The sequence below is a fragment of the Haliotis asinina genome, chromosome 4 (genome assembly GCF_037392515.1).
Source record: "Haliotis asinina isolate JCU_RB_2024 chromosome 4, JCU_Hal_asi_v2, whole genome shotgun sequence".
NCBI lineage: Eukaryota > Metazoa > Mollusca > Gastropoda > Lepetellida > Haliotidae > Haliotis > Haliotis asinina.
In genome coordinates, this window is record NC_090283.1 from 81728419 (window position 1) to 81792271 (window position 63853).

The 63853-nt window shown below is 42.1% G+C and overlaps 2 protein-coding genes and 1 pseudogene across 3 annotated transcripts; all 3 read left to right on the forward strand.

Annotated features, from left to right (window-relative positions):
• Positions 1 to 223, forward strand: part of LOC137281989 (uncharacterized) — a 12873-nt pseudogene extending 12650 nt beyond the window's left edge.
• A 4149-nt stretch (positions 224 to 4372) lies between these two features.
• LOC137282773 (monocarboxylate transporter 12-like) lies at positions 4373 to 53360 on the forward strand. Of its 2 annotated transcripts, XM_067814562.1 has the most exons (7): positions 4373 to 4531; positions 23308 to 23532; positions 32411 to 32554; positions 47731 to 47795; positions 48745 to 49465; positions 49907 to 49957; positions 52631 to 53360. In XM_067814562.1, exons 2-7 carry the CDS (start codon positions 23337 to 23339, stop codon positions 52855 to 52857), a joined length of 1404 nt encoding a protein of 467 aa, XP_067670663.1. In that variant the 5' UTR covers positions 4373 to 4531; positions 23308 to 23336; the 3' UTR covers positions 52858 to 53360. The 2 variants fall into 2 exon arrangements, with proteins under 2 accessions (XP_067670663.1, XP_067670664.1); XM_067814563.1 differs by lacking the exon at positions 49907 to 49957.
• LOC137281194 (coiled-coil domain-containing protein 1-like) lies at positions 21576 to 22454 on the forward strand. The gene has a single exon (XM_067812315.1). The coding sequence runs from the start codon at positions 21576 to 21578 to the stop codon at positions 22452 to 22454; it is 879 nt and encodes a 292-aa protein (XP_067668416.1).
• Positions 53361 to 63853: the final 10493 nt, after the last annotated feature.

Sequence of the window (63853 nt, forward strand, 5' to 3'; positions counted from 1 at the left end):
TTGACGCCGCGTTAAACAATATTCCAGCAATATCACGTAAAGGGACACCGGGGATGGGTTTCACACATTGTCCCGAGGGGAACTACTGAGGTGGAAACAATCATTGTCTGTTGCGACCAACTATTGAAGCATTATTGCAATATTTTTTCCCTAGAATTGTTTCATTTGAAGTCATTTTCCAAATAAATGTATAGTCTGTTTGAAATAAACTAATGCTTCATTAGATTTAGTCTCTTAATAGCTGTTGAGAAACTTGAAACCCAGATAAAGTTTGTTCAAAGTGAACCATCTGGTACGTTCTGTCTTGCGCTGCGGAAGTAGGTTACTACAATTATCGACAGTCACGCATAACACAGATGCATAGATAGTTTCGGAGACTCGACAATTGCAACCCATCGATAGCTCAATGCATCGATACAGCTCTTGTGGCTTGTCGAACCTGGGTCATCGGCGTGACGAGCGAACGCTTTAACCAACATTATAAACCTCTCGAGATGATTTCTAACTTGTAGGTTCCTTCAAACATGATGAAAACCTCGAATGTATCTTAGTTGGAGGAAGTCCCAGGGACTTCTACATGAAAACCTGGGTACTTGGTGAAAAAATGATAAAGTAATAGAGGTAATTACCAAGTACCTGGGTCTTCATGTGGAAGTACCGGGGTCTTCATGTGGAAGTCCCTGGGTCTACAGATACTACAGGTATACACTCTTAACGAATGCAATCAAAAACAAAACCAACAGTATTTCTTTCATTTCTCGTTGACCGTGTACAATCAGAAATTTAAATTGGAAGTAATGTTTCGTCTGGTCAGTTTTCCTTCCTCCTGTGGAGAGTGTCCGGTGTCTCCTTCTGTGCAGCTCGCTGTGTCTTCTCCGGCCTTTTCAGTTATCAGGATAGAGACCGTACTCCTGTTCATCAGAAGAACGCTTGTACGTACGGACAGCGGCACTTCTGTGTGGTGAAAGAAAAACTTAACTGTTAAGTATTTTGAAAATGTTCTTACTACTTGAATTATGTAAACCTAGTGATAACAGTTTTGAGTGAGTGAAGTATTGTTTAACGCCACTTGGGCAATATTTCAGCCATGAGCGTCGATGAGACAATTGAAATGAAACATTAGATGATCTCTAAATATAATACTGTAATATGTACTAAATTTGCACTAAACTTATCCTTCCAATTATCATAGTTAAAGAGAGCTTGCCTGTAATTTCGCAGACCTGCTGTTCTTCAAAGTTTGCTTGGTAGAGCTTCGTCTCCCTCCTCTCTCAGTGACATCTTCCCATTGAATGATAGCTGAGCATTCGACTAGGCCACGTGGTTGACGACTCCTCCACGTGCACTCCGTGACTGCACGACCCTGTTTACCTCGAATCGATTCTCTATAACGCGCCAATACGGAATCGATTCGCTATAACGCTGACTTTCCCGAGTTGTGTTATTTTGCTTATTCACCTATTCATTTTTCACCAGATCGGTTTATAAAACGGATCAAACCCTTCTCTTCGGTTTGGTAGCGCATGTAAACCCTTGGAGTCGGGGCCTCCTGCCCTCGCTCTCTCGCGAGACATGTTTGATCCTACACAGCTACCCTACCGCCTTGAAACAGCGTGTGCCGGCAAACCCGAACTGACACTCACTCACTCACCTACTCACCCACTCACTCACTTGTCACACAGTATTGCATTGCCATTTGGGTCTCTGTAGAGAAAATGTCTACAATTTATTGTACAGTGTGATAATACTCAGTCTTTACGATGAACAAAGGCTACGTGCCACAATTTTCCGTTCCCTTTGTAGTTTTCAAACAATAAAGTATCTTTAAATCCAACAGGATATGTTTACACTCTGTGTAGTACATGATGTGTTTCAGTGATAAGATACCACACACCGTATGCTTGACACAGCGCAAAATTAAAGCAGCCGCGGTTCTTGACGACACCGTAAAACCATTAAAACAATGGTCCCCGGTCAGATTGCCCTGAAGTAAGACAGTTTTCAGTCAGTTCGCCATGTAGTAGGATCATGTCACCACTGAGATTGCCCTGTTGTATGACCATGTCACATGCAGATTGCCCAGCTGTATGACCATGTCACAGTCAGATTGCCCTGTAGTATAACCATGTCATCACTCAGATTGCTCTGTAGTATGACCATGTCACCAGTATTATCATGTCGCTGGGCAGTTTGCCCCTTTCTGTGACAGTGTCATTAGTAACATTGCCCTAGCTTTAGTATGACAATGTCAGATTGCCCTGTTGTATGACAATGTCAGAAGTCAGATTGCCCTGTTGTATGACAATGTCAGAAGTCAGATTGCCCTGTTGTATGATCATGTCTGCAGTCTGATTGCTGATTGCCCGGAAGTATGCCCATGTCACCAGTCAAACTTCTATGTAATATATCATGTCTCTAGTCAGACTGCCCTGCAATATGCCCATGTCATCAGTCAAACTTCTATGTAATATATCATGTCTCTAGTCAGACTGCCCTGCAATATGACCATGTCACCAGTCAAACTTCTATGTAATATATCATGTCTCTAGTCAGACTGCCCTGCAATATGACCATGTCACCAGTCAAACTTCTATGTAATATATCATGTCTCTAGTCAGACTGCCCTGCAATATGACTATGTCACCAGTCAAACTTCTATGTAATATACGATTTCTCTAGTCAGACTGCCCTGCAATATGACCATGTCATTAGTCAGGCATGGTCTGTTGTATGACTAGTGAGATTGCATGTTGGCTGTTCCCCTGTTTACAGAACCCGCTGTAAGTATGTACGTCACCGGTGTCCTTGGTAATGTAGGCCTGGCATATGTATGTACAATGTCACCGGTGTCCTTGGTGATGTAGGCCTGGCATATGAATGTACAGTATCACGGGTGATCTTGGTAATGTAGGCCTGGCATATGTATGTACAGTGTCACCAGTGTCCGTGGTAATGTAGGCCTGGCATATGTATGTACAGTGTCACCGGCGTCCGTGGTAGTGTAGGCCTGGCATATGTATGTACAGTGTCACCGGTGTCCTTGGTGATGTAGGCCTGGCATATGTATGTACAGTGTCACCGGTGTCCGTGGTAGTGTAGGCCTGGCATACGTATGTACAGTGTCACCGGTGTCCTTGGTGATGTAGGCCTGGCATATGTATGTACAGTGTCACCGGTGTCCTTGGTGATGTAGGCCTGGCATATGTATGTACAGTGTCACCGGTGTCCTTGGTAATGTAGGCCTGGCATATGTATGTACAGTGTCACCGGTGTCCTTGGTGATGTAGGCCTGGCATATGTATGTACAGTGTCACCGGTGTCCGTGGTAGTGTAGGCCTGGCATACGTATGTACAGTGTCACCGGTGTCCTTGGTGATGTAGGCCTGGCATATGTATGTACAGTGTCACCGGTGTCCTTGGTGATGTAGGCCTGGCATATGTATGTACAGTGTCACCGGTGTCCTTGGTAGTGTAGGCCTGGCATATGTATGTACAGTGTCACCGGTGTCCTTGGTGATGTAGGCCTGGCATATGTATGTACAGTGTCACCGGTGTCCTTGGTGATGCAGGCCTGGCATATGTATGTACAGTGTCACCGGTGTCCTTGGTGATGTAGGCCTGGCATATGTATGTACAGTGTCACCGGCGTCCGTGGTAGTGTAGGCCTGGCATATGTATGTACAGTGTCACCGGTGTCCTTGGTAATGTAGGCCTGGCATATGTATGTACAGTGTCACCGGTGTCCTTGGTGATGCAGGCCTGGCATATGTATGTACAGTGTCACCGGTGTCCTTGGTGATGTAGGCCTGGCATATGTATGCATAATATCATATGGTCGTCAACAGACTCACTCAAAACCTTGGCTGTTTACTGGTCTAGAGAGTATGCACATACATAACCAGATGTTATACAACTCGCATGGAAATTAATGGAAATAATTATGCAACTGTTTACGTGAAGCTTATCTAAATAGAAATTGTTATCAACTGGGTTTTTACGTAATTTGTTGGTCGACTGCATACGCAGCCATGTGAAGCACCTGTCTGCAAGCATGGTGTTTCTCGCGTGAACATGGTATCGTAACGAGAATGAACTAACGCGTTTTGCCCACCTTTGCAGTGTGAACGCACCATATCAGTGACGGCATGTACGCATTGCTGCCCTCTTCGTACACTTTAACACAAGGCCTTGCCAGACAGGACGACCTACATTTGGCCACTCTTGTTTACGCATGAATGAAATCCGGACTGAAGATAGCTGTGTTTTGCCGTTAGAAGTATATATATGTGTTAACATCACACGTGTTCAGTGTTGCTGTTCCGGAGTGTACAACAGAGGAGACGACTACTAGATCAAGGTAGGAATCCAAGACACCCCCACAGAGTAGGTACTGACGAGCGAGCTGGGCGGCTTCGATCGGACTGAAGATAGCTGTGTTTTGCCGTTAGAAGTATATATATGTGTTAACATCACACGTGTTCAGTGTTGCTGTTCCGGAGTGTACAACAGAGGAGACGACTACTAGATCAAGGTAGGAATCCAAGACACCCCCACAGAGTAGATACTGACGAGCGAGCTGGGCGGCTTCGATCAGTTGCAGACAAACACTCATAGATGTAGGGTTGAGTGTGCCACAGACTCTGGATAATGAAACGGGGAGGGAGGGGACGGGTAGGGGCAGCACACGTACTGTTTTCTTACAAACCTCATCAATCCTAGCCCAATCCCCAAGCAACGTGTCTCCAATTCATGCATGTTTATCTGCCTACTAACATCAACTAGGAGAAAATGTAACAGCGTTAACCGTGCATAAAAAACATAGAGAGCAGGTTTTCTGTGATGTGCGCTGCAAGAGAGAGTTCGTTAACCTAGCTGTACATCTGTTACCGCCGTTAACTCTTCCACCTCGGCTCACACAGATAAACGTCTCAATAAGCTGAGGACACCATAGGAATGTAGTTGACGCTCCATGCAGGGATATATTCATTACCGTAGTGGACACCATTGGAATGTAGTTGACGCTCCATGCAGGGATATATTCATTACCGTAGTGGACACCATAGGAATGTAGTTGTCGCTCCATGCAGGGATATATTCATTACCGTAGTGGACACCATAGGAATGTAGTTGACGCTCCATGCAGGGATATATTCATTACCGTAGTGGACACCATAGGAATGTAGTTGACGCTCCATGCAGGGATATATTCATTACCGTAGTGGACACCATAGGAATGTAGTTGTCGCTCCATGCAGGGATATATTCATTACCGTAGTGGACACCATAGGAATGTAGTTGACGCTCCATGCAGGGATATATTCATTACCGTAGTGGACACCATTGGAATGTAGTTGTCGCTCCATGCAGGGATATATTCATTACCGTAGTGGACACCATAGGAATGTAGTTGACGCTCCATGCAGGGATATATTCATTACCGTAGTGGACACCATAGGAATGTAGTTGTCGCTCCATGCAGGGATATATTCATTACCGTAGTGGACACCATAGGAATGTAGTTGACGCTCCATGCAGGGATATATTCATTACCGTAGTGGACACCATAGGAATGTAGTTGTCGCTCCATGCAGGGATATATTCATTACCGTAGTGGACACCATAGGAATGTAGTTGACGCTCCATGCAGGGATATATTCATTACCGTAGTGGACACCATTGGAATGTAGTTGTCGCTCCATGCAGGGATATATTCATTACCGTAGTGGACACCATAGGAATGTAGTTGACGCTCCATGCAGGGATATATTCATTACCGTAGTGGACACCATTGGAATGTAGTTGACGCTCCATGCAGGGATATATTCATTACCGTAGTGGACACCATAGGAATGTAGTTGACGCTCCATGCAGGGATATATTCATTACCGTAGTGGACACCATAGGAATGTAGTTGTCGCTCCATGCAGGGATATATTCATTACCGTAGTGGACACCATAGGAATGTAGTTGACGCTCCATGCAGGGATATATTCATTACCGTAGTGGACACCATAGGAATGTAGTTGTCGCTCCATGCAGGGATATATTCATTACCGTAGTGGACACCATAGGAATGTAGTTGACGCTCCATGCAGGGATATATTCATTACCGTAGTGGACACCATAGGAATGTAGTTGACGCTCCATGCAGGGGTATATTCATTACCGTAGTGGACACCATTGGAATGTAGTTGACGCTCCATGCAGGGATATATTCATTACCGTAGTGGACACCATAGGAATGTAGTTGACGCTCCATGCAGGGATATATTCATTACCGTAGTGGACACCATAGGAATGTAGTTGTCGCTCCATGCAGGGATATATTCATTACCGTAGTAGGCACCATAGGAATGTAGTTGACGCTCCATGCAGGGATATATTCATTACCGTTAATAGGAGGTAGAACGTTCTGCTACTACTGCAACCCCCTTTCTTGGGGGATCTGTTAGTGACACCAGTGTGCCAACTTTCAGTTTCGTGTACAATACAAGACACAGGGGTTCTGTTTTACACTTATGAAATAATCTATGTTTGACGGGTACGGGTTGGGGAACGGGTACACAGCGAGAAAACATAGACCCTGAGGCGATGTATCACATCTAGGGCAGATACAAGCTCACCAGTGAGACAATGTATCGCCTCAGGTCAGATTACAACACACTAGTGACACAATGTATCACCTCTAGGTCAGACACAAACAAACCAGTGAAACAATTTTCAGGGTGGATGCCTTGTCCAGCATACTGTACCACAAGGGTAGGTTAGTGAGAGTCATCAGTCCGCCTCATCTCATCCACCTGGCACTAACACATTGAAACATGATCTGCTGAGGAATATTGAATCGGACTTAATGGGATGTAGCGGTTGGTGTGTGGTAACTAGCAATACAGAAACGTTTCTGTGACATCTGTGTCGCACTTCAATCCCTTCATTAGTCGGAGTCATGCTACAAGTCGATCAATGACATCTTCTCACTCACGCACTCACTTACTCAAATACCTTAGTACTTACTGGTTGATTGACCTTGTTAACGTAGACCATGTTTCAAGAGTATGGATTGGCGAGTACCGAGTACCGACTGTGGTATACATGTACACAAAAGAACTAGACCACGATTCAGCAGAGATACCCATAGTTCTGTTTATAGCCTTGGTAACACGCCAATTGTCAGCAGTGTCCTGAGAGCGACACCATTTCGAGCTGCAGAGTCCCACTGAACGTAACACAACTTGCCTCGAGACAATCCATACCTGCACCTTCAATACAGGACCTGGGCTGCCTGTAATATGAATCCACGAGTAACTGGAGCATGTCTCTTGTACGCTTACAAGTGTTATTATACTTGCTGTATTGTCTTGCTTGCCTCTCGCTGCATGTTTAAAGACTAGTTATACGTCACCATTAGCAGTCTCACTGATGACGTGTGTGATAACGGGAATGGTGTTATGAACGTTATATGCAATGTGAATCACGTAACATTGCAGACAACGGACGCTGTCAGGCATTCACTGCGGATCGGCATCATGACGGGTGTGCAACAAATCACACGTGAAGTCGTCAAGAAATACACTGAGAGAGAAACTGTCTATTACAGTGCGGTTAGTGTGTGTCAGGTATATAAATACTAAATAAACGTCTCAAAACCAACGAGGACATCAGTCAGATGGTGAGACAGTCTGCTTTAAAACGTCAATATTTGCCGCTGGAAGCCACGAGGGAGTTCTGTAAATATACCGGGCAATCAAGATGTGAAGTTTGAATTACGGCTGCTGAGTACAAGTGTGGGGATCCACTGCTTGCTTGAGAAGAAAAAATACATCTGGGAAATGTGTACATGTTCTACAACACGGTAATGTCTCCGACCAAACATCTCTTTGTAGCTGAATCAGTAGAGATAAATGACTGGTGTAACCCAGAGTCAGCTTCCAAGCCACATGAAACACTATCAGTGTATAAACCTACATACATATATTTAATTGCGAGTTCGGGGAATTGGCTCGCTTGGCAAGAGACATGACTAAATCAACCCACACACAAGAACTGAGTAAAACAAACAAGGAGTTTTTTACACAGGTTTTTACACCACCCCCTGATTTGTGACTGTCACCCGTATTAGACACCTATTCCAGCTATCGCAAACAATCGCGTTTACAGATAAAACTTACGATATCGTTGTTATTGTGAACTTGAGATTATGTCATTTAGATGGACCAAGGCATCGATGGCCAATCGTGAGTATGTCCCGAAGGTACGTGATTTGACCAGTGATTTGACCAGCGTGAACTACAAACAGCCGTATAGACAGATACATGCACTGCGCCTTGGTTCTGTTAGCTTTAGAGATACTGGACACGATAAAGTTATCACTGTGACCCTTGACAGGTTTAACGGGACGTGGTCAGTTGGTCTGAAAATTTCCAGTTTTCAATAACACATACCGTCATACAATATTGGTAATTCGTCCCTTTCATGTAAACGATACTTATAGTTTTACCCCGTACTGCGTACGTTAAACTCTAATGCATCGCGTGTGACAGAAGATAACATTGTGTCCTTCTGATATTGAAAACATGGGCGTACAAAGAGGTATTTTCCAGATGTGGTCTGCAGACAAAAGAGTTGGAACATATCGCGTAAACGCACCATACTTCGCAGAAAACCGAGGAGCATGGGTTTTCACGTGCGGTGAGATAACGTGCTCTTGACCACGTGGGAAATGATCGAATCGGTCAGTTTTGTTTAGGCTCTGCTTGGGTTTAGGTCTGACTTGAGTTTGGACTTAAACTGAGTTTAGGTATTGCTAGAGTTTGGGCGTGTCACGACTTACGTGACAGCTCTCAAAACAGGAGGTAGATAGAGTGATAAAATACTTCAAAAGTTCAAATCTAGACAGTTAAAATAGACCATAAGCTGCAGTAGAGCTAGACAGTGAAAATAGATTATAAATTGCACTAGATCTGGACCGTGAAAATAGACTATAGACTATAAACTGAAATAGAGCTGGATAGATTAGAGTGAATAATATAATTTAAGGCTTCACATTCAGTAACCCCATCCGTCGTTTCGGTCCCCATGTTTGTTGTTTGAATTAAACTGACGATGAAAAGAAAGTTGTCACCTTGAAATTGCGAATAGTCCTGAAACGGTTGGGAACACATGTTAGTGACTTGTGAACACACTGCATGCGAACACAATCAACCCATTTTCAAAGAACCCAGCTCATGCACCCGTCAAAGCACGTGATGCGATCCTAACAGCAAACATACGTTTTTCGTTTTTCCATGGAATCTCCATGCAGATACCGCTATATATTTCAATCCAAATGGCCACACACTGTCACAGCAACACGTATTGCAGGAACCTTTGGATGCTCACGTCAGACCATCACTGGTTGTTGTTCCAGCGGTACAACCAGACTGGCAGAACCTGTGCCAAACCTCAGAGTGGCAGACCACGCGCCACAACACCCGGAGAAGATAGATATCTACGCACATTACATCTACGCAATCGGTTCCTGACAGTGACGGAATCTGCAGCAACGACATTGGGTCACGGGTTAAGTCGACACACAGTGAGGAGACAACTTCGTCATGTGGGTAGCAGGGCCTAACGACCCTTCCGCGGGATGGCACTGACCGCCCAACATCGCCTCGCCAGACTACAGTGGGTCCGACGTGTACGACGTTGGCAGTAGCGAGATTGGCAACGTGTTCTGTTTACTGATCAGAGCAGATTTAATATTTTCCATGTAGACGGGAGAGTCCGGGTGTAGAAATGAAAGACTGACTCCATATTGTGTGCAAAGCGTCCATCCACAAAGAGACGGTGGTCTCATGGTGTGGGGTGGGATTTGTGATGACCAGAAGACGCAATTGGTTGTTATCCATGGCAGCTTGAATGCATAGCGGTATATTGACGAAGTCGTGAGACCGGTGGCAGTGCCATTCCTGCAGCAACAACCAAGGGAGACACTTCTGCAATAAGAGAATGTACCACCCCACACAGCACGGATCACTCAAAACTTTCTCAACAACGTCATTAATGTAGCCGCCTTGCCATGGTCGTCACGTTCCCCCGACATGTCTCCCATAGAACACCTATGAGATAATCTTGGTAGAGAGTTGAGGTCTGGTCCCAACCAGACAACTAATCTTCAGGACTTGGAGAATGCCTTAAACGATACATGGCAACGCATACCGGCTTACGTCATCCGACGGTTGACGCCATCCACGAGAAGGCGTTGTGAAGCGTGCATTCTTGCCAGAGGAGGTCACACGTAGTATTGATGCCGTCTCTCAAGCCCCCCAGTCACAAGGTTCACCGTTATTGGCCACAGTTGGCCATATTTGTTTACATCAACATTACTTGGTGTTCGTTTTTATTTTATAAAACACGAAAGCATGTGACAACTTTCTTTTGATCGTCAGTTTTTGCATCAGTCTAACCAAAGAGAGTCGAGTTCCCGAAATACTTTTCAATGCTTTAAATTTTAGTTAGTTTAGATTTCAATTCCACGGCGCAACAGACTGTGTTGAGAGAACCTGGCTTTCGTGGAGTTCCCCGCGGTGGCAGATCCACAACATTCTGATAGTTGTGCATGTTATTTTTCCTATATTGCATGTTCAGCATATTTCGTTTAATGTTATTCCTAATCAGCAATAACACTTAGTTCTGGTGTGTGCATTATCATCGAGAACATGGACTGAGATCTACATGTATTTTATACACGCGAACTTAGACAGGCTCACTTAAATAGAGGATAGTAGTAGAAACAGTAAAGTAAATGCCATTGTGTTCTAATCTGCTTTAAGGGGACTAAATGTCAGTGTTGTTTAATGTGTTTTATTGTAAACAGAATGTCACTGTGTTTTGATGTGCTCTATTGTAAACTGAATGTCACTGTGTTTTAATCTGTTCTTGGTAACTAAATGCCACTGTGATCTGTAGTATGATTGGTTGAATAACATGATCGCATGATGTTCTATTCCCTGAAATCACTTGACTATAAATAGTCTCCCGGAAGTAAACAATTAATCAATGGAGATAACTCTAGAGCACTTCCTTAGAGGCCTTCAGCCAAAATACGAAAAGTAGCGAACATTTACGTTACGAAATGTGATCCACTACTCAAAACACCAAACGCTGTGACCCAGTAATAACTATTACCTAATTTATAATACACCCCACAAAAAACAGACTCTCGTAACATTAACTTGGAATAACGTTTGAATATGAGCAGTCAAGATGTTACCATGGGAACCATCTGACACCGTCAGCTGATGACACTTCATTGCTGTACCCTACCTGTATATCAAACAGTGCGGACAGTAAAACCCATGTGGGCCTTTTGGTTTTACTTTTGTATTTACGATGGCGATAACATCATATGTTGACCCATTTATGGGGTATTAATGAGTATTTGGAGCATGGAAATATTTAATTTGAAATCCTCTGAAATGGACCAACACAAGCTTCTACAGTTGGCCAACACGTGATGTTTATTACCTAACTAAACGACAATGTCTAGTTGAAACCTGAAATTAACCAACAGGTGATGTTTATCACCTACCTAAACGACAATGTCTGTTTGAAACCTCCTGAAATGGGCCAACACGTGATGTTTGTCGCCTAACTAAACGACAATGTCCCACTATTTGAAACCTGCTATAGGTACAATTGATGATGACAATAATCAGCATCTTCAAAGACGTAGTTTGTGTTGTTCAGGTGAATTACCAGATTTGAGGTGTAAAACGTGTATCTGAATCTATGTGTACCACCTACTCTTACCAAACCACACCTTTCACTACAAAAGGTGGCAGATTGACACTGTCGTCATCAACAACTTAATCCAAATATATTACGGAACACTAAAGTTTTTAAAAAGCATTTTACTTTGTGAGGTTGTTCCCGGTAATTGGACAGCATCGCCGAAACGCAACAATGATCAACAGTAGCGTGCGCCTGCACGTGGACTCATAAACTGTGATGCGAGATCGTTTTCGATTGTAGTCAGTCTTGTCTTTGTCTTCGTCCAGTAAACGTCTTGTGTTATATATCTGTGTTGTGTTATGTGGTCCTGAAGACCTTACAATGGTGGCAGCGGTGGCCGAGAAGAACAAGAAATTGCAACTTTATAGAGAATTACAAGGAATGTGCTCTTCATCGAACTGTAACTTGAGTTTGTTCCATTTTGCCATTTTGACCTTGTGATTGAACTGTTTCTTCTGTGTGATTGACATTCAACATTTAAGCAAGAATACCCTTCTTTTCATCATGGCTGAAGGTGGTACAAGTCAAGAACATTCTGGCGATATCAGCATTTCAAAATACCTATGTTTGACCCCAAACGGTCAACTTTTGCTAACTTTATTGAAAATGTGCATGAAGTGAAAGCGTAGGGCCTAAACTGGAACTATGATAAGAAGTTACGTGGTTTAGCTTTAGTACTTCCTGCAGGGTTTTGCTCACGAGTATTCAACGATATTTCTGATGACAACAAAGCTGACTATGCAACTCTGAAAGCCGCTTTGATTAAAGAACTGGATAGACCCCAAGAGCGTACCCAAATTGCTGTTAGGGAGTTCAGAGACATGTGTCAAAAACCCTATGAATCGATCGATGATTTCGCACACCGTCCTCAGGTCAAGGCTGATGAAGCCTACCCCTCATTCGCAAAAGCTAACAAAAATGAACTTTGTGCTAAAATTTTTTTTGATGGCTTGTCAAGTAAGAAATTAAGAGAACAACTGAACATTGCCATTTGTCAACAATCTAAATCTCCAAAATTTGATGCTCTTGTAGACATGGCTAGACGTCTTGTGTGTTCTCTGTGTGAGGACTGTGATAAGTATGTGTTTCTTATCAAGTGTAATTATAGCAAGAAGCCAGGTCATAGAGAAAGACAGTGCTACAAGAAGAAACGAGATTTAAGTTCATCAAATATTCGTGGCAAGTTTTGTTCTTCAAAGCCAGCTGCTGATGGTCGTGATGCAGAGTCAAGTGATATGTCAAAGTTCAGGAACATTCGGTGTTATAACTGTCGGAAATATGGGCATATTGCGTCCAAATGTCCAAATAAATCCCATGTGCATTGTGTTTCGTCAGACACTGACAGTAACTTTCCTCCAATTTCTCAAAATTCACCAACCACACAAATCCGTCTGTCACTGCAGTCATAGATAGTGGAGCTAGCGTCTCGTGCATAAGTGTGTCTTTGCTTAAGAGAGCTTTTCCAAATGGTGTTTGTCTAGAAGAGACAAAATCTAAATTAACTGATCTGTCGGGTTCTTTGTGTGTTGTCGGTGTGTTCGAAACAACTATACAGATCAGTGGTGAAGTCCATGATTGTAGATTCCATGTGTTGGATGTTCGTGATGACCATTTCTTGCTAGGATGGGACTTTATGTGTAGGTTTGAGGAAGTAGTCATAAATCCAAAGGAAAAGTCGGCGGAATTTAGAAATTTAGTTACTGATGGCAGTGTACACACAGTTCATATTGCTGAAAGTACTACTATTCCACCAAGAAGTCAAATAATCTTGAGAGTAGCTATTGGTCAGTCTCATAGTGTGGCCGAACATGTGATGATAGAAAAACATTCTGAGTTTGAATCTAGGACTGGGTTCATAGTTGGTAGATCTGTTTCGGAAACTAATGATGCTTATGTTGCTGTCATGAATCCCGATGTTGTCAGCAAACGGGTTTACAGGTGTCAGACAGTAGGCCAGGCGTCTAACATTGTCGGAAGTCCGTCTGTGAATGAATCGGTGTCTTTGGAATCTAGTTCCACAAATTGAAATATAGGCCCCATTGGCAGTGAACACAAGTCACAATTATGCAGTTTGTTGAAGCAATATGAGAAAAGCATCTTTCGTGGATTAGGTTTCGTGAAAGACTTTACCAATGAACTGAATCTTAAGGACGATGCTGATCTCAGTCAAGTGCGACATGGTCGACGTCATTTCGGTCCTCATATCGATGACATTGTAGACAAACAGACACAGTCTATTATTGAACAGGACATAGTTGAACCAAGTACCTCTACTGTGTTATCACCAATAGTTCTGGTACGCAAATCTGATTCATCACTGAGATTTTGTCTTGATCTACGTGCTATAAACAAGCAGATAAAAGATGAAATTTTTAGATTAATGTCTCCAAATGAAGCCCTTATGAGACTTAAGAATTCCAAATACTTTAGCACACTTGACATGAATGCTGCTTACAATCAGATAAATCTTGCTGAGCAATCTCGTCCCTTCACTGCTTTTCAGACAAGCTCGGGTGTTTACCAGTTCAAACGAATGTGTTTCGGGTTAAAGACTGCGCCATTAGCCTTACAACGTATGATGCATGTAGTACTAGGTAGCTTAAGTCGTGATCACGTTTTGGTGTATTTGGATGATGTGTTAGTTCATTCCTGTACAGCTGATGAACATTTGAACAATTTGAGAAAGGTATTTGAAACATTTGCGTCCAGTGGTGTTACTTTGAGACCAGACAAATGTTTTGTCTTCATGGAGAGTGTCCAATATCTAGGTTATGAGATTTCTACTTCAGGTGTTAGTCCAGGAAAGAAAGGTTTGGAAGGAATCATACAGTTTCCGGTTCCGACTTCGTGGGAAGAAGTTCGTTCATTTGTAGCCCTTGCAACGTACTTTCAGAGGTTCATGCAAAATTTTCAGATGTTAATTTGCCTCTTAGTAGTATTGTTGAAAAGCGTGTCCACTGTTGGCAGTCGCCACATCAGGAATCTTTTGATAGGCTCAAGTTGATCTAGACGTCTTACCCTGTTTTGAAACATCCTGATTTTAGTGCAGAAGCGTCGCAATTCATAATACAAACAGATGCTAGTAAGACAGGTTTAGCGGGAGTGCTTTTGCAAGATGACCATCCTATTAGTTATGCTTCGAAGAAATTGTCCAAATCTGAACGAAATTATTCCACTATTCAGCGAGAAGCACTGGCAATAATTTGGGCTGTTAGAAAATTTCGACCCTGTGTATTTGGGAAGACTTTCTGTTTGAGAACAGATCACAAACCTCTGACATACATTTTGACATCAAAATCAGGAAAAATTGCCAGATGGAGTTTAGCACCTTCTGAGTACTCATTTGACATTGATCACATTCCAGGGAATGAAAACATTCCAAGTGATGTTTTGAGTCGTATGTCTGTTGAAGACATCAATCAATTGTCAGTATTAGCTGTGACTAGAGGTCAGGGAAGACGACGGGATATTATTTTGAAGGCTCATAAACTGGGTCACTTTGGTGTAAAAAGAACATGGCAATTAGCACAAAAAGTTGATTCTTCAATTACACAACGTGAGGTAGCTGACATTGTGGAGAAATGCACTGTGTGTATAGAGGGTCCACATGATATACCAAGGTTAGGTGTTCACATGATATACTTAGGTTAGGTGTTACTGTTACTGCTTTGCGTCCTTGGGAGGTTCTTCATTGTGATTTTGTTGGTCCACTTCCACGTTCGTCATGTGGTTATTTGTATGTGTTTACATGTTTAGATGATTTGAGTAGGATGTTTGTCGCCTTTCCGGTTCGTACAGCGACGACATCTAGTGCAACAACAGTGCTTGAACGTCTGTTTTCCATATTTGGTCCACTCAGTGTTTTACATATGGATAATGGTTCTGTTTTTACATCAGATGAGTTTTCTGTATTTACTTACAAGTGGGGGATCAGGTGCAGTTACACTCCAGTTGCTAGACCACAAGCTAATCCAGTTGAAAAAGCTCACAGAACATTAAAAACGTCTTTAGTAAAAACAGCAGAGTGTGACAAAACGTGGGACAGAGTTTTACCTGAAATTGTATTAGCACATAATTCGTTGTTAAATCGCACAACGGGTTTTGCTCCCTATTTTGTTATGTTTGGTCGTAATAGTTTGATTCATCAGTTGGTGTCAGACGATGTGCCCTGTGTGGGGGAGGAGATGGACAGCTGTGTAGATGTGTGGAATATGTGTGTCGAATCCCATACGTCAGCTAAATTACATCGTCGAGAGCAGACATCGCAGCAGTGATCGTGTTGCAGTCAAACTATTAGGAGGACACAAGGTCAAGAAACAGCATTTCAAGTTAGGATTTGTTATATCCAAGTGTTATGGTTAATTCCTACAAGTCAAGTCATCTGATCGTTAATCGAGAAAAACAGTCGTCGTAAGTGTTGATCAGGTTGTGCCAGACCTTTCTTGAAAGGGGAGGGATGTGAGGTTGTTCCCGGTAATTGGACAGCATCGCCGAAACGCAACAATGATCAACAGTAGCGTGCGCCTGCACGTGGACTCATAAACTGTGATGCGAGATCGTTTTCGATTGTAGTCAGTCTTGTCTTTGTCTTCGTCCAGTAAACGTCTTGTGTGATATATCTGTGTTGTGTTATGTGGTCCTGAAGACCTTACACCTTATTGTAACCAAATTGTCTTTTGTAACCGGGTGTGACTGGGTGCACTGCCCTGCTTGAGTGCCGTATTATCGTACTCTGTCGATACACTTGGACCTTCACATGGTGAAACGCGCATGTTATTGATTGCGAACGTCACATAAAGGGCCATTAAGCAATCAGTAAGTGAATCGTTGTATTAGGCAGCTCATCTGCCTCGTAATCTCATTTGCAAATTGATCGAATCGTGATTCCAGGCATATCTGATGTTTTGTGTTACGTCATCGTTGTTGTACATGCCATGTGATAATTACTGCCTGGGTTGAAATTTCCTCTAATGTGGAAGTTCAGGTAAGTGCAGAATACTGTATTTCGTAATTCAGTGGAATGAAGTAACCAGGACGATATAATATGCGTGGAGCAGGACCCTGGATGGATCCACTGCAGGTGTGCAGGTCACCCTTTACCTCCTGAAACACGTGCCACCTTCAAACGTCCTTATATGCCTGTTTCCGAAGGTATGTTCACCTTGCATTCCGCTAAAGAAAATGGTGCTAACTGTATCACACTAATGTTTAAACATATTTTGCACCTTATATTATTATTACCTTATTACCTTATTTTATATTCCCGTTACAAGGCTAATTTACCACACAAATTAATTCAAAACAAGTAGATAATGTAGAATTATTTGAGAATAAAAAGCCACATTTATCCTACAGAATATATACATAATATTAGCATAATTTTTCAATAACCATCCCGCGGTGATCTGATGAGTATCACGCTAAAATAACCATAAAAACACCATGATAGATCACATGATACGGAATACTGTAATCTTATCATACAAGGTACAGACTAGGGAGTGACAGTGATACATAGGTGAACAGGGAGTGACACCAATACCCTACATTTCAGTTTTTGACTTGAAAAGCCAGAAACCATCGTCAAACTGGAAAAAAATCAACATGAAACTATTAGAACATTAAACCCAAATGTCAACACGTCAAAGATAAACAGCAAATTGTACATGTGTGAATTTTAGATGATGAGTATAAAATAGCATTAATGTAAGATACTATTATCCGTGGATGGAGCATGTCTGTTAGGATTGCCTGTACTAAACACATTGTGAGCGTACAATGAATATAAAATAGCATTAATGTAAGATACTATTATCCGTGGATGGAGCATGTCTGTTAGGATTGCCTGTACTAAACACATTGTGAGCGTACAATGAATATAAAATAGCATTAATGTAAGATACTATTATCCGTGGATGGAGCATGTCTGTTAGGATTGCCTGTACTAAACACATTGTGAGCGTACAATGAATATAAAATAGCATTAATGTAAGATACTATTATCCGTGGATGGAGCATGTCTGTTAGGATTGCCTGTACTAAACACATTGTGAGCGTACAATGAATATAAAATAGCATTAATGTAAGATACTATTATCCGTGGATGGAGCATGTCTGTTAGGATTGCCTGTACTAAACACATTGTGAGCGTACAATGAATATAAAATAGCATTAATGTAAGATACTATTATCCGTGGATGGAGCATGTCTGTTAGGATTGCCTGTACTAAACACATTGTGAGCGTACAATGAATATAAAATAGCATTAATGTAAGATACTATTATCCGTGGATGGAGCATGTCTGTTAGGATTGCCTGTACTAAACACATTGTGAGCGTACAATGAATATAAAATAGCATTAATGTAAGATACTATTATCCGTGGATGGAGCATGTCTGTTAGGATTGCCTGTACTAAACACATTGTGAGCGTACAATGAATATAAAATAGCATTAATGTAAGATACTATTATCCGTGGATGGAGCATGTCTGTTAGGATTGCCTGTACTAAACACATTGTGAGCGTACAATGAATATAAAATAGCATTAATGTAAGATACTATTATCCGTGGATGGAGCATGTCTGTTAGGATTGCCTGTACTAAACACATTGTGAGCGTACAATGAATATAAAATAGCATTAATGTAAGATACTATTATCCGTGGATGGAGCATGTCTGTTAGGATTGCCTGTACTAAACACATTGTGAGCGTACAATGAATATAAAATAGCGTTAATGTAAGATACTATTATCCGTGGATGGAGCATGTCTGTTAGGATTGCCTGTACTAAACACATTGTGAGCGTACAATGAATATAAAATAGCATTAATGTAAGATACTATTATCCGTGGATGGAGCATGTCTGTTAGGATTGCCTGTACTAAACACATTGTGAGCGTACAATGAATATAAAATAGCATTAATGTAAGATACTATTATCCGTGGATGGAGCATGTCTGTTAGGATTGCCTGTACTAAACACATTGTGAGCGTACAATGAATATAAAATAGCATTAATGTAAGATACTATTATCCGTGGATGGAGCATGTCTGTTAGGATTGCCTGTACTAAACACATTGTGAGCGTACAATGAATATAAAATAGCATTAATGTAAGATACTATTATCCGTGGATGGAGCATGTCTGTTAGGATTGCCTGTACTAAACACATTGTGAGCGTACAATGAATATAAAATAGCATTAATGTAAGATACTATTATCCGTGGATGGAGCATGTCTGTTAGGATTGCCTGTACTAAACACATTGTGAGCGTACAATGAATATAAAATAGCATTAATGTAAGATACTATTATCCGTGGATGGAGCATGTCTGTTAGGATTGCCTGTACTAAACACATTGTGAGCGTACAATGAATATAAAATAGCATTAATGTAAGATACTATTATCCGTGGATGGAGCATGTCTGTTAGGATTGCCTGTACTAAACACATTGTGAGCGTACAATGAATATAAAATAGCATTAATGTAAGATACTATTATCCGTGGATGGAGCATGTCTGTTAGGATTGCCTGTACTAAACACATTGTGAGCGTACAATGAATATAAAATAGCATTAATGTAAGATACTATTATCCGTGGATGGAGCATGTCTGTTAGGATTGCCTGTACTAAACACATTGTGAGCGTACAATGAATATAAAATAGCATTAATGTAAGATACTATTATCCGTGGATGGAGCATGTCTGTTAGGATTGCCTGTACTAAACACATTGTGAGCGTACAATGAATATAAAATAGCATTAATGTAAGATACTATTATCCGTGGATGGAGCATGTCTGTTAGGATTGCCTGTACTAAACACATTGTGAGCGTACAATGAATATAAAATAGCATTAATGTAAGATACTATTATCCGTGGATGGAGCATGTCTGTTAGGATTGCCTGTACTAAACACATTGTGAGCGTACAATGAATATAAAATAGCATTAATGTAAGATACTATTATCCGTGGATGGAGCATGTCTGTTAGGATTGCCTGTACTAAACACATTGTGAGCGTACAATGAATATAAAATAGCATTAATGTAAGATACTATTATCCGTGGATGGAGCATGTCTGTTAGGATTGCCTGTACTAAACACATTGTGAGCGTACAATGAATATAAAATAGCATTAATGTAAGATACTATTATCCGTGGATGGAGCATGTCTGTTAGGATTGCCTGTACTAAACACATTGTGAGCGTACAATGAATATAAAATAGCATTAATGTAAGATACTATTATCCGTGGATGGAGCATGTCTGTTAGGATTGCCTGTACTAAACACATTGTGAGCGTACAATGAATATAAAATAGCATTAATGTAAGATACTATTATCCGTGGATGGAGCATGTCTGTTAGGATTGCCTGTACTAAACACATTGTGAGCGTACAATGAATATAAAATAGCATTAATGTAAGATACTATTATCCGTGGATGGAGCATGTCTGTTAGGATTGCCTGTACTAAACACATTGTGAGCGTACAATGAATATAAAATAGCATTAATGTAAGATACTATTATCCGTGGATGGAGCATGTCTGTTAGGATTGCCTGTACTAAACACATTGTGAGCGTACAATGTGTATGAAACCATATCCAATCTAGTTATTGTTTCTATGTAGATAAAAAAAACTTGGAAAATCTTTTACATTCCAAATATACGTTATTTAAATCACTTCAAGTGAAACTGCTTAACCTCTTACTGGTAAGCAAAATACCAAAGCCGTGCAATCTGAATATGTATATACAGCCTTAGGCGTTTATTATCCATATGTATCAATAGGTTTTTAACTTAACAGAGGCACCACTGAACCATTTCATCGTTTCCACATGCTTCCAAAGCAACATGTAACCCTTTGCTTATAGATAGTGAAAAGTTCAATATTGAAAGATAAAGTCTGTTAACTTGTATTCTACATGGATGCAGAATAACGTATAGTGTACAGACACAATAGAAATTCGACATAAAAGATATGTACAATATATAGCAATGTACTATACATTACGCATGTACCTGTTGTCACTACTGTAGCATGAATTATGGCAATATAGTATTATGATGTTTACATAATGAAAACCAAAAGAAACTCAACCCTGGCTTTTTGGTCTGTTTTTAATGGAACATATAAACATGAACGCTTAGTTTTCTGACGTTTCATATTTTTCGAAAATTGCGTTTCTTTAGCTGTTCAGTATAGTAATGGTTGGTACGAAATGAACATCATTTCAAGAACAATGTATACCTCTGTAACAAACAATCAGTTCATTTCAAACATATAAGTGAGAAATGCACCTATTCAACTCATTCCATACATGGTGAGTTTAGTTCCTACGTCGCACTCAGCAATATTTCTGGGCCAAACAATCCAGTGATCAACAGCATGAGCATCGATCTGCGCAGCTGGGAACTGATGACATGTGTCAACTATGTCAGCGAGTTTGAAGCCTAGATCCCGTTAGTCGACTCTTACGACAAGCATGCATTAGGTTACTAAAGGCCATTATCTAACAAGGATCTTCACGAGTAAAACAAAAAAGAAAACTGTTAGTGTGTCTCCTATTGCATACAGTACTAATTAGTGTTTCAGGTGACTAACGTGATTGGAGGTTATAGCTCGCTGATATGGATGATGCGTAGTTGAGAATCCCTACGTGGATGATGCGTATCCCAACGTGGACGATACGTATCCCGGCGCGGATGATGCGTATCGACGTGGTTCATGCGTATACAGAAGTGGTTGATGCGTATTCCGACGTAGCTGAGGATCAGGACGTGGATGATGCGTATCCCGACGTGGAAGATGCGTATCCCAACGTGGACGATACGTATCCCGGCGCGGATGATGCGTATCGACGTGGTTCATGCGTATACAGAAGTGGTTGATGCGTATCCCGACGTAGCTGAGGATCAGGACGTGGATGATGCGTATCCCGACGTGCATGACGTGTATCCCGACGTGCATGATGCGTATCCCGACGTGCATGATGCGTATCCCGACGTGCATGATGCGTATCCCGACGTGCATGACGTGTATCCCGACGTGCACGATGCGTATCCCGACGTGGATGATGCGTATCCCGACGTGGATGATGCGTATCCCGACGTGCATGATGCGTATCCCGACGTGGAAGATGCGTATCCCGACGTGGAAGATGCGTATCCCGACGTTGAAGATGCGTATCCCGACGTGGAAGATGCGTATCCCGACGTGCATGATGTGTATCCCGACGTGCATGATGTGTATCCCGACGTGCACGATGTGTATCCCGACGTGGATGATACGTATCCCGACGTGCATGATGCGTATCCCGACGTGCATGATGTGTATCCCGACGTGCACGATGCGTATCCCGACGTGCACGATGCGTATCCCGACGTGCATGATGTGTATCCCGACGTGGATGATGCGTATCCCGACGTGCATGATGCGTATCCCGACGTGCATGATGTGTATCCCGACGTGCACGATGCGTATCCCGACGTGCACGATGCGTATCCCGACGTGCATGATGTGTATCCCGACGTGGATGATGCGTATCCCGACGTGCATGATGCGTATCCCGGCGTGGATGATGCGTATCCCGACATGGATGATGCGTATCCCGGCGTGGATGAACTAAACTCAGTCTCTCACTCTTCTGTGTCTGGTCTTCTATAGAAGAAGCATTGTTCTTATTCTTGAACACACCACCGAAACGTTCATAGAGAATAAGATCTGACAAAACCAACTCATCCATAAGATATAGATTTGAATATCTAGGTATTTAATGATTTGGTAAACACACAGCAACCCCTCTACATCCCTCGACACCGCACCACCACAATAAGGACAACAGCTTATTATCAGACATACCCTGACTTTCAGTAGATCGGTTCAGGTATGTTGTTAATCACATAAATAGTGTGTATCACATTGCAAGAAAGTATACACTTTTACAACAATGTGTTTCCCAACAGATGTGAAGCACCAGTTCTAGGTCAGAATTACACGACAGCCAAATATGACATTACTAGACCGGACCAAGTGTAAAAACATGCTTGGCTGTCACAGCTTTTGGCAGTCGCAATAGGTGGTGAAATTGGAGATTTCTTAGATCGGAAATTTTGTTTATTCTGGTAAGGATTATCGGTTCTTACGCAACACTGAGACCATTCGAAAATGGATGAAATATGGTTTGTCTCCTGATGATACAAGGTGCAGAGACCTACTTTCATGCCTTGCCTTTCCGTGTTTTTGTCTGGGGCCATCGATAACGCAGGATACGTTAAACTGTCTATAGAAGTCGACATAATCTGATGGTAGTTCTCGGGAACGTGCTCTTGGTATATTATCAAACTGACGCAGCTTCTAGCTGATGTAGTTTTTTATGATTATGAAAATTATCTTCTGAGGTTATTTATTGTTACTCCTTTAAGTGGAACCCCCTTTGTCAGGTCACCAGGACTATCTAACAAGACATTACAGAAGTCCTGTTTATCGTATATTGACTTTTTTATTTTCATCATTTCAGCTTATTGACGAGGTAATTATTGGGTTGTCATGGTAACCATTGCACACAGCCCGCCATGGTGGAAGTGGGTGGTGATGATGGCGTCGTTCTTCGCCCTGCTTGTGGGGGGCACAGTGTCCTACTGTGCGGGTGTCGTCCACGTGGCGCTGCTGGACTACTACCAGGAAGACAGGACGGTCACGGCGTGGCTGGGGTCGCTCTTTGCTAGTATGTTTGCTCTGACAGGTGAGATATTCAACACCCTTGCTTAGGAAAACTTTAGAAAACGGCTGACCAGGCACTTAAGGTCGATGTTCGGCATAATCCATTCAGTCGACTAAACAGTTATATACATGAGTAGGAAGTTGGTTCGTTAACCAGTGGAAGTGGCGCATTAATGAGAACCCGAATAGACTTGGCCTAGATTTTGATCCCTTGGAGTAAAGATAGTTGCAAGTGCCATACATTAACATTAACGTACGCCTGTCTTAGTGCTAAGAGAATATTGACAATCTAGGCCATGGTACGTCTCGTCCCTCTTCAGTCTAATTCTACATAAAATGGACTCTTCCGGTGCATGCAGAAAGCCCAGTTAACCATTACAGTCGCTTTCCAATCGATGATGTCTGTTGGCCAATGGCACTGCAAAGGTCCCATCATCTCAGCTGCTTGACGAAAGGCAGTCAGAATGAGATCCGTGAGCGTAAAGGTGTATGGCTTTGACTGTAAGGCGACATGCTCGTGTAATAAGGCACAGACTCGCTACCCTGGTTACTGAGGTGATACGGAAGTGTGAAACATTTCAACCTGCGGTACATCCGGGACACCCCACACTGTGGTCATTGGGATATTACAGGGACACATCATTATGACTAACAATCGAATGAACGATGTATGAGAGCGACGTCATATCTTTATTCTTTGGGGTGACTTGCAGTGTGTGTGAATGCAATAATAAATATAACTTAGATTCACAAATAACAATAACCTTAACTGTTTACGATAGTACTTAACCCAATTCATAACGTGTTACGGACTGCATAGTTTTCATAATTACATTTTCATTCTTACAATAACTTATGTAATTGGCTTATCGTTACAAACATATCAGTCCACTATGTAATCTTACGCTCTCCTAGAAACGAACAACTGGCTTATCTGCTGATCATCTCGCCAAGACATCTTCGAAAAACATGCGACGAGGCACCTGAATTATCTGCCCTTTTATCACGTATGTGATTACCTGCCCTTTCATCACTTAAATAATCACCTTATCCTTACAGTCATTACTGATTGTTTGAACATTGTGAAGGATTGCTTCTTTGTCGTGGCATTGATTTGATGTTTAACCTTTAACGTCTCATTAACCTCTCATTTTTGTCGTACCTCTGAGATCGGTATGTGAAACCATGCCTGCTGTGTGTCTTTTCGGCTACTTTTCATTAAGTGCGTTACGCACTACCAAATGCATCGTTATGATGTATTACGTAATTCTGCTGGCGACACAAAATGTTTGGAAACGCATCTTTGTTATATGTGAATTAGTGTTTGTTGTCCTGGAGTGTCCAAACCTCTACTGAAGAAGTTTGCTGCGATACAAATGATGTATGGATAAAAAGTTGATATTCTTGCCCATTTCGAGTTTGAGTCCCAGAGCATTCCTCTTTTATGAACTTCTATGCTTAAATCTGAACCTTTGACATTTCTCGTAAACAAAACCACATTTATGAAACATGTTGCGCACTTGCACCCAGGCCCCATTAAAGCACAAGGAATTTTGTGAAACTGAATGACGTGGAGAAAATGTCACGCTTGACACAAGACGAAATGTATCAGGTTCTCGCTATTGTTAGCGGCGTTTCTTCAGATATGATGATTGGCAGGCACTGTAATGTGCTTCCATCCGCCGTTGGACAACTCAGACAACGTTTTCGGGCCACCGAAAGTGATGCATTTGTCCGTAAATTGGTGCACCACCTTCGACGACAGCTCGAAAGGACCGCAATATCCGAGCCTCACACTTCCGTTCAAAACAGCTGCTGATACTATATAGAGGACAAGACCGCCGTTTCTGCGCCCAACCGGTGCCAAGATGTCATAACGCAGGTTTAACGTACCCTTTGTAGATGGACGTCTACGGATTTATCTACGTCGAGCAGAAAGACTTGCGCCAAACTGTGTTTTAGAACATGATCGTTTTGGACGGGGCTGTGCCATGACAAGTGCTGAATTGACACCGATCCTTCAACATCACTGGCAGATCATTCCACAGCCGTTTCTGAGAAATCTGTGTCTTCCAATGCCCCCGGAGGCTGTCTTGCAGTGCACGGTGGACACACATCGTATTGACTGCAAGTGACCCCTCCTTTGTTTGATGTCGTTGTAACGTCACTAACGTTGTATTTTATTGGACATTTTCTGATAATTCTGATTGAGTTATGCACGGATATCTATTTAAACATATCTGCCAGTTACATCTATATATATTGGCATTTATGTGAGTAGTGAGTGAGTTTAGTTTTACGCCGCACTCAGCAATATTCCAGCTATATGGCGGCGGTCTGTAAATAATCGAGCCTGGACCAGACAAGCCAGTGATCAACAACATGAGCATCGATATGCGTCAACCAAGTCAGCGAGCCTGACCACCCGATCCCGTTAGTCGCCTCTTACGACAAGCATAGTCGCCTTTTATGGCAAGTATGGGTTGCTGAAGGTCTATTGTACCCCGGGACCTTCACGGGTCATTTGTGTGAGTAAAGATAGACTGAATGTTAAATGGCACCCGTGGCGAGCCACCTCCTCGTGGTGGGTGCTGGGTAATGCTAAGAGCTCGCCGACACCCCCGTAGTGGACCCGGGGGGATATTTGGTCCACCAACCCGTTTGCCGTGGGTTGCGTCCCTGTGTCGGCGGAGGAGGGGATCCTGGTGGTTGAGGGCAATAGGGACCTGTAACCGTGTTCCTGTTGCTCAATACACCACTTTGGCCCTGACTTCGCCTAGACGGGCGGTCGAATGGGCCCGGTTCGATCAATCGGCTGGTCATGCCAAGCCCTGTGCATGGAGTATTTTTTATATTAATCAATGCACACGTGTCATTTGGAATTTTTGAAAATTTGGACTTGGTTTTATTATCTAAAACATTTTTGATTTTGAAATATGTTGTTCTGTAATTTGCCTAGAGTCCTATGCCAGAAGGCGATGGCTCATGGGCCAATCTGGTGGAATTATTAATCTTTTAATTCTTCTGCTGGAGTATATCATCCGGGTATCCTTGGTGCTGCAAGCTGGAGGCCCGCTTGTTTTTAGCATTGTCCTTGTGATACTCCGTGGTGGGTGGGGAGCTCGGATAATGAACCATTTACACTAACCATGGCTTATGAAAATCCAACCAAAAAGCAAAACGTCCACTTGATATTGACCCTGTTGAAAGTGACCACAGACCGTCTGCATCGATTGAGTATTGGCCGCGTTTCATCGTGATTGAGACTCCTGACAAGACACCGTTGAAGTTGAACCCCTTTGCTGTATCCAAGGGTATTCAGGGTATTGCAGGGGACGTGAAGAACTTTAGACGCTTACGTTCAGGTGGCCTACTAGTAGAGTGCGGGAAAAAGCAACAATCAACTAATTTGCTGAACATCAAATCTTTCGTGGGCATTCCGGTCACGGTCTCTGCACACAAAACCTTGAACTCCAGCAAAGGTATCGTTAGAGATCGCGACCGATTGTTTGATGATATGTCGGAACTTGATATAGGTTCTGAAATGAAGGATCAAGGTGTACTCTACGTCAAGCGCTTTTCAACTCGCAGAAACAACGAAACCATCAAAACGAACACGTATCTGTTTACTTTTTCATGTCCTAATGCTCCCAAATCAGTGAAGGCAGGCTATTGTAATATTCCAGTTGATACCTACATCCCAAACCCGCTAAGATGTTTTAAATGTCAGAAATATGGACACGGTGTGAATACTTGCACATTGTCTGTTGTGTGTGCTCACTGTGGTGAGAAGACACACACAACAGAAGATTGTGACAGTGATTATAAAAAATGCATCAATTGCTCAGGCGATCATTCTTCATTTTCTAAGCAGTGTCCAATTTGGAAAGAACAAATGGAGATCAATAAAATAAAATTCACACACAATATCTCTTTTTCTGAGGCCAAAAAAACTGGTAAAGAGATCTGATCTTCCAGAAAGTTATGCTACAATAGCAAAAACATCATTGGGTTCTAGCTCTAAAACAACATCAACCACAGGCTGCCAAACTACCTTGACTTGGGTAAATTGTGATTCTCCACAGCCTTTGTACCCTGCTATATCATCACAGACTGAGGACTCACTTCCTGGTACTTCAAAGTCGCCTTCTGATCACAAATCATCATCATCTCAGTCACATTCAAAGTCTCAATCAACAGCTGATAATCAACAAACGGTGAAAAGTAAACCGAAGCCAAAGCCTGATGCTTCAAAACACCAAAGTGGCAGACCTCCTAAAGGGTCACAAAATAAAGTTCAATTGTTTAATAAATATGGGTCTCTTGAAGACATGGACGTTTCTGAAAACGTCCATTCTAGGGCACATAGCTTGTCGCCCTCCAAAAGAGTGCGGGGTAGATCCCCAATAAATCCCCCCAAAAGATAGTTTATTCCAATAATATTGTACAGTGGAACTGCAGAGGATTGAGGACTAATTTACATGAATTACAGCTATTAGTCCAAGATTTCACACCTTCAGCGTTATGTCTCCAAGAGACATATTTAAAACAAACAGATACATTTGACCTTCGTCTTTTTAATGCATTTCACTGCTTTTCACCTCCAGGTGATAGGGCCACTGGAGGATCATCCATTCTAGTCAGACAAAACGTTATTCAAAGCCCTGTTCCACTTAATACTAATATGCAGGCTGTTGCTGTGAGAATTACCTTACATGTAGCGTTTACACTATGCTCTCTATATATTTCACCGTCTTCAGTGTTTGCCAAAAACGATCTTCAAGCTCTATATGACCAACTCCCGAAGCCCTGTATTATAATGGGAGATTTAAATGGCCACAACCCACTTTGGGGAAGTGTAACTACAAACACTAAAGGTAGATTGTTGGAGGACTTTTGTTCTGACAATGATTTATGTATTTATAATGATGGTTCCAACACATATTTACACCCAGGGACAGGGACCTATTCTGCTCTTGACTTGTCATTGACAAATTCAGAACTACTAAATGAATTCGAATGGTCAGTCCATGATGACCTCTGTGGAAGTGACCATTTTCCTACTGTATTAAAAGCTGTAACTCCATCCGATGTTCCTCCATCATCAAGAGGAAATTTTAAAAGGGCTAACTGGGCTTTATATGAAACACTGTGTGCTGAAAAACTTAAACCTGAACGTTTTATTGACGTTCCCGATGCTATTAAATGCTTTTCTGATGGACTAAATTCCATAGCTGATGAGTGTATACCAAAGTCCTCTGCAGTTCCACACATAAGAAAACCATGGTTCAACGATGAGTGCAAACAAGCTAGGAAGGCAAGGAAAAAAGCTGAACATTATTTCCGTCGCCATCCTATGGTGCATAATTTAAATAAATTTAAAATTTTAAATGCTAAAGCACGACGTACTTTTAAACAGAACAAACGCCAATCTTGGCAAAATTATGTATCCAAAATAAATTCTCGGACACCCATGTCCAAGGTATGGAACATGGTCCAGAAAATCAAAGGTAAAGGTACTAAATCTACTGTCCATCATCTTAAACATGGAGATCAGTTACTTACTGATAAATCAGATATCGCAAATAAACTGGGCGAAACTCTCGCTAGACACTCTTCCTCTTCTAATTATATACCTAAATTCCAGCGGTATAAAAAACAACAAGAAAAGAAAACTATTAATTTCAATTCTGATAATGGGGAAGATTATAATGAAACGTTTTCTATACTGCTCTTGATCAAGCTCATGACACTGCTACAGGAGCTGATAACATACATTATCAACTCCTGAAGCACTTACCAGAAACCTGTTTAGAGACACTCTTATCAATTTTTGATGATATTTGGACTTCCGGGAAATTTCCTTCTTCATGGCGTGATGCCATAGTAGTACCAATACCTAAACCTGGACGTGATCACACGGATCCGTCCAATTATCGTCCGATTTCATTAACTAGCTGTGTTTGTAAGACCATGGAACGCATGATAAATAATCGACTTGTTTGGTACTTGGAAACCAATAACCTAATCACAGATATACAGTGTGGTTGCCGTAAAAATAGAAGTACTGTCGATCACTTAGTGCGACTGGAATCATTTGTGAAAAACGCGCTAATTCATAAACAACATGCTGTGTCTATCTTTTTTTATCTAGAAAAAGCATATGACACAACCTGGAAATATGGCATTTTGAGAGATCTACATGATTTCGGTTTGCGAGGTCGTTTGCCTCAATTCATAACCAACTTTTTAAATGACAGACAATTTCAGGTTCGCGTAGGTTCTACCCTGTCTGATCATTATAATCAGGATCAGGGTGTTCCACAAGGCAGTATTTTGTCAGTCACACTTTTTAGTATCAAGATAAATAGTTTGTCAAAAGTTTTAAACGATTCAATTGATGGATCATTATTTGTGGATGATTTTAAAATTTCTTGTCGTGGTAAAAATATGCATACTATTGAACGGCAACTGCAGCTGTGTTTAAATAAAATAGATAAATGGTGTCTTGAAAACGGCTTTAAATTTTCTGAATCCAAAACTAATTGTATTCACTTTTGTAGAAAATATAAACCGCATAAAGATCCTGAACTGTTTCTAAATGGATCTCCCATCAAAGTTGTAAAGGAGGCAAAGTTCTTGGGAATACTTTTTGACTCGCATTTAACGTTTCTACCACATATCAAATCCCTCAAAACTAAATGCCTGAAGGCACTTGACTTGTTGAAAGTCGTTTCAAATTCTAAGTGGGGAGGGGATCAAGCTACCCTACTGCATGTTTATCGATCACTGATCCGGTCAAAACTTGATTATGGCTCTATTGTATATGGTGGAGCCTGTAAAAGCAACCTGAGGCTATTAGATTCTGTCCACCACCAAGGTCTAAGACTTTGTCTTGGATCTTTTAGAACCTCACCTGTTGCCAGTCTCTATGTTGAGGCTGATGAATCATCTCTTTCACAACGCCGTATAAAATTGTCTTTACAATACATTACTAAATTATATTCTAATAAATCTAACCCAGCCTATAACTGTGTGTTCAATCCGCTTTATGAATATTTGTACGACAAGAAGTCTTCTCTTGTTCCACCTCTAGGACACAGAATTAAACCCTTTCTTTCTTCGGCCGGCATTGAGCTGGAAAACATAGCTCCCTTCCGTCTCCTTTCTTCTCCTCCTTGGCAGTTGGTTAGGCCATAAGTTGACCTAACATTAACTTCATTTAAAAAATCAGAAACTAATGAATTACTATATAAACAAGAATATAATCAATTAAAAACTAAATATAGCAATTATAAATCCTTATTTACAGATGGTTCCAAGGACGGTGGTGCAGTAGCTTGTGCCACTGTCATTGGATCCAGAACAATATCTTCTAGACTTCCAGATAACAGCTCTATTTTTACTGCAGAAGCTAACGCCATATTAACTGCTCTTAAATATATTCAAAGACACCCTAAACATAAACAATATATAATCTATTCCGACTCTCTTTCTTGCCTTCAGGCGATTAAAAATATTTCTTGTAAACATCCACTTTTGATAGAAATTATTGAATTGTACAATAATCTTGCTACTGGCCAGTGCAACGTCGTCCTTTGTTGGTTATCTAGTCACGTAGGCATTTCTGGTAACACAATGGCCGATCTTGCTGCTAAAGCAGCACTCAACAAATCTGTGACACCACTTCTTATTCCATACTCAGATTATAAAGCTACAATAAGATCTTATATCCGTGATCTGATGCAGAAGTGGGACACCCAAGTAGGTATAAATAAATTACATGAAATAAAACCTTATATCGGTTATACTTACTTGGGTTGTCAGTCCAGATTTGAGGAGGTCATTATGCGACGATGTCGCATTGGCCATACGAGGTATACTCACGAGTATCTATTAAAAGGTGAAGATCCTCCGTTTTGTATCCCTTGTGATGAAAGAATCACAGTCAAGCATGTCCTGCTTGACTGTGTTGAATATTCCATCACAAGGGATGAATATTTTAATTCACGAACTTTGAAGGATCTTTTTAATTCTGTTAGCTTTCATTTAATTATTGCATTTTTAAAAGAATTAGATTTGCTAAATGAATTGTAAATAGATAAATATTTTATGCTTGGAAGTTTGAATTAGTAACTTAGAGTGTTAGTGTCTGTATCCTCGAGGGGGGTTAAAGCACTGTAAAATTATTGTCCTCCTGAGAAGGTACGTAAGTCCAAAACATTTGAAGTCAAATTTGATCTTCCATTTTGTCTTAGCCGTAGAATATGTGTCATTTTAATTTGTGGCTAATCTTGCATACAATCACCAGCAGTTGAGGGGATGATGTAAATCCAGCTAGGGACCATGCAGGTAGCAGAAGTACTGTAAGTCCCCATGGCCCCTAGTATCGTGATCTACCTTCAGTTGTTGGTGATCTATATAGCCTGTTTTTATATTGTATTGTCTGAATAGGAATATTAGTTTTAACTTTTCACGCTAGTTTTATTTCTTATTGTGATATTCTAGTTGTTTTACTGTCCTTCGTCGACATGTGTTTAGCATATACATAGATTCCTTTTTTAAGAATGCTCTCGTCACGATATGGCTGCAATACTGCCGATGTGACGTTAAATGTTAACTCACTCACTCACTGAATGTTAAATTGCGTTTTTAATGGCTTTCGGTAAATGTCTCAGTTGCTTGGAGATTAACTGGTTCCTATAAGGGGCAACAAGCTCGGATCAGGTTAAGGAGTCAAGACACCTCTGAAAGCTGACACTCTGCATTGTACTCATGGCATCAGCCATTGGTTTGCAGACCCGACTCTATCATGTGGAGGAATTCCTTCAACCCAATTACTTTTACATGTAATGATAAGCCTTCCAAATTCCAGTCATATATTTTCCTCTTTGTTCCAGGTCCCGTTGCCAGCTTGATCATCAACATGTTCAGCTGTCGAACGTGCGTCATATTCGGCGGTGTCCTAGAACTGGTGGGGTTCGCCTCTAGTGTTTTCTTCACTGACATGAGATGGCTCTTCCTGACCTATGCTATTCTTGTGGGTAAGGAAACGTGCGTAAGGATGGTTGATATGGTGACTAATTTGGGCCATTGCTTTCTCGCCTTAAATTCTGCTACGTCACACTGCTTCCGGTTCCCATGAGATTGCGCAGTGCGATCGAGCATCAGTGCGCTTTTTGCTATCGAGTGAAATTGACGTGGTCAACACTATTAACGGTGAATTGTAGTTACGTGGTAACTACGGGTGTATATTCACATTCTCTCTGTTATCTCTACGTGGTAGAGATGGTGGTGATCACAGAGAAGCACAGTTTGAGGCACTCAACACGTGGACATTGTTTACTTTTGTATGAACTTTAACCTGTCGTGGACAGGTCATAAAGTAGGCCGCAATGGCGGACAGAGGCTCGAGTGCGAGCATCTCTGCGGATAGTCATGGGACAGTGTCGGTCCATGAGAAGGTTGTTGAAGCACCTTCTACGTCCTCGCGTGCGAGCGGACACATTGGGAAATCGAAGATTTCCGTACAAATTCAACCACCCATGACGGATGATGGAAGGGACATAGGGGGCGCAGCTCCCAATATGGCGACCAAGATGGCGGCGCCCAGGAATTCGCATGCTCGAGAGACAACTAGCACTCCTCGCAGTGACTTAGTGGAACTAGGCCAATTGCTGGCTAGCACTATGGCAGACATCAAATCCTCTATTACTCAAGGCTTTGCCGAAATCAAAGCCAACGCTCAGATGTCTGATGCAGACACAGAGGAAACGTATGCGTACTATGTACATGATGAAGATAATGAATATGATGACGAGTATGCAGGCCACGAATCTAACGGTGAGCATTCCACAAGCAAAACAGTGGATCTAGTGGAGAAATTATTATGTACCGACAAGGTGCATACACTCACTAGTGATGATAGTGATACCCTTTTGAAAGATATTCAAGGGGAACTTACTGCTAAAGAAAAGACTAGCCCTGCTATTCACCCCACCATGGCAGAAATTGTGAATGGCCTGATCTTCAAAACGGAGCGGCCGGATGAGGAGACAGTCAAGAAGAAACTGGACAGCATCGTTCGACCGGAAAATTGTCCCTCACTAGTCCCTACCAGAGTGGATGAACTCATCTGGAACCTGATGAGACCGGTAACTCAGACAAATGACAAGAAGGCTCAGAAATGTCAAAGCATGCTTATAAAAACGGTGACAGCGATAGCGTCAGCCACAGACAAGGTATTTAAGCTCAAAACGGCATTGAGCACTCAGGAATCGAACTCCTCAACCTCAATCTTGGGAGACATGAGTGTGATCATAAAAGAACTTATTGATGCCATGCAAGTTGCCAGCTTTGCAAACTTTGAACTCAATCTTCGCAGAAGAGAGCACATACGACCAGATGTCAATGGCAGCTACACATCGTTATTTTCAACCAATGTGCCCATCAACAACTACCTATTTGGAGGTGATGCCGCCAAACGATTGGAAGACATAGAGAAAGCCAATCGAGCTGCAAATAAAGCGAAGCCAAACCGAGACTTCACTTGGACACCCAGAAAGAGAGGGGGACGTGCTCGATACATCATCAGAGGTCGAGGGAGGGGATACAGAGACAGTCCCTATCCAGCTTTTTTAGAGAACAGAGGGGGCTTCCGGCGCGGACAGCCCCATGCAGGCCCATCAAATGCCAGCAAGACACGTCGGCCCAGCAGACATTAAATCTGGACTCGCAGGTAAATCAGCATTATGTACAGGGACTGACTTTGATCCCATCAGCATGCTTTACTGCAGGACGTATTAGTCAATTTGTATCCCAATGGGAATCCTTGACATCAGATCAGACTATCCTTGACACAGTTTCTGGTTGTCATATTGATCTTGTGGTGAACAGTCATGTGCAGATACCCACTCCTAGAACTGTCAGGGTAAACACAGCTGATAAGCACATTATTGATGGGGAAATCTCTAAATTGCTAGAGAAAGGTGTGATAAAACCCACACTGCATTGTGACGGGGAATGTGTATCCCCCATATTTCTCAGGAAGAAGAAAGATGGATCCTATAGGATTATACTTAATCTCAAGCAATTTAACAGCAATATTCAGTATGAGCACTTTAAAATGGAAACCTTACAATCTGCTGTCAAATTAATGTCCCAGGGGTGCTATATGGCAAGTATTGATTTGCGGGATGCGTATTATTCAGTGCCTATTGCAGAAGAGCACAGAAAATTCCTCCGGTTTGAGTGGCAAGGGATACTCTATGAATATACTTGTTTACCCAATGGACTGGCTTGCGCCCCCCGTAGATTCACTAAACTACTTAAACCTGCTTATGCTACACTCAGGCAACAAGGCTGCACGGTGGTTCCATATCTTGATGACTCTTACCTCCAGGGAGATACCAAAGTAGAATGTGCAGATAATGTTAGGCGGACAGTCACGTTACTCCAAGACCTGGGATTCATCATACATGCTGAGAAATCTAAGCTGGTACCTACTCAAGAGATAGAATTCCTTGGATTTGTGCTCAATTCAGTGTTCATGACGATACGACTGTCACCCGAGAAAGCACAAAGAGTAAAGCTAGAGTGCTCTGTGTTGTCAGATAAGCAATATGCTAGAATTCAGGAAGTGGCTCATGTGATAGGTCTGTTAGTAAGCAGTTTCCCTGGTGTCCAGTATGGACAGCTCCACTACCGAGAACTTGAACAGGCAAAAACTGTAGCTCTAAAGAGAGTGTGTGGCAATTATGATGCAACCATGATCATTACACAAGCCATGCGTGACAACCTAGATTGGTGGGTAGAGGAGGTTGAGAGTGCATTTAAACCAGTGTTAATTCCAGCTCCTGAGTGTACCTTGTTCTCAGATGCATCACTAGCTGGTTGGGGGGCCCATCTAAATAATCAGACAGCGAATGGGCGCTGGACAAGGGATGAGAATCAGTGTCACATCAATGAGTTAGAATTACTGGCATGTCTCCTCGCCCTCCAATCATTGTGCAAGGACAAAACCCACTGCCACATCAAATTACAGTTGGACAATTCTACGGCTATTGCATATATAAATTCAACGGGAGGAAGCAAATCACATAACTGTAACAAAATAGTGAAGAAACTTTGGCAATGGTGCATAGAAAGGAGCATTTGGGTTAGTGCTAGTCATATACCTGGCACTTGTAACATACAAGCTGACAAAGAATCCCGCATTTTTGATGATAGAACGGAATGGCAGTTACTTCCTAGTGTGTTTGAATCTGTGGCTCAATTGTGGGGCCTACCTGATATTGACCTGTTTGCATCTCGGCTTAATAAACAATTCGTGCCATATGTAGCTTGGAATCCAGACCCAGCTGCTAAAGCAACAGATGCTTTCTCTATATCATGGCAGAACTTATATGTGTATATGTTTCCTCCCTTCAGTGTGATACCCCAGTGTCTCCAGAAGCTGAGGAAGGAGAAGGGGGAAGCAACCATGGTGCTGCCGAACTGGCCAACGCAGCCCTGGTACGACACGGTGCTGAGGATGCTGGTGGATCATCCTCGTTTTCTGCCGCGCAGGATGGACCTGCTGATGTTGCCGCACAACAACTCTTTGCACCCGTTGAGGAAAAAGCTGCAACTAGTGGCATGCCGCTTATCCGGGAAGCCCTCACGCTCCGAGGCATTCCGGAACGAATTGGGAAAGTCATCACCCAATCATGGCGTGGTTCAACTCAGCGACAATACCAGGTTCACCTCCACAAGTGGGAGGCATATTGCAGTGAAAGGGACATTGATCCACTTCAGGGAACTGTAGCTGAGTTACTTGGATTTCTGCATGTACTGTATGAACAAGGTCTTAGCTACAGTAGCTTAAATACAGCTAGGTCAGCAGTAAGTGCTTTAGTCTCAATTAGTAGTGGAATTAGTGTTGGTTCGGACCCGTTAGTATGTAGATTTTTGAAAGGTGTGTTCCAACAGAGGCCCACCAGGTCAAGGTACAAGAACGTGTGGGATGTGAGCACAGTATTCACATACATTGATAGCTTAGGAAGGAACTGTGAACTGACCTTGAAATACCTGACTCTCAAGTTGACAGTGTTACTGGCACTGGCCACAGCTAACAGACTACAATCTCTGCAGACTTTGGATATCCTAAACATGAAAATGATGGATAACAAAATTGTGTTTGTACTCAATAGACTAAAGCAGAGAACACCTGGTAGGCCAGCACAGTTTGTAGACATAGATAGATTTGAGACCGAAAGCAATCTCTGTGTCTATCGGACTCTAAGGGCATATTTAGATGCCACATTGGATTTAAGGGGAGAGGAAAAACAAGTGCTGATTAGTTTCCAAAAACCCCATAAGAAAGTCGGCACATCCACTATAGCAAGGTGGATTCGGCAAGTCCTTGCAGCGGCAGGAATAGATACTTCGGTGTTCTGTGCTCACAGCACGAGGGCGGCAGCCTCTTCAGCAGCCAGTGTGGCACAGGTGCCGCTCACGGACATTCTGAGGACAGCGGGTTGGGCATCAGCCCAGACATTTGCCAAACATTACCGGCTCCCAGTTGACACTGGTACCAGCAATATGTATGACACAATTGTTACTGCTAGTCAGGAAACTCCCTCCAGATTAGATCTCTAATCACATTGGTGCTTTTTGTATTAATAGGACTACAACTGCAACACAGTGAACACACTTGTGTCGGTTATTGCATGATGGTGATTTATAGAACTTGGTTTTAACATGTTTAATGTGCATGTATTCTAGTCATTTTACTAGTTTGGAAATTAGTGGCAAGTGACAATAAATGGGTGTTAATTTAATGAAGAGTGGCTTCCTGTGATGATTTTATGACACCAGGTACCTTTCAAATCTCATGGGAACCGGAAGCACTGTGACGTAGCAGAATTTTACAATTAAACGAGACTTACCTGTAAGTTGAAGTTTGGTTGGGATTCTGCTACGTCACAGGAGTGCTGGAGGTTAACATGCCCTCCTCACTCCCACCCTGTTGGCCAACGCGGTTGGTTAGCTCAAACTCACTGGTGTCAACAATCTACTTTAAATACTGATGCTCGATCGCACTGCGCAATCTCATGTTAACCTCCAGCACTCCTGTGACGTAGCAGAATCCCAACCAAACTTCAACTTACAGGTAAGTCTCGTTTAATTGTAAAATTTTACGATAACAAGTGTCAGTGAGCCTGACCACGTGGTCCCGTTTGTCACCTCTTACAACAAGCAGTCGCTGAAGTCTAATGAAACCCCGATCTTGTTCCCCGGTAAAATGGGGAGTAGAGAAGGCATTGGTTGTTAAGGCTTATCTCATTTCCTCATACTCTTCTTTATGGCGTCATGGCAAAGATGTACCTTTAGCCCATTGAATGAAAAGTCATAGTAAAAAACCTAAAGAGAAATACTTCTGGATTTGTGGAACACGATGTTACGGAGTATATTTATATTTCTTTCATCAGGTGTATGAAGAAACTATGAAACGGAAAGCTATATACGAACATTTGAAACAACCGTGATAAGATAACAAGGGAAACCGATAGTTAATTAGCGCTAAACTGGTAGGGTGGATGGGCAAATGGAAGCCATGAGTTGTTCATCCAGGCATGAGTGATGAGATAACAATGGTGGCATTTAACAAGAGAAATGACAATACAGAAATGTAAACCAGGGATTAATCCAGTCCTTGTTAAACTTTTCACAAGCTTTGAAAACCTTCATTTATTTCAACAAAAACACTCTCGGTTTCTGGAGTTGTTGTTGGATTATTGATTAGACAAGTTAAAAGATTAAATAGAAAAATGCCATAGAATTTGAAAGCATGTGCATTTTATTCTATGCAACTAAAACAAATGGTGATTCAGCTTCCTGTTGGATTAAATCATACGCAGGCAAGACGACATGCGCAGACAGGGCAGCATTATTGTATCGCCTTCTCGCTTTCTCGATCTATCGTTTTATCGCTTTGTCGTCTCGCGATATCGCTTTCTCGTCTCGCGTCTCGCGTTATCGCTTTGTCGTCTCGCGATATCGCTTTCTCGTCTCGCGTCTCGCGTTATCGCTTTGACGTCTCGCGATATCGCTTGCTCGTCTCGCGTTATCGTTTTCTCGTCTTGTGATATCGCTTTCTCGTCTCGCGTCTCGCGTTATTGCTTTGTCGTCTCGCGATATCGCTTTCTCGTCTCGCGTCTCGCGTTATCGCTTTGTCGTCTCGCGATATCGCTTTCTCGTCTCGCGTCTCGCGTTATCGCTTTGTCGTCTCGCGATATCGCTTTCTCGTCTCGCGTCTCGCGTTATCGTTTTCTCGTCTTGTGATATCGCTTTCTCGTCTCGCGTCTCGCGTTATCGCTTTGTCGTCTTGTGATATCGCTTTCTCGTCTCGCGTCTCGCGTTATCGCTTTGTCGTCTCGCGATATCGCTTTCTCGTCTCGCGTCTCGCGTTATCGCTTTGTCGTCTTGTGATATCGCTTTCTCGTCTCGCGTCTCGCGTTATCGCTTTGTCGTCTCGCGATATCGCTTTCTCGTCTCGCGTCTCGCGTTATCGCTTTGTCGTCTCGCGATATCGCTTTCTCGTCTCGCGTCTCGCGTTATCGCTTTGTCGTCTCGCGATATCGCTTTCTCGTCTCGCGTCTCGCGTTATCGCTTTGTCGTCTTGTGATATCGCTTTCTCGTCTCGCGTCTCGCGTTATCGTTTTCTCGTCTTGTGATATCGCTTTCTCGTCTCGCGTCTCGCGTTATCGCTTTGTCGAAGTTGAAGGACAATATGCATAATGAAAAGGGTAGGGAAATATGCACGGAGAGGCTAGAAGGGCAATATGCTTGAGAAGGAACGAAAGGCAATATGAGTGGAATGGAATGAATGGCACTACGCAATGAAAGAAATGAAGGGCAATATGCATTGAGTTGAAGGCGGTATACACGAAGAGGAATGAACGGTAATATACATGAGACGGGATGAACTGCAAAAGGCATGGAACGGAATGAAGGACAATGTCCATGGGAAGGAAGGGCGTTCTTTCATATTTCATCTGGTGTCATTCCTGAAAGGTGAAGAGGTTTTTTACTTACACGGGTATTCCTCGGTCGGTTCTATGGCCTAACGCAAGTGGACGGCTTTTCGACTTGGGACCGTAGCGGGTTTCCAAATAATCGGCCCTTGACAAGGCGTTCTGCAAGGTTCCGGTCACTGGCATGCTGCGTCTGCAGAAGTCCATAGTCTGCAAATCACAGACAGATACAATGAACATGCCAGCTAACTCTGCCAGAGTAGTCTCGATATCGTGTGTTTCACATGGCTTCTGGCGTTCTATATCTGGCACTCATTTTCGTAAGCTGTTATTTCTTCCTCCTCATCTGCTAATCATCTCACACACATGCTGGCTGCAGAATGTACGGCAGTCATTCACTTGCAGTATGGTTGCCTTCGAAGTCATGGTGAGGCGAGATGTCTCCTTCACCTGCTCTATCTATCCTGGAAACACAAACGGACGCTACTTCAAACACAGAATGTACGGAGCAACTCACTCAGATGCAAGATTTCGCTCACGTACACGAGACAGACCATCTGGATATACTCAAGAACGCACAGAAAACACCCACAGAGATACACACACTTTGTGTGTACCATCTTTCACTGTTTCACGCTGTGACTAAAGAGTTTTGTAAAGATTTTTGGAGTGTTGTACCTTTCTGTGAGATGATGCTTTTCATTTCTTCATAGACGATCTCTTACATTTGCTGCTTCTTGCTGTAATGTAGCTGCTTCTGCAATGTAGCTGCTTCTGTTATGTTGTCGCTTCTTGCTGTAATGTTGCTGCATTTGTAATGTAACTGCTTCATGCTGTAATGTAGCTGATTCTGTAATGTAGCTGATTCATGTTGTTATGTAGCTCATTCTGTAATGTAGCTGATTCTGTAATGTTGCTGGTTCATGTTGTAATGTAGCTGCTTCTGTAATGTAGCTGATTCTGTAATGTAGCTGCTTCTGTAATGTAGCTGATTCATGTTGTAATGTAGCTGCTTCTGTAATGTAGCTGATTCTGTAATGTTGCTGGTTCATGTTGTAATGTAGCTGCTTCTGTAATGTAGCTGCTTCTGTATTGTAGCTGCTTCTGTAATGTAGCTGCTTCTGTAATGTAGCTGATTCTGTAATGTAGCTGGTTCATGTTGTAATGTAGCTGCTTCTGTAATGTAGCTGCTTCTGTAATGTAGCTGCTTCTGTAATGTAGCTGATTCATGTTGTAATGTAGCTGCTTCTGTAATGTAGCTGCTTCTGTAATGTAGCTGCTTCATGTTGTAATGTAGCTGCTTCTGTAATGTTGCTGATTCTTGCTGAAATGTAGCTGTTTCTATAATGTAGCTGCTTCTGTAATGTTGCTGCTTCTGTAATGTAGCTGATTCATCTTGTAATGTTGCTGCTTCTGTAATGTAGCTGCTTCTGTAATGTTGCTGGTTCATGTTGTAATGTAGCTGCTTCTGTAATGTAGCTGATTCTGTAATGTTGCTGGTTCATGTTGTAATGTAGCTGCTTCTGTAATGTAGCTGCTTCTGTAATGTAGCTGCTTCTGTAATGTAGCTGATTCATGTTGTAATGTTGCTGTTTCTGTAATGTTGCTGATTCTTGCTGAAATGTAGCTGTTTCTATAATGTAGCTGCTTCTGTAATGTTGCTGCTTCTGTAATGTAGCTGATTCATCTTGTAATGTTGCTGCTTCCAGCTGTAATGTAGCTGCTTCTGTAATGTAGCTGCTTCTGTAATGTAGCTGATTCTGTAATGTAGCTGGTTCATGTTGTAATGTAGCTGCTTCTGTAATGTAGCTGCTTCTGTAATGTAGCTGCTTCTGTAATGTTGCTGCTTCTGTAATGTTGCTGGTTCATGTTGTAATGTAGCTGCTTCTGTAATGTAGCTGCTTCTGTAATGTAGCTGCTTCTGTAATGTTGCTGGTTCTGTAATGTAGCTGCTTCTGTAATGTAGCTGCTTCTGTAATGTAGCTGCTTCTGTAATGTTGCTGCGTCTGTAATGTTGCTTGTTCATGTTGTAATGTAGCTGCTTCTGTAATGTTGCTGGTTCATGTTGTAATGTAGCTGCTTCTGTAATGTAGCTGCTTCTGTAATGTAGCTGCTTCTGTAATGTTGCTGGTTGATGTTGTAATGTAGCTGCTTCTGTAATGTAGCTGCTTCTGTAATGTAGCTGCTTCTGTAATGTAGCTGCTTCTGTAATGTAGCTGCTTCTGTAATGTTGCTGGTTCATGTTGTAATGTAGCTGCTTCTGTAATGTTGCTGGTTCATGTTGTAATGTAGCTGCTTCTGTAATGTAGCTGCTTCTGTAATGTAGCTGCTTCTGTAATGTAGCTGGTTCATGTTGTAATGTAGCTGCTTCTGTAATGTTGCTGCTTCTGTAATGTTGCTGGTTCATGTTGTAATGTAGCTGCTTCTGTATTGTAGCTGCTTCTGTAATGTAGCTGGTTCATGTTGTAATGTAGCTGCTTCTGTAATGTAGCTGCTTCTTTAATGTAGCTGCTTCTGTAATGTTGCTGGTTGATGTTGTAATGTAGCTGCTTCTGTAATGTAGCTGCTTCTGTAATGTAGCTGCTTCTGTAATGTAGCTGCTTCTGTAATGTTGCTGCGTCTGTAATGTTGCTGGTTCATGTTGTAATGTAGCTGCTTCTGTAATGTTGCTGGTTCATGTTGTAATGTAGCTGCTTCTGTAATGTAGCTGCTTCTGTAATGTAGCTGCTTCTGTAATGTTGCTGGTTGATGTTGTAATGTAGCTGCTTCTGTAATGTAGCTGCTTCTGTAATGTAGCTGCTTCTGTAATGTAGCTGCTTCTGTAATGTAGCTGCTTCTGTAATGTTGCTGGTTCATGTTGTAATGTAGCTGCTTCTGTAATGTTGCTGGTTCATGTTGTAATGTAGCTGCTTCTGTAATGTAGCTGCTTCTGTAATGTAGCTGCTTCTGTAATGTTGCTGGTTCATGTTGTAATGTAGCTGCTTCTGTAATGTTGCTGCTTCTGTAATGTTGCTGGTTCATGTTGTAATGTAGCTGCTTCTGTAATGTAGCTGCTTCTGTAATGTAGCTGGTTCATGTTGTAATGTAGCTGCTTCTGTAATGTAGCTGCTTCTGTAATGTAGCTGCTTCTGTAATGTTGCTGGTTCATGTTGTAATGTAGCTGCTTCTGTAATGTTGCTGGTTCATGTTGTAATGTAGCTGCTTCTGTAATGTAGCTATCTGTAATGTAGCTGCTTCTGTAATGTAGCTGATTCATCTTGTAATGTTGCTGCTTCCAGCTGTAATGTAGCTGCTTCTGTAATGTAGTTGCTTCTGTAATGTTGCTGATTCATGCTCAGTCTAAGTAAACTTAGTCTCAGTGTATTTCGTTACATGTACACTCCACCGCTGAGTCAAACAAAACCTAGTAGAAGGTGGTGTCAGGTAACCTTTGAGCGACCAATGACCGTCCAACCAAACGCGAGACGCTTAAATAGATTAAAACAAAACAGACAACGGCTACTATTTAGGTATCGGAGGGACTTCCAAAATATTCAGGTCACTGACACAAATCTCTCCACAAACAAAAATCAGCATATAACACAATTATTTGACCTGCAGTTTATACGCTTTGGGGTTTCTATTGACATGGTTACCATTAGCTAATATTTCCGCAAGAGGATATCCTTGAATATTGCCAAAACACCATTTTCAGCGACTGTTTACTCACCGTTGTCATGGTTGTACGTACGCCGTGTGCATCACCTGTAGCATTCGGAATCGTTCGGGTACGAACCTTTTCGAGATAAAAAGTTCAAAAGGTATGTGCGAATGTGCACTTTCGCGATTTGGTAAGCTTTGTTCTGATTGGTCAATCTCAAAGGTTACCTGACGCGACCTCCCATGAGGTTTTTGTTAGACTCAGTAGTGGAGTGTAACGAAAAGTACTGAGGATAAGTTTACTTAGACTGGCTTCATGCTGTAATGTTGCTGCTTCTGTAATGTAGCTGCTTCTGTAATGTTACTGTAATGTAATGGCTCCCTGCTGTAATGTTACTGCTTCTTGCTCTAAAGTAGCTGCTTTTGTAATGTTGCTGCAAATTAAAGCTGCTTCGCTTACGGTAACCTGATACCTTGAACCACAGGCAAAGTGTAGCGCAATATGGGTTGCGCAGCAGAACGAAACTGACCAGTCTTCGTATATGCGAGCGAAGCGAGCAAAGGTTGGCAACAAACTTCCCTCGCTTCGGTCCGAAAAATATTTTTCATGTCAAAATAAAATATCGCCACCATCAAATATAGACACACATTTACTCACAGGGTTGTGCTCTCAGATTTCCAACCTCATACTTAACAATTACTCACGTGAAATATATTTTAATCAACGTTTTAAGCGCCGCCGGTGCTCTCACAGAGCGTTCTTCGCCTCCATTACCCCTGCCAGCTTCCGGTTCAGCGGAATGAAGGAACAGGTTAGGTAACTCTGAAAACACTTGTCGAGTCGCATGTCCTCCGCAAAGTTCGCAGATGACAGTCGTCGTGCATATTAACCATGAATGAGGAGCAAAGGAACTGCATTGCTGTTGCTGGGGCAGGCCACAATCTCCTTATAACAGGACAATGCGGGACAGGAAAGACATTTACTTTGAGGTATGGATGTTTTGTTTTTAAATTTCAAGTCATCAAGTGGATTTGTCGTGAGGTGTCACGGTTTTCGTTTACAGTGAAAACGATCTTTTGCTTTGTAATAGAACTATTTTGTATTGATAAGAATTGATCAAGAAATGAAAAGAATAGCTTTTCGTCAAATCGGTACTTAGATCACATGGAACACTTTTTCTTAACAAGAAAAGAAATGTTTAATTTTACTTCATATTACGTACCAGCTGACGGCATCTGTCCCAATACTGTGTTTGTATTTCCCTCAAAAATAACTACTTGCTCAATTACCTCCCTTGCATTCATCCACTCGCTACGTCAGGAGTGAGCCTTTTTAGAATAACTGTTACTAAAATTCTAACAATAACCACACCATATCAGATAAATAATCTGGAACAGTTTAATGAGAAATTTGGGCAATATGATGTGTCCTCTTAATTTCTGCTTATTCTTGTTCCTTCATTCCGCTGAACCGGAAGCTGGCAGGGGTAATGGAGGCGAAGAACGCTCTGTGAGAGCACCGGCGGTGCTTAGAACGTTGATTAAAATATATTTCACGTGAGTAATTGTTAAGTATGAGGTTGGAAATCTGAGAGCACAACCCTGTGAGTAAATGTGTGTCTATATTTGATGGTGGCGATATTTTATTTTGACATGAAAAATATTTTTCGGACCGAAGCGAGGGAAGTTTGTTGCCAACCTTTGCTCGCTTCGCTCGTATATACGAAGACTGGTCAGTTTCGTTCTGCTGCGCAACCCATATTGCGCTACACTTTGCCTGTGCTTGAACTCAAGTATGACTTCCTCGTGTTTCAGTTGTTGAGGCGTGTGACATCCTCTGGGTGATTTGCTTGGTCACTTTGTGAGCTTCCCACATCAGGTCTTCCCTCCGATATGTCAGTCGCTGACTCGTCTCTCGTGTTCTGTCGCCTGACTGCTGGACGTGTTCACAACGTGTCATATACAACAATGTTTTCCAAAGATTTCTCTGACGATTTTCATGGGTGTAAATGCGGATTTACAAAGTCAACTGAGTAAATAGGAAAAGGAGTAAATTTTGCATGAAAGATATCACACACACAGACACACAAACACACACACGACATGACGCTGAACACCCTAACACACACACGATGTTGAACATCCAAATACAAACACGATGCTGAGTACCCTAACCTACACGACGCTGAACACGCTAACACACGACGCTGAACACACTAACACACACGACACGACGCTGAACACCCTAACACACACTACGCTTAACACCCTAACACACACGACACTTAATATCCTAACACTCACACGACGCTGAATACACTAAAACACACGATGCTGAACATCCTAACACACGCCACACATACGATGCTGAACACCCTAACACACACGACACACATACGATACTGAACACCCAAACACACACGCCACACATACGATACTGAACACCCTAACACACTCGCCACACATCCGATGCTGAACACCCTAGCACACACGGCACTTAACACCCTAACACACACGATGCTGAACACCCTAACACACACGACACTTAACACCCTAACACACAGATTTACTCCCGCACAACATTTATGACACCACCACACACCACAAACTACACGCAATTACACATAAATGCATACAAAATGGCACACACAATCACACACAGATAAACATACAACGCCCAAAACACTCCATCACACCAAGAACGCACACAGCGGAGCGCAACACTCACAGCCACAGACACACTCATACAAGCAAAAGGTAAAACACACTCTAACACAGAGATATGGACATATTTCTTTCTAATTGATTGCAATAATAACTATAGATTGAAATTATGCACATCAGTTTACAACAACCGTCACACCGAGAGATAGAATGAACGTCAAACTTGATTAATGTCATGCAACACTGGTGTTTATGAGAATGATAATTGGGAAACGTTCGGTACTTATCATGAATCTAATTGATATCAGCACAGAGTATATACATCACATGCTTCATTACCTGTAATAAAATACATAATGTAGCCGCGTGTGAAACTGATGGCACATACAGGCTTTGATCAGGCAACACATGTGTCAAGGAAGTAGGATGGGTCAAGTTATGTCTGAACAGCTTAACCTTTGTATGAGTGTCATGAGTGTCATCTTCAGATAGTGCGTTGCCGTGTGGGTTGCAGTTAGTGTTGCAGTGTGGGTTGCAGTTAGTGTTGCAGTGTATGACAGTGTGTGTCACAGTGCATTGCAGTGTGAGATGTAGTTTATGTTGATGTGTGTGTTGCAGTTTGTGTTGCACTGTGTCACAGTGCATTGCAGTGTTTGTCACAATGTCTGTCACGCCGTGTGAAACAGTGTGTATCGCAGTGTGTTTCTGTGTATGCCAGTGTGTATGTTGCAGTGTGTGTTGCAATGTGTGATCAAATAAGGTCGTGTTAGTGTGCAGCAACAGAAGCATATCAGGTTAAATGGAGCGGGCTCGTTCACTAGCATCACTGGCGTCCAGCACATCTATGGCCGCACCCAGGGCAGTCAAAACAGTGATGAGTCTGGTCCAGTATCAGTTATTCTGCACCCAAAATTTTTCTCATGACTGAATGAGCCCAGACTTGTGGACAATTCCTTGGGTGATTGATCGTCTTATGCACATTTCCCTGGGGAGATGTGTTACGGTTAAGAATTTACTGTGACAACAATTTAAGAAAATCCCCTGTGAACCAGCAAAACAGAACAAAGACAAAAAAGTCGTTTCTGTTCAAATTCTGTATTATTATGCAACGAGAGCAAGGTATACAAAGTCACAAGTCAATATAACAATGCTGATTACAAATACAATTCAAGAGAGACAAAATTTAAGTCAGTGGGTCACAAAAATACAATATATCAAACTCACCAAAGTCTCAGTACGAGAGGTAATCAACTATGCAGAATGTCAACACAGACATCGGTGTGACAGCAGATAATGTAGATCAGGCGTTGACGGTTTTGACGATGGCAGTGATGTAACTATGAATGAGTGTGAGTGTCGCCCTCAACACGGCAACCAGCTTTTACATATATTTACGAAGTCATTTCCCGAAAGTTTGGGCACAAACGAACATCGTCAACACTGTAGAATGCCCTCGAAAAAGTCTCTCGGAAGTAGACACATAGAAAACTAGGAGCAGATAAATTCCGGAAAACCAAAATGCTAAAAGTGTTGACCAGCTATTGAAACGAAATGTGACCCATCATAATTAATATTCAAAACACTAAATGTTGTGACCCAGTAATAATTATTATTGAATTAATAACAAAAATATACAGAAAATACACACTCTTAACCCATGGGACCTCAACTTTCTGCGAGTGACTGGTGGGAACACATACCCCAACTCTCTATGGGTGACAGGTGGGAACACACACCCCAACTCTCTATGCGTGACTGGTGGGAACACACACCCCAACTCTCTATGGGTGACTGTTCGGGACACACACCCCAACTCTCTATGGGTGACTGGTGGGGACACATACCCCAACTCCCCACGGGTGACAAGTAATAATGGGGTAACCCTATTGTCTGTGTTCCAGGTTTGGGGGAAGGCTTGGTCTACACAGGCTCCATCGTCCTTCTGGGCTTCTACTTCAAAGATCAGGTGCGTATGTTAGTGAGTCCATTTTCTCTTGCACCGAATGTTACTGACAAGGTATTCCGAACTGACACCTGAGTACTAGTGTCTTATGAGTTACATATATCACGACTGCTAAACACTAATGCACGAAGGGAAACTTGTTCAAACCGCACCTCCTTTAACCACCGCTCTGCGTCACGTGACACAGACACAACGTCTCCGGCTGTTTCACACAAGTTACATATTTGACAAGATGATACACAATGGCGTATCTCACAGGTAACGAAGGTAAAACCTTTTAATATTGTTTATCATATAACAGATAGAGTTTAAAGGTTTTATCCACCCGATATTGTAAACCAAAACTTACAATGTTCTTTAATCTCAATGGTGTTCGATTCCCGGAAATTGATGACTTTTCACTGCCTGTTGACACGTACAAATACAGCACAAGATGGCACTGTTGCGTCGTTAGACGTGGTGACGTCATTCAGCTCTCATTTAGGAGATAAACATCATGTGTTGGCCACGTTCTGGGTGTTACTGAGTATTTGAAGCACGGGAACACATTTGGACCCAACGACGGTATTATGACCTGAGAGGGGTCCGACGAACACGATGTCCTCAGGTCGTTAACTTAGCGACTGGTGTCTCAATATTTCATGAGTATGATTTGCATGGTATGATCGTCCTTCTGGGCGTTGGTACAGTATGTCACAAACCATTTCATCTAACTGAATGGCGTTTCTTTCATGTAGATTCTAACACCAGTCTAATGTTCAATGTAAGATGGTGTTACATCCATCGTTACATGATTATTATTAAATTCACCGTTACATGATAATATGTCCCCCGTTACATCGTGTATTACAATCACAGACCTCGCAATGTTTTTAAAGGCTTGGTCAAAACACACGTGTAATAATTATTCGTACTTAGTATCAGCCAAACGGAAACCAATGTGTTGTTACAGGTGAGCTTAGTGACTGGCGTTGGGATGGCTGGAGTTGGAATGGGCACCTTCTTCCTTCCTCCACTGACTCAGTATCTGTTGGACAACTACGGACTTAAAGGATGCTTCCTCTTCTTGGGAGCAATAGCCTTCCACGCAGTGGTGTTCGGGGCACTCATGAGGCCGTCGGAGATTGAGACGGAGTTAGCGGTCAGCGCTAAATCTGGGAAGTCTGTCTGTCAACAAATCCTTACTTCTTTGTGTGGACGATGTGACCGTGTAGGGGAGATGTTCCATCCAGCATTTCTGCTGCTGCTGTTGTCAACGTTCTCCTTCAGCGTCGGCAACTTCACCTCCTACCTCTTCCTCCCCGACATCTTCATCAAGCAAGGCTCTTCTCCTCAAGAAGCTTCCTTTCTCTTCTCCATGGTTGGAGTAGGTGGGGCCCTGGCAAGACCTCTCGGAGGATTCGCTGCCAACGATCCAAATATTGGACCTTCTGTTCTATTCTCAGGAACATATGGTGTCATAGCAACAATAGACTTCTTCATTTGGCCAATGACGAAGACAATGGTAGGCAAGGTTGCGTATGCCTTTATGTTCGGCTTGTATGCTTCCGTTGGCTGGGTACTAATCAACCCACTAACTCTACATATCGTGGGGATGAGGAACCTCGCCTCTGGATACGGCATTGCGATGTTAGCCTCAGGGCTAGGTATCATGATTGGACCTCCACTAGCAAGTAAGTGTATTCTGTTGACAATCCTGAATTGTAAGGAATGTATGGTCAAAAAGTCAGAACTAGTTATCACGTGACTTATGTTAATTCAGTTGTAAATAAAGCGCCATCAACCAAGACATAGAGTTTGTCAACACAATCCATTCATGCGCCTCTACACTTAGACTGCTTTTCTGAAATGATGATGATGATGATGATGAAAAGAAAAATACCAGTGCCTTGAGCACTAGTTGCGTGGATATGTGCGTTATATAAATATTCTATGATAATGATAGTGATGATGATGGACTCTGGTTTGTGCTGACTGGATGAACCATACAACGTGAAATGTTGTGTAAGTTACTCCCAGCCATAACACACGTGACTTGCTAGTCCCTATACCCACTTTGTTGGGCGGGCTACTGGAATATAGTTTACAATGGTCAATATGGTATTCTTTCACAGGTATTATTGCAGAAACATACGGAAAATACCAAGAAGCCTTTTACTTTGCTGGTAGGTACCCACAACTGGCACGGTGTGAAATCAGAGAGACGATGTCACAAGCAATTCAGCTTCCTCCAAAACATATCCTTATACATTTCCTGCTGCACGCTTCGGCTAGCAACTTAAGGTTTTCTGTTCGAAGAAATTAACAGGCTTTAACATTCTACAAAACATCACCCTTTAATTTGCATATAATACAATCATAACTGTTGTAGATGATGCAACAAACGCATGTGGTGACACTTTTGAAACACATTTTTACCTCATTTCTCAACTCGGGTAGGTAGGTAAGCAGATAATGTTTTAGGGCGACCTTTTGGCCTCAATAGGCTATGTGCGCCTGACACAGTGACCTCACTTGAGATCAACGGCACCTACTGACTGCCATAAAGAGTGATCACAGGCAAAGTTGATTGTGTGCTTGAAATTCTTACCACTAAATTTATGAATTACCGACCTAACAGTGGATGGATCAGCTGCCTATAGCAACCACTTGTCATTGTCCAACTGACTTAACAGAACCTGATAGGCCACGTATCCACCAAACCACACTATATCGCCATATCAACTTGAAAAATTACATGACACCATTACACCTAATGAAGCATGGAGCATGTAAGTCTCACGAGGCTCTACTTCCGATACTAAGCTGGTTGCCGCCTCCCTTTGCGCGCGTCATATAACGATATGAGAGACGGGACCCAGCTTACTTCGGGAACCATCTTACTTCTCGTTCCAAAGTGCACGACCGCCAATATGATTTTACTAGACCGGACCAAGTGTACAGCCATGCTTGGCTTCCACAGCTGTTAATACTTGACTAATCTGGTGATGGTTAGATGTAAGGATTATCGGTTCCTTACTGTCCACTGCCAAGCATGAGACCATTCGAAAACGCATGCAACGTTGTTGTCATCGTGAGTACTGAGACCTACTGAGTGCCGAGAAGCCGTCCGGCTGAGACGGGTACGGTGTAAACTCCCTGTGTGCCGTGTAAGAATGGAGAATACTGGTAAAGCTGTTGATTCCGAAAGTTGAATCGACGAGTTCTGAAGGGTCAAGCTAACTACTTCTGAAATCGACTTCAAGTGGTGGGTTTTGACTCTATATATGATTCGCTTTATGTATGGTTTCTCGATTCTTCTGTATAATGAGCTACTTTTGAGTAACATGACATTGTGAGGCGACCTTTAGAGATATTCAGTCATTAAGTAGATCAGAGTCAACAGGAAGTAGAAGAAGAAATGTTTTCGTAATAATTTAGATCTCGTCTGAAAGTCCAGTTGGTGAAAGAAGCCAGTCTGTGTGTGATGGTGGTGAAGACTGAACCATCTGTTACCCTGTACATCCATCCAGCTGCATGTCAAACATCATGTATACCGCTGTCTCATTGAGGAATATGCTACGGCTTGTAGGAGAGGTTCACCACTGTTTTCATTTATCTAGGCTCTCGAGTTTGTACGTTCTGTAGCAGTGATATATGAATCGGTACGCAAATTGATGCCAGTTGAAGGTCTGTATATATCATCTTATTACTGTACATGATAACTGTTTGTATCTGTTGTCTACTTGTCCGCTACTATACAGATCTGAAACGACTTATTGTTTCTCTTGGACCTTTCTACTGATACAGATGTCATTATATGTATAAATGTATGGCGAAACTGGAATTCAGGGAGTGGTATCTGTCTGAATACAGTTTTACCTGGGGCCTGTTACTGAAAGCGATCGTAACTCTACGAAAGTCGTAACTCCCATGCTTAATCATAGCGCTAGGATCACTGTCAGGAACGGGGCCCTGTGTTGTAAAGAACATATGGCCAAAGTGTCGCTAGGTTTATAATGTAACTAATCACAGGTATTAGTGGCGGCATTTTACTCACATGTTTAAAACTATCGTATCGTGAATGTAACAAAGCAACAATTCGCACATCCGTCCTGAGAACCCAACTTCTGCAGCTGCCTCCTCCTCCTACCCCCCAACCCTCTTACACGCATCGAGACCTCAACGCCTCCAGTTCACACCCCCACCCACATTTGGATCCCAACCTCAGCAGTTCACACCCACACTCCCCCATATTGTGACTCCAGTCAATGCAGTTCACACCCACACCAAACCCACACCCGCCCGCATTGCGACCACCCCCCTGCAATTCACAGCCACACCACAAACACACCACACCCACATCAGGACCCCAACCCCAGCAGTTCACTACACTCCCACCCGCATTGGGACCCCAAGCTCAACAGTTCACATCCAAACCGCACCCACTCCACCCCCCACCCCCCCACCCATCGCGACCCCACCCCTTGCAGTTCACTTCCACAACCCCACCCGCATCTTGACCTTAACCCTGCAATTGACTCCCACACCCTACCCACTCCGACCTGCATCGCGACTCCACCCCATCCACCCCCACAGCATCGCCACCACAACCCCTGTTGTTCACTCCCACTTCCCATCCATTCCCACCCGCATCGAGACCCCCACCCCACACACCCCCACCAGCATCGCCACCACAACCCCTATTGTTCACTCCCACTTCTCACCCATTACCACCCGCATCGCGACCCCCAGCCCTGCAATTCAAGGTGATCAGCGAACAATCTGTGTGATCTCTGTGCTTCTCAGTTATAAGAACTGCTTGGTTTAATACACTGAATTTGTCATATTCGTTACAGGTTCAACATTCTTCGTGTCGTCTGCGTGTGGTCTGATGATAATGTTGTTGAAGAAGACGCAGTCGGACGTGCCAGAGGAGTCTGACGTTCCGGAGTTGCAGAGTCTCACTGACAGGAAAGACCATCACTTTGATGAAGTCACTGTCGTCATCAAGTGCCCCAGCACAGACCGCTTCCCGAGTCCAAGTGCACCATCCGGGACTGAAGACGGCATGTCTACAGCGTGAGTGAGTGCGTGCGTGCGTGCGTGCGTGCGTGTGAGCGAGCTAGAGGACGTTTTGTGCGGTATTCCAGTTATCACAGGACTTGTCAGTTGAATGTGAGAGGAAAATAGTGACGATTCAAGCTTTCCGACAGGCTCTTCATTAGAAGCCAGCTCTACCCCTGGGTGTGTCGATGTTTCTCATCCGTAACACATGTTATATTTTCTCATCTGTAGTTTTGATGAACATTCGTATCACGCTCAGTGTCAACTCCCATGCTTCTGATCTATGTTGGATGTGGCTCAGTGTCAACTCCCATGCTTCTGATCTATGTTGGATGTGGCTCAGTGTCAACTCCCATGCTTCTGATCTATGTTGGATGTGGCTCAGCGTCAACTCCCATGCTTCTGATCTATGTTGGATGTGGCTCAGTGTCAACTCCCATGCTTCTGATCTATGTTGGATGTGGCTCAGCGTCAACTCCCATGCTTCTGATCTATGTTGGATGTGGCTCAGCGTCATCTCCCATGCTTCTGATCGATGTTGGATGTGGCTCAGTGTCAACTCCCATGCTTCTGATCTATGTTGGATGTGGCTCAGTGTCAACTCCCATGCTTCTGATCTATGTTGGATGTGGCTCAGTGTCAACTCCCATGCTTCTGATCTATGCTGGATGTGGCTCAGCGTCAATCACAACGAGACCGGTGGTTTTTATACTTTCCCGGTGTTGTCAATAAACCTGTCAGGTATGTAAATCTCCGGCTGGATTGACGGTTCACATAAGTGAACGCTATTTTGTGTAAAATACGGAGATCAGAGAGAAATCTGACAGTGACAGTCATTACATTCAAACATCTACATGTGAGAGATGTGAGAGTAAGTTTATATTCTTTATCTCTGTTTGTGGCAGAGTCAATTTGTATATAGTTACTGCTGTAAATATAATAAACACGTGGATCTCTTAAAGTATCGTGTCTCAATAATCTTCTCATCTTCCTACTATGTTTCCTACTATGTTTCAACATAGTAGTAAGATGAGAAGATTATTGAGATTTTACTTAAGTGAAATAGAAACTAATAACTATGTGTGGTACTATGATATAGGTAATTTTGTAACATAGCAATTACACAACTCACTGCACTGTGAGTCAAACCTAAATGTAACCTGAGCTATGCACACAAACTAAACAACAGTATGATAACTCACTCTAATGTGAGTTACAGTCTACACAATAACAAAACTCACTATACTGTGAGTTACCATCACATAAACTATTTACACATAATGAAAAGTGAATGTTGAGATATTAACAATACTATAAACAATAACCAATGCAACCACCAACTATGAAACACACATAGCAAACCACAAGAAATATACACCTGGAAATTAATCAAGCAACACCCCAATTTTTTCTATTGGAGCAACTTTGAAGTGTTCTGACAATCAAAATATGCCGGGTTGATATAGTTTGACACTTTTTTATTCAACAGACGATCTCTGACAAACAACTTAAAGGGAAAAAGTATCAAGACTTTGCTTTATTGCAACGAAATCCAAATTCTTAAAACTGTCTTAAATTCATGAAAAAATGGACACAATTTACTATTCATCCACAGACGTTGTTGTCAGGTGTATTAACACAAATGTCACATGGAAAGAAAGAACAGTCATCTGAGAGTCTGCACACCGACTTTCATCAATATCTAGTGTGTCCTCCCTGCGCACGCACCACCGATTCCAGACGCCTCCTCATTCCTTGGATGAGTCTCCGGATCTGATTCTGGGGGATCCTGTTCCACTCCTCATGCAGGGCAGCCGTCAATTCGTTGAGATTATGGACTGGTGGGTCTCTCTGCCTCACACGACGGCCAATAAAGTCCCACAAATGTTCAATGGGGTTGAGGTCAGGGCTCATGGCAGGCCATGGAATTCTGTCAATTGCATTTTGCCGCAAAAAATCATTTACAGCATGCGCCCTGTGAGGTCTAGCATTGTCGTCCATAAATATGGGTCTCGTTGCCAGAGGATGGTTCTCAAAATGAGGTACCACAGCCCTGTCAAGAACCTCCTGTTGGTAACGAACACCGTTAAGGTTGCCACGGATGGTAATGATATCCAACTTGCAGTTCATGGAAATGCACCCCCATACCATAACGGAACCTCCCCCAAAGGCCACAGTCTCCTGGATGTTCCGTGGAGCCATTGCTGTGTTCCTCTGCCTCCAGACCCGAGTACGACCGTCCACCATGTGCAGCAAGAACCGGCTCTCATCTGAGAAATGGACCTTCCTCCAAGAGGCAATGTTCCAGTGCAAACGGTCATTACACCAGGCCAGTCGGGCTGCCTTATGGGCTGGAGACAGTCTGGGTCGCTTGATTGGCCTCCTTGCCCGGTATCCTGCAGCTTTCAGACGATTCCGAACAGTCCTGTTCGAGATGGGTCTCCCTGGAAGCCACTCCTGTCTCAACCGAGAGCTCGAGTCGAAGGACCTGCGCCGTACAAGTCTCAGTAAAGCTCTGTCCTCCCGGACTGTGGTCTTCCTGGGTCTTCCTGGTCTAGGCAGGTCTTTAACTTCATTAGTGGCCCGGTATTTTTTCAAAAGTTTTGAAATTATGGAATGATGTCGTCCGATTTGAGTCCCGATTTGTCTTAGAGACATACCAGCATTCCTCATGCCGATTATTTGCCAACGAGTGGCCTCTGATAATTTCCTACGTGCCATGACATTGAAATGAATGAAAAACCGAATGCAATCGACAACCTGCGCTTGTAAACACCCCAGGGAAAAAGTGCATTTTTCGAAAGTTGAGGTTAAAGCAATGCACGTGCGCTGTGCAAGCTTCACGCGCGTCATATCAACCCATGAAAAGCTCATGCTGTATGTCAATACATCAAAATTGAATAATCAATCATCAAAATTACTTCGTTAAACTTTGTTAAGTTTTTATGTGTCTTTGAATTTGGTGTTGCTTAATTAATTTCCATATGTATATATACAAGACTAGGCATTATTAACCTTCATATATGAAACACAGTCCAGATCACCATGATCTCGATAAAAAAAACACAACCTGTCTGACGCTGACCACATAAGATACTGACATGAAACTAGATCAAATTAAACTTTAAATACCATAATACCTTACACGCTTGGATGAACACAGAACAATAGAACTTACTAACCTGAGCAAAGGACATGTTTTAAGAGGGATTGACAAGAGAAAAGCATGCAGTGCAAATGAGTATTACTGAAATAGATTACATTGAGACTAGATTGGTGTTTAGAGAGCTAGGGTTAGGATATAAAATGTTGAAGGTAAAATAACTGATAAATTTAGGTAGATTTAGGCTACTTAATGAGATAGTATATCTCATCAAAATAATACCATCACACGATACTTTAAAAGATTCACATGTTTATTATATTTACAGCAGTAACTATATACAAAGTTGACTCTGCCACATGTTTACGTCCAGTTTGTAGATTTAACTTATATCTGTGATGTTCAGTTGACGTCACGGAATGTTCATAATCCTGCTGGTGTCCGTGGTTTTGTGATTCACTGCCGTACGCAGAGAAAGGTTGCAGCATATATGTAACTAATGTTGTGTAGATATCACATATGAAATCACGTCACGTCATGAATTTATGTATGCTGATTTCGTTTACTTACTCAGAATAATATAAAATACCATTTTTGCTGGCATTTCAAAAGTCAGGAGAAATGTCGGGTTGTTTAATGTGTTATTATTAGAATACCACCAACTAGCCCCACACCGGAGTCACCTCTGTTATGAAACCAGAAATACTTGATATGGATGACAGTTTGATTCGTGTGATCAGGGAAACCTACAAAAAGGCATGTCTTCATTGACTGTAGACAGTATACATGTCACTCTTAATTGTCTATCTGTGAACCTCAAGGTAAATCGTGAAATCTCTCTCTCGCGCGCACACGCACTCGCACAAACACACACACACATCAAAACGTTCAACGATGAAGAGTTTGTTTTTAATACATATGTTTTCAGGGTATTTGAAAATGAAAAAGCATATGCAGTTGTCAAAATGGAGACTTTTTGTCATCGCTGTACGTCTTTTTCATATCTAACCGCACAGCCCGACTACTTTAACGTGCGGTTCAATCAAACCTTAAGTTTTTCAGCCCCAAAATGTGTTGAACTTGTAGGTCAGTCTTTTACCTCCCTGTCCATAGTATTCAATGTGTCGACCTGCTTGTCATATTTGAACGCTGTCCCTGGCATTTGCACTCTTTGAACAAACGTCTGGCCTTGCTTCGACAAACATCGACAGTGTCCGTAATCTCTGAATGACTCGGAAACACAGGACAACTCTCACTGGTCAACTGGGGGTGAAAAACGTAAGGTTTGATTGAACCGCACGTTAAAATAGTCGGGCTGTGCGGTTTTCGTTCAGGTTTCTAGGATCGCGAGTTTCACCCCATGTGTATTTCATGTAATGAGTTTAGCGGCAGAATTTCCTAAAAGATCTATTTCTGCACCCATTGCGTTCAAATTTGAAATATAAGTAAATTATAGCATCTAAAAACATTATACAATTAGAAAAGTCCAGATCTATATTTTTGAAATTTTTTTCCAAACAGATTCGAACCCCTGTGGTTTCATGTACAATGCAGCTGAGTCAAATCTAAAGTATTGGGTCACAAATATAATATCAACTCACCAACGTCTTGGCTTTAGAGTGTGAAACAGTTATACTGAATGTAACATGGCGGGCGGCCAGGCAGGGGTTTTGTAGCTCAAGCGTTGGCGGAGAGGCAGGCAGATATATATACTCCAGTTAATCTGTATGTGTCCGTCGCCAACACCTCAACCAGCTTTTATATACACAGTCACCGATTCTTGAATATTCGAGCACATGTGCCACCATCGCCATTAACACAGAATTTCTCGTAGTCTCCCGAAAGTACGCACAAATAATCAAGAATACTCAATGGGAGGAAACTCTATAGCGCAACCTTAAAGCCTGCTGCCAAAGTATGAAAAGCACTGAACATTTATGATACGAAATGCTATCCATAATAATTTTCACTCAAAACTTTAAACATTGTGACCCAAATAGTAATTATCACTTAACCAATACTACAATTTACAGAAAGTACACTCTCGTAACAATGTCATGAAACAGATTATAGGAACAAGAAACCTATCCTGTGGGTTACACGGGCGTATTAAAGCGCCCAGTAGCCAAGCAGCCAGCCAACACGTGCAAAAACCCAACACAAAATAAGACACATTGATCAGATGTATTGTCCATGATACAATGCATAAAGTAACATCATTATACCAACACATACTCGAAACTACCATGATTGTTGACAATCTAATTCAGTGCTATTGAGCAGTCCGGATATTCATGATATTCTGAACTCTTCTTTATTTTCGTAGTCTGCCGTGGTAGTGATGAGTTATTGTTGAAAGCGGCGTAAAACTTATTTAACATATTGTTAGTCGTATATACCTGATATATAAGTACAAAGGGTTGTTGATAATTTAATTCAGTTATTTATTTTATAGTTTGTGATAATCTTATTTCAACCAACAGTTAAACTTTAGAGATTGATCGTAGCAATGACTTCTCCCTTCCAAAACTAAAAAATGATTTCTCCCTGCTATGCAGTGCGCGGAATTTTCATATTGCGAAGACGGCATGGTGTACCAAATCACTAGACTTTTAGCAGTTTGTGTAATGACATCACTCTTCACGCATTTTTATTCATTTTAGGTCAGGAAATAAGTGTAATGTGGTAATGTAGTAACAAGCTATGAACACTAGATGTGAATTAATGTAGGTATAGTGTTAGTTTTTTTATAGCGGTCTTAGTGTTCGCGCACTGGGATGTGCGAGGTAAACATTCACGTGGATTTGTTTGTTTCATATGAGCCAAGTAATTATTGTTCATGTCTGAGTGGTGTTTGCAAAAAATTATTCAATTATTATTATTCAATATATATGAGTGTTTCCACACACAGTTAACTTTGCATATTTATGAAAGATATAACGAGCAGTGATAGAAATGCACCATCGTCAGTGTCAAGCTATTATTAGGATATTCACCAATAGTGTGGATGTATTGGGTATATATGTCAAGTACATTCCATAACAGGATAGGTTATGACTTTAAGTATATTTTCGTGTTAAATGAGAGGGATTTGTGTCATTAGCAACTCACCCTTAATTTCAGAAAGTCTGAAAGGTATTCAGCCATCAACTATTGTTTGCTGCTACTGTAAGATGGGAATACAAATTGTTGAGTCTTCTTTGCCTTGTGCACCAATCATGGAGTTACAAACAAGATACAGAATTGATGACATAGATCAATCTTACACCATACAGAGCATTTGTAAACAAGAACTGTAAGCCAGAATAGTGACAAGACATATAGGAAAACCAAGCATGCTAAAATTCATGCACTTAAACAAGCATTAAATATTTACATTTGACTTATCCTGAACATATTTATGCCTATGTTATTCAATTGTTTATATTACAGTTTGATTTTCTATGTATATAACAATTATAAATGTGTAATTACTAACCTTTAACCAAAACTTTAAACTTCTATACAGTCTTTATTTGTGGTATAGTGTTGTGCAACTGGTTAGTAAGAACATGGTGGAGAGAGATATGTTTGAAATTAACTATCAGCTGAGAAGCTGAGCTTGGGTTACTGTCAAAACAACCGAAGACCGTGACACAATAATAGATCGCTCCAAATACCCGCAATGAACCAGCCAGTGACAGAACTGAAGAGTTAAGACCAGATACCGCTGAACTGACAACTAATTTTAATGAATATAATGTACAACGAAGTCGTCTTTCGGACGACTAAAAACCTGAAAGATAATGGAGGTGATTAGTTATAAATTTATGTACACAATCCCAAAAGTCATACCTAACGCTGTACCAGAGTTGTTAGCGCCAACGACCCCCAGTTACGTTCCCGAGTTACGTTACGATAAAGTAAACAAATTCGCCAAGGAGTGTGCTGACACTGACCCAGAAACTAGCTTTAAGCCCCTAACCCCAAATAAATCTCTAAATAAAATAAAAACAACAATATGATTTCACAGTGTTTATTACACAATGCAGTAATGTGTGATGACATAAAAATAGAGACAACACGCGCCATTGTTCCGAGGTTTTTCAAAGAAGACCTAGATCTCGAACAAATGCGAAGACACACAAAAGAAATTACAGCACAAATTTTAAAACCTGACAGTGTTGTAACGATGCAACTAAATAAACAACCTACAGTGAGCAATTTCTACAAAACATCTTACCAAAGACATTATCTTCACATTCAGCCTTAAACCTACCACGTAACAAGAATCTACACTACCCCAGAGACTCCAAGGCCCATCCCTCGTGCAGTCACCAGCCAATCAGTGAGATCGACACCACTCACCGCACCGATGAGCGTTCGAGTTACCGATAATAGTTATGGTCTATTTCTGACATCACTGTGTGCATAAACGACTGTTTAATGCCGCGAGTGTCCACTCTACTCTCAGTGAAGGGGAGGCACCGTCTCACTGATGCAACAAGATTCCCCACAGCGTCTTGTGGAATAGCTAAACAATTCTAAACATGATTCAGCCGTACACATTGCCCTAACGCGTCCCACATGTGTTTTATGGGCTCTAGATCGTGTGAACAGGCCGGCCTGTAGACTATACTCGTAGACTCGTCAGTAAAAAACACATTATTCCATAGTCGTCTGTACCAACGCAAATGGTGGTTCATGTTAAACCGTTGACGCGATGTTGTTATAGTGTTTTATTGAAGACAGCCACCTTCCAAATATTTCTAAAACACAAACTCTATATATACTCTTAAAAAGTAGGGGATCTTCATTTTACTTCATTTACTATTAGAAATATTTAGGAGATTTATCGGAGTCGATCAATGTTGATATAATATTATTGAATGTTTTGAGAGAGCATCATCATTTGACTTCCTTACAACCATAGTTATTTGGAATGTAGTCGCTTTTGAAAGATGATTGGTCTGTGGCATGTAAGGTGCTGGTATACGATTTCCATTTAAAACAAACGACTAGAAACAAACAAAAACAAATGTGTGATGCAAGATGAGTGTCAAAATTAATGTTCTAAGTGATTTCTCCACTTTCTTGAAAATAAACGTCAAAATCAAGAATGGGACCCCATTCAGGTGTATGGGGCTACTGCGTTGTGCACATGCATATCATGCGTTGTGTCTAGAGGTGGTAATAGAGGGAAATGGTGGTGTGTTCAAGGAACTTGTCCTTCCTTGAAACGTTTGTTAACGTTTACACTTCCTATCCAAATAGAAAGTTCATTATCTCCTACTTTTTTAAGAGTATATGTAACCAAGCCACATGAGACTAGTTTATGTTATCATTCAATCTGTAATTTTCATGTTTATCACTACCGCAATGCACATTGTCTTAACAACCACAACCCCGTGTAATTAAGAGCTAATTCCCCTGTATAGGTGCCATATATCGCCCTTTGACACCAGGTGTTAAAATTCAGCTGGCTTATTCCTGATCTTGAAAACCTCACTATATACCTATCATTAACATTACGTACACTGTACCAAGGATGATTTCCCAAGTTCTACTTCTACCGGAAGACATTGCATGTGGCTTGATTATCATGGATCCTGAACGTCGACATCTTGCATGGTGCATCATACAACAATCACCTAATGAGCAACTTACACGTTTAGGATGAAGCAGTTGAATACCACAGACCAAACATGTACATGCATCTCTCCCACAGACATCTGATTATAGTCATCCGTATGGTGATTGTGTGGAACCCACTTCACGGACATCTTCAAGATGGACATTGTGGACACGACGGCTCACCAGGACTTACTTAATGTGTGTTCTCAAATGAACATCCAGCCAGGTATGTTGTATCGCAGGCCAGTGCATTGTTACCTTTCTATGTCTATACCATTATAATTAAATTTTTATTGTGTTCATTAAAATTCTGGCAATCTGATTGGTTAACTTGGGAACATTTCTTTTGATTTCATTTCCCAATGAATCTGAAAAAAATAAGCCACGCCCACCGAACCGGACTACTTTCGGACCTGAGGAATGTCGGGTAATCCCTTTACACAGCGGGGGAATTCCCTTGCACTCGGGTACCTTAATGAACTTTGGGTAAACATTGAAGTGATACATTGTGGTTAACATGAACAAACAACTCAAAATTATCCGTGAACGTTAATAACGTTGAAACGCCTCCACAAGAGCATGCGCACGTTGGAACATCAGTTCATGGCATCGCAATCCCAGTTACATCACAGCCTCTTTCTGCTTGCGCAAATACTACAATCTCAGTTCCACTAACTTCATATCATCGGGCTTCATTTCCATTTCTCACTTTTCAAACTGTCTCTTTCAGTTCGCATTTAGTAATTCAAACGTTTGAACTTGAAACTTTGCCGATACCGTCGACCGATGTTAGCTTGGTTGATTGACAGCTGTTTGGGGGTGCTCTATGCTGATTGGCTAATGGTTTGCCAGGCATGTCATTTTATGTAAATCAGTCACCTGAGTCATGTCACGCCATTACCGGATTCTTACACCGAAAATGTTCATCGGTGGTAACAAAGATATCTGTTTCGATGAATTTGATTATGTTTAAAGAAAATATTGTTGACAGGGTATAGTATTTGTTGCTGAATTTAATTATAAGGATTGACTTTGTATTTCTTTCGTTGCATTGAAGTATGAAACAAAAAACCAAGGTGCAAACTGTATGAATCCGCGTAGCGGATTCTTACAAAAGTTTGCACCTTGGTTTTTAGTTTCATACTTCAATGCAACGAAAGAAACACACAGTCAATCCTTAAGTATATCATTTTGCATTTGGACGATGTGCTCCAAGTTACTTCTGCAGACTGAAGTCAGAATAGAGATATTCTATTCTTGGATCCAGCCACCTACAATATTATGTCAACATTAAGACATTACTCAACAGGAGCGGATAATGACAGTTCATTCGTTGTGCGGTATCCTTGCTGTAATACAGATTTTGGTTCAAGGCAATCACTGGGAGAATATGATGACATCCTTCCGGAAACATATCTGTAATGCGTGTATCTTTGATAGCTGTTGACATCAAGTCATCGAGGATAACCGCATTCACTACATGGGGGTCCAGAAACTCACCCTTTTCAGAGTCAGAAGGATGCCTTGATGAAATTCAATCTAGGTATAAACATGGGTTTGAATGGTGTTATACAAGGGCTACCATCGTTTGTGAAGCCATGTGATACATTCAGGATAAGGTTTGATGGTCATCCGCTGAGGAGGTCCATGAGGCGGTGGTGATGGTGGTGATGATGCTTGTGGTGGTGGTTGTGGTGCTCGTCCGTGTTGATTCCATAATCATGGCAGCCCTTCTCGAAAATGTGAGACTGCAGACAGGCTGTGTGCCAGGATGTGTACCATGTGTCCACCAGCGTTATCCTACCCCAGGATCTGTGCCATGGATCCATCAGCGTTATGTTACCCTAGGATCTATGCCATGGATCCACCAGGGTTATCCTACCCCAGGATGTGTGACATGGGTCCAGCATGATTATCTTACCCCAGGATCTGTGTCATGGGTCCACTAGGGTTATCCTACCTCAGGATGTGTGCCGTGAATGCACCATGGTTATCCTACCTCAGGATCTGTGCCATGGGTCCACCAGGGTTATCCTATCCCAGGATCTCTGCCATGGGTCCCCCGGGGTTATCCTACCCCAGGATGTGTGCCATGGGTCCCCCGGGGTTATCCTACCCCAGGATGTGTGCCATGGGTCCCCCGGGGTTATCCTACCCCAGGATGTGTGCCATGGGTCCCCCGGGGTTATCCTACCCCAGGATGTGTGCCATAAGTCCACCATTCCGGGATTTGTGGTATTTACTACTAAGTATTGTAATCATTCTACTGGATAGATCTGTGGCATGGGTTAACTATTGA

Excerpts from the sequence above, each read along its gene's own strand:
- LOC137282773 (XM_067814562.1), top strand. The coding sequence starts at position 23,337 with ATGGTAACCATTGCACACAGCCCGCCATGGTGGAAGTGGGTGGTGATG. Across the intron at positions 32,555-47,730 it reads GACCTATGCTATTCTTGTGG|GTTTGGGGGAAGGCTTGGTC; the intron begins GTAAGGAAACGT and ends TCTGTGTTCCAG. Across the intron at positions 47,796-48,744 it reads GCTTCTACTTCAAAGATCAG|GTGAGCTTAGTGACTGGCGT; the intron begins GTGCGTATGTTA and ends GTGTTGTTACAG.
- LOC137281194 (XM_067812315.1), top strand. The coding sequence starts at position 21,576 with ATGCGTATCCCGACGTGGAAGATGCGTATCCCAACGTGGACGATACGT.